Here is a 60,948-nt window from a genome sequence, read left to right as displayed (position 1 = left end):
GACTTTGAACAAGTACACAATGTACACGATTCTCTCAAAATTTCCGAGTTCCAGTTTTGCGGTCAGATTGGACAGATTCACAGTTCCACCCCTTCCAATCAAGACATGGGATATGTACTTCTACTGAAGCAGACTGGGCATATCAGAGGGCACACTGCCCCAGAGTTCTCCAGCTAAGCAAGGCTGTCAAGTCCACTTCAGGAGCTGTGAACCAAGTATTTAGGAACTGTGACTCCAATCAGCTGAAACATGTAATAAATTATACTGTAATAACTCTAAATAGCACTAAACAACTGAAGAATGGATAGTTACTTGTAGTGAGGATTTTGTACCAGAAACATTTATTCTGAATAGTAAGCAAGTGAACTCTAGAAAATACAGAATGCAGATTTATCACTTTGTTGGGTATAAACTCAATTATAATAACAGCTTTTAACTAAAATTATTTTATTTATCAGCTTGATTGCTCGTAATTACTCCTTAATCAATAAGCAGTTCAATACTTGGGTTAACTTGATAGGCTAATTCAGCAACTTCTTAAGACTGCAATAACCGTCTCACTCATTCACAAGTGAAACAGGTTGAATTATACCCATTACAAAAGTGTACAGAAGAAACATTATCTGCATATCAAACTGGAAAACTAACTGGACAAAGTTTCACATTGAATACAATTATGAAAGGTAATGGAAAAATTCTTAAATTTAGATTTTTCCAGTTGTAGCAGAAGTCACAACAAATCAGTTTTAAGAAGCTGTAGCTTTTAAATATTTTTTCATAAAAATATATATAGGAGAAATTAAGCTATTTCCTAACAGGTGAAACAAAGCAAAGCAGTTAGAATAAAGGAATGTTTCTCATCACTTGATCAATTTATCTAATTCCCTCTTCATGGAGCATTAATTGCCTCCCAAAACAAACACAACACATTGTAATAACCCCCACTCATAAAATCAGACAGACAAGTTTTCAGAGAAGGTCCAACGTGCACTAATTCCCCAAGATACTTACACCTCAAAAGCACAGACAGGAGTGGACAGTGCTATTCAAAACAACATTTTCTATGACCATACACGCTCCCTTCTAATTTTCAGGTGCTAAAAGCTATATCTCAAAAAGGTGTTGTGTTCCTTGTAAGAGATTTCTAACCAGCAAACAATAAGACTCTGCAACATTTCCAATTAGTTCAGTTTTGTTTTAATGATATGGGGCAATTCTTAGAGCAGACATTGTGCAGCTAGTAACTACCAAATAAAGATGTCTATTGGTGTGGTCTTGGAATCCCAAATTGAAACGTAAATTTGAGTCAAGGTAATTAACTGAAAACCCAGAGTATCTGAAAATTCATACTATGTTTTTACTTCAATTTTGCAATACTTCTTGAGGAACTTGGAAAAAGTGAAATTGGTTGAACAGTATCACCAAGATTACAAAAACTGGAAGGAAATAATACACTGCAACAGTGATCCTCAATAAGTGAGTTATTTCATCACAGTAAATATTTAAAAAAGCGTCAATGTTTTTTAAAAAGTGTTGAATCCTCCCCCCAAGTATTTGAAGAGAGATAAACCCTTTTCCTTAGTCAAAATGGTTTTTTAAAAAAAGTTTCTCAAAACAACAGCAATAATCAAAAAACATGAATTGTATTTTCTTTAATCCATAATATCTCTAGTGCTGAAGGGCCATCCATGTAAAAAGCAGATTCTTTGGGGACATTAGTCAATTAACTTAATAAAACCCAGTTTTATGAGGATTTATCCTTCCTGCTGCGAGGCGAGTCTGCTCCGTTTGAGGTCACTGTTCCATTTATTCCATTTTCTAGAAAAAAAGAAGAAAACACTTTTCAAATACAGTGAGATACTTTATATTTTATTACGCTTTCGTGGGTCCTACACAAACAGCCTGCAGCTTCTTTTCAGATGTACCTTCTTTGTTAAACCTCTTAATTATCATTCAGAATGCAACTTCAGTATAATGAAGTTTTTACAACGTGCAGTGTTTAAAGTTTACTACAATAAATTTTAGTTTCCTGATGTGGCCAGACACTGAAATGTGTGCATTATATACATCTAGACTGAAAATCAAGACCAGTTATGTATTTTAAAAGATATTCTGTGAAAAAATAAAGCACAACTTGAAGATGAGATGAGACAGTTCTGTGAAATTTTGGAGACACAGAATATACACAGTTCTCAATTACTTATCCCACCTACCTCATAATTCTTACTAAAATTATACTCCTTTGCTTACCTTTTAGAAGCATTTGATACATACAGGAAATCCTTTATACACAGATATACTCCCAATTTTTAAAGCATATACTTTAAAGTAAAGAATTAATTTATGTTACGATGACGATATTTACCTACAAAGGACAGGCAGAAGTAAAACACTAGTTCAGATTTGCAATGAGTAAGTGTAGGTGGAAAGAGTTCAAGGTCAGGCACCTATCCAGCTGCAAGTCTCTACTTCTATCCCACTTCAGGGGTAGAAGATCTCAAGAGGTTTAATCTCTTCAAGTACCACAGTGATGATTTGCTTGCAAAAGTTTCCTGTAAACCAATGATGCACAATCTGTGGATTTATAGTGCATACAACCAGTAAAGTGGAGCAACGTGATACCATTGGGAATTAAAAGTACCTCCTTTACTCAGTTTCACCACAACCAAGGAAACAGATGTTGCCTGACAGTAACTATATTTATAAAACAGATCTAAAGAGCACAGTGCCTAGCCAGCTGCAATGTTTGCAGCCTAACATCTCTGCTCTGACTGATATCATTCTGACTTCAAGCAACAGCTGCTGGCTTTTGGGGTGCTTTTAAAAAATAATTTTTTTTATATATATATATATTTATATATTTTTACGAAGCACTGGTTAAACTTATTTTTTCTATCTGCAGATGTGCTGAAGGTCACTAGAGAGTGGCCAGTCTACAAAAACAACTGTTGGCCTCCCTCTTTCTCCCACGACACCCAAATGCTCCCATTTATGCAAACAAGCAACAACAAAAAAAAACCCCAATGAGAACCACACACGAGCATGAGACCAGACACAGGCCCAAAGAGGCAGAGTCTGTTTGACCACATATCTGGCTGTATATGACACCACTGTTTTAAGCCTACATAGGGTGGTCTTTGGATATTTCTGAAAACATTCAAATTATTTTTAAATAAAGAAACTTACAAACAATTAATTAGACTCAAGCCAGCTAACTGAAATCATATTTTCTTATATGGTTAGGTAAAACAAAGAACATGAATCAGCATGTGGCTGGATACCCCACCTACATCACCAGCAGGATTTTTCTACTGTCATTTCTTGCTTTTGGCATAGACTAAAAGTAACAAATTTTATTGTGCCCTGACTACCAAAAAACCATTCAACCATTAAAAAACCCCAAAAATAAAAACCACCAACAAAAAAGGAGTATTTTAAACAGTTCAATTGCATATATTACTCTTTTAAAAACACTGCTTTGTTGCACCCTATGCAAGTGTTCTGAGCAGACAACATAACAAGAGTATTCAAAACAGAATAATTTGAATGAACTGAATTCTTTTATTTCCATTTAAAATAAGGAATAAAATTCTTCACTGTTCAAGACAGGAATGGTTCAATTATTTTGTGACGTAAACCACAATTCCAATTAACTGACTTTTCCACTATTTATTTACCACTTGCAAGTCTCCATTGAAGTTGGGCGAAACCCCGCAGATTCACTGAACTACATGAATGAAACAGACTAAGATTTTAAAAGCTATTACATTTCTGACTCCCTGATTAAATCACTATCAAGGCACATATTTAAAAACTATTTGACATAAAAGACTTAAATTAAAAAAACCCACAGTGAGAAGGCCACGAACATGAAGCTTTGATTAAACAGAACACTTACATAGGAAACTACCTTCACTTGATTATAAAAAAATATTCTCACTGAATTTTCAGATTAAAAAGAAAAAAATAAACTGACACTACACAAAAACCAAGCTGTGATAATTACAAATCATTCTGAAGGGAGTCCAGCAGTACTCTAAAACACATAATTTTAATAAAAATAGAAACTTGGGAGAAATTAAAAAAAAAAAAGATCTTTCACCACAAATCTGAGTCCTCAGTGCAAATGGTCTTTACACACACTACTTTCAAGATATCCAAAAGTGGAACAGGTTGGTAATACACAACTGGGACTAAAGGATCATGCAGAAGAAAGCTTTTGAAACAACTTCTGCCATTTCAAAAGTGTGCAGAAGTTATTCAAGCTAGCAATTAAACACACAGAAGTTGAACTGTTGGTGCAACAGATGTACCGAAGTACAGGGATTTAATATTTTTTTTTTTAAAGAGCATGTATTTTTTTCTTGGAGGAAAAAGCATTCTGTTCATCTTTCATACCCTTTCCATAAAAAGGGTGTGATATAATGAAAAAGTCAAATCTGGACTCTTCAGTTCATTTCCAAATGATTCGACAAAGGTTTAGAGCAGTAAGGTGTTATTACATTTCCTTAAAGAACTATCAATTCCTGTTTTTTCTAAAAACAGTCCAACACAAAACTTTCTACTGGGTTTTATCATCAAACCATCTCTTTGCTCTAAACCCTCAGAATTTCATGGCAATGAAAAACAAGTTGAAATCCACTGCAAGAAAATTTTACAAATAAATGTCTAAGAGAACAGATCTAAAATTGCATCTATTCCCTTTATATAAGAGAACAAACATAAGCATGATATACTTTGTTCAAATAATGAAATTAAAGTGAATAAAAATATCATGCTGTATTAATTAAAATAAACACAGTATTTCCTTAATTTGGGCAGTTAGAAAACCAAACAATATACAGTGGTTTTTCTTACAAATCTATTCTTCCCACAGTAATATTCACTAGTACTGCTTCTCTAGCTGAGTCATCTCACTCACAAGTTAAACACAAAATGCTTCTTTAGCGACTTAAAGTTGGTTTTGAGAAGTCAAGGCAACAGAAAAACTGAAAGTACAAACCTCTTTCTTTTCTGGAGGTCTTTCCTTTAGCTGATACAAACTTCTTTTTCACTGACTGAGGCTGAGAAGAAGAATGCTCTCTCCACCTCCGAAGCTGGAAATTAATGAACTTCCACATCATAAATGCTTGAGTCATGCAGATGGAGGCCAGCACACTGATTCTAGAAACAAGTAATAGGTAAAATTTTATCAGTAAGTTTGCCTCATTATTCGAGCAGAAAAGGAAGGCAGAACACCTCAGGGTTCTTTTGGCAACTTCCATCCCCTCCCCCAGTAACACCCATTTTCTAAGCTAAGAGTTTGCTTGCGTAGGGCAGCACTGGGCTTAAGCACAGATGATCAAAACCAGATACAGAGTGATAGTGAAATATTTACCCATCAAAACTGGCAAGTACTAGGTTTCTTTCCTGCTGTCTTTCTCAGAATTATCCTCAGGGTACCAGGTAGTAACAGCTGAAAATGGTTCTAGAGTGTCATGCAGTTCAGAGTATCAATTTTGCAAGGTATAATGCTGACATTGTCAAAGTTTCAATAACTTCTTTTTCTGCACTCATAAGAAGGTCAGGCATTTGGATCACACCACAGCAATAGAAGCCATAATAAAGGCAGAAAAAGAGGCAGTAACCTTTAACCAAGACCAAAGCTGCTCTGGACACAATGCCTTGACCTCTAAGATAACTCACAGCAATCATATCTAGAATTCAATTTACTAACTTTAAATCATTTGAAAGTAGTGTCTATAATTGGTTATTCCTTCTAATTCTGTTTTTGTTTTTTTTTTTTTGGTTTTTTTTTTTTTTTTTTTTTTTTTTTTTTTTTTTTTTTGCTTGGGTTTTTTTTAACAAAGAAAAGAAGAGTAACCAGTTACAGAATTCTCAGCTGTAGACTAAATTCAGTCCATTCATTTCACTGTACCTTAGAAGTCTCTCACATAAACTATTCCTACTGATCCCATTGGTTGCATGAAAACACTTAATAATTCAGAATTACTGGCATTAGTACCATACCATTTACATTGTGTACTTAACACGGGTTTGCAGCACAAGCTTAAGAACTGTTTCAGGTTTACTATACCTAACAGCCAGGATATTAAAGTTCCCAGTACTGAAATTCAGCTGCTGATCTTCTGCTCTTGCCAGTCCAAAGCCAAAAGTGAGGACTGAGAGAATCAAGGTGAGAAGCCTTCCCAAAACAAAAAGAACTGCCCACAGTGAAAATCTAGAAATAAAAACACCACAAACACTAAATAAACTTTCCATTAAAACACATGCACTAACATTGCAAATCCTTACCCCTCACCATGCAAATTTGTTTGAAATGTAAGAACTTCTCTAAATATGTGATTTTGCACCTATCCTAAATGCATCTTGTATTATGTTATGAAAACTGATTTCAACCTATATGGAAAGTGCTTTCCACTACTATTAGAACAAAAGCATATTTTTAGTTCCTACAGAGCTGGCTGTATCAGCAACCTATCCTGCTCCTTTCTCTCCAAAACTTACCCCCCCCCCCATTAGTATACATTGAGAGATTTTATTTCATTTAATACTGCTACTATTATCTACTTAAATAGGCTAAAACAAGGTAAAAAGTATACTGATGGTTTATAAATGTAAGTACTAACACTAGTCTGGAGAACTGTGGTCGCTTGAGGAACACTAAACTTCCTTGTAATTTTGGTTTCTGGTTAGTTAAATGCAAAAGGCTCTAAGACAGAAATTACATGAATTTTAAAGATAAAGACTATTTACCCTTTCTGGTATTTTTCATCACTGAAGTAGAAAAGACGAGATATGTGGAAAAGAAATTCAACGAAGTAATGCAGTACCAGAAGAACAAGTCCAAGATGGGTCAGACTATCAAAACAAATAAAACAAACATTCAGACATTTTGGTAGATTTTTAAGGCAGAGAATGGAGCCAGCAAAAGTTTACAATTGACTTACTTCAGGAGATAGGCTCCAGCAATATGAAAGAGGTAAAGTCCAATGTAGACAATCTGGCGAAAGATATCTTCCTATTTGGAAGAAAAAAGTGACCATGTGTTATATACAATCTTACACAGTATTGTAGTATGTTATCTGTTATTACAAACTATTCCCTAGTCTTGGAAATTCTTCTTGGAGTATCAGCTACCTTAACGTGGCCTGGTCTGGCACTGAATTACTCAGCCTGGATCATCTAATTCCATACATTGCTCACTTACCAGTAATATTTAGTATCTTACATATGTTACTGTAAGAAAAGGCATCAAACGTGGAAAGATGGTTTTTAAAAGGATCCACTTTTATTTGTTATGACCACTGTGAATTTATACAAGCTATTGCAATACTTATTTTGTATGTATTGCTGTATCATCAGATCCTACAGTTCCACATGTTTGCTGCCCATCAAATTGTCAGATTGCTAGAGAATAAAATAATGGTCTACAAATCAAAATGAAAGGTTTTCCAAGTGTTGACATCAATTTTAAAAATTCAAGGCCATCCAAAATTCTGGCACACTATTTCTGGCAAATACAGAGAATATTGGTATTAACCAGTCACGCTAAAGCACATGGTCCCACTTTAAGTCAGGCTTTAGCCACCTCTATTAAACTGAAGACTTCATGGAGATGAAACAATAAAGAGGAAGACACACAGCACATGGAAGGCAGATTGTGCCATCTGTAAACAGAAGAACTACTGAAGCATGCCAAATCACAATAAAAATCTCTTTTGGAGTGGTAGCAGAGTACCTTCAGTTGTGCTTAAGAAACTCCTCCTTTTTGGAAAGATTCTCTTAACTTCAAGCAAGGATCTTTAGCTTTATCTTGTATATATGTAATTTAAAAAGGCATAAAAATTTAATCTTACAAGAGATATACTATGTTATTCAATACTCAGTATCAAATCCAACAAAGCCACAGGATCAAACAATTGTGACAAAAGCAAACATCACACTCACAATACACAAAAGATAAGAAAACAGGTGGAGAAAGACCTACTCTTAATTATCTGAAAAAAAATGAAAAATTAGTTATTTCAGATGAAGACAGAGAAAGTACAAACGGTCAGTTTCTCCAAGCACAACCAGGACCAGCCTCTAACACTTTAACTTTAGAACTGAGATAACATTTAAACAGCCTGAGCTGCCTGCTTAGACAAACTGTCAGAGACCACAGGCCTTGCAGAATGATGCACGAGGTCCACACACGACTGACCAAACAGGAACCAGAGGTAAGAAGTTCTTTTCTTTTTTATGTCAGCAGGACAGAAAACTAGACCTGAGTAAAAGCAGCCAGTTCATTCAAGAGAATAAGGCAAGGAAGCCAAGATGGCAGGGGTTAAGCTGTGGTTTAAGAAATAGGAACTTGCTAAAACAAATGAACTATCACTCTTTACACTTGATGCAAAAGTCAGGTGAACAATTTCAAGCAGTGACCAAGTAAAACACTACTATTCAACATACAACACTTAGGCCACTTGTGACAGCTTTCTTGAAGTTATTAAAAAAAAAAAAAAATCTCCACACTTGGCTGTGAAATCAAATTTCACAGGTATCACCAGCACAGTAGGGGAACATCAGCTGCAGTGCATTTCCAAAACAGGAATCATACTGCATCTGAGCAGCATCAAAACAGTCCATCTCATTACTATCTTACTAAGCCTCGTCTAGGCTCCTGTACAAAGATCTGTGGTTATGTAACACCTATGTTTCATTTTCCTGAATAAAGTAGGACTGGGAACAGAGATGCAGCCTAGTCACAGAGCAACAACAGTCACAGAACGGTCTGGGCTCAAAGATACCTTTGTAGATCACGTACTCAACCTCTATACTGTTACCAGAGACATCTATCACTTGACCAGGCTGCTCAAAGCCTCATCCAGACCCTGAACACTCCAAATGAAAGCAAATTCACAACATCTCTGGGCATTGTGTTTCACTGTCTCACCATCTTCATCATAAAGAGTTTCTTCACATCTACACCTACAGTCTTTCGAAATGACTGTTCCTTGTCACTACAGACCCCAATAAAAAGTCTCTCTCCATCTTTCTTGTAAGCCCCCGTGTCAAACAGCGAGAGGTCACAAGAAGTTCTCCCTGTAGCCTTCTCTTCTCCAGGCTGAACAACCCCAGTTCTCTCAGGCTGCCCTCATAGAAGAGGTGCTCTGTTCATCTTTGAGGCCCTCCTCTGGACCTGCTCAAACCTTGCTTGTGCTGGGGAGCCCAGAGTTGGATGCAGTCTCACCAGAGCAGAGTAGAGGGGTAGAATCCTTTTCCTCTACCAGCTGGTCACTGCTTGTTATGCAGCCCAGGTGACACCTGGTTTTTTGGGGGGTGCAAAGGTACATTGCTAGCTCGTGTTCCATTTTCATCCACCCATCTAAATGCTATATAAATCATATCCCAGATTTTCATACTCTTTTGATGTATAGAATTATTCACAGTTTATATTCTACACCTATATAGATTCATGAAGCAACTGTGATTTCAATGAGCCTATTCAGACTATCAATTCTGAGAAACAGAGAGTTGAAAAGAAAATCTCACAATTACTTGCTCTAGGGAAAATTCTTTCAGTGGATGAAAAACACTAGTTATTTTTATTTACACAACACATATTTAGCAATTTTACTGCAATTAGGATTTAACTGAAAAGGAAAAAAGCCACCTTACTCTGGAGTACCTCCCATCTATGTTTTGAACTTACTTTTTTAGTTTTCTGAAAGTACAGTTCTGGAAAAGCATGAAACCAGTATGCCAACTGTAAGATGTAGAAAAACTTCATTTGAAACCTGTACAATACAGCAAGAATTGAAGAATATTATTAATTATAAATGAACTTTAAAGATTTCAGAAGCTTCTAGTGAACTCGCTTTACCACTCTCCTAAAGAAAGAAAAAAATGCAGCTCCCTCATGCCAGCCAAGTCTAAACTAGTATTTTTAACAACAAAATCATTAAGATAAAGCTTGCAAAAATGCAATTCTTTAAGTACTAGCCTACATAAACAGGTTGTCAAAGAATTGAGCTCACATAAATACTACCAAAAATATATACGTGACTAATAAAGTTTTACAAACTACTTATTCTACGCGTTGTACATGACACACCCTAGGCTTAAAACACTTCCTCCTCTCCCCCAGCAATCCTCTAAGGAAGAGGCCTTACGGAATCAGAGCGTGCGGATAGTCCCTCCACAGAGAGGTTGGATCGGATATATAGTTCTCCTAAAAAAAAAAAAACAAACAACAACAACAAAAAAAACCCCAATAAATGATCTAAGATGTTACTTTCTAGTCAGAAATAATGACTGGACATACGTGTATGCATTTATGTATATGCACATGTGTACACATAAAAATACTCATGTCTACATACACAAGCAAAAGCTGCAGATTTATAAATTTTCTTTTTTAAAATCCCTGAGAAGTCACAAATAAACAAAACCAAACCAACCCAGAAAACAAATCCCCAAAAGATAACTACTGGTTTAGGAAAATAAAAAAGCAACCAAACAAACCAAATGATCATTCAAGATAGAATGTCCTTATTAGATGGAAATTTTTCCAGGTTTACTATAGTCACAAGTCTTCTCTTGTAAACCGCTGACAAACTTTGAACTTAACTAAAAGGAATGGTTTTCCAGGAATTATTGTATTAAAATAGGGGAAAAAAAAAAAAAAGAAGGCACGGTCTTCCCTTTCTATGAGCTAAGCTCATACACATCCAGCCACTAGCAAAGAGTAGGTCACCTAAAAGCACACACTGAGACCTGAGGCTACAGCAATCTGTCATATACCCATTCCACTGGCTTCAGAATGCTATGTATGGTGTTTTCTAAGCAATTATTTTATGTTTATAAACCAACACCAAAAGAACCTACAATAAAGTTGAATGGTTTTATCTTATTCAGTTTAACACTAAATCAACTCAAGACTGAGTGACAGTCACACTACTGACTTTATATTCAGTTATGACTACAACTCACACAGAATCCTTAAACTTGTCCCCACTTAAAATTAAAACCAGCTAAAACCACAAAAATAAGCCCAAACCATATTTATCATCAACATAAGTGATTTTTTTGAAATCTCCTAATACAAACAGAGGAGAAAGCATACTTACAGAGACAAGAATACTCGTTCCCCAAACACAGGAGAAAAGGTAGAATGCACTAAGCTGCCCAGACTCGTTGAACTTGCTATGCTTTGTCTTTGAAAAGTGCATTTTCCTGTTAATTTTCTGAAATGAAAGTCCACTGTTATTTATATGCTGCAGTACTTCAAATTTATTTGGTAACTTCACTAGAGTATCTAAAAGTTTCAATGCATATTTTTACAGTTAAAAATTTTAATGCAAAAGTTTACTTTTAAGTTAATAGTCTTAAAGTCTAATTAAAACCCGACAATTATCTTGATGAAAGGCATTAATATTTTGTACTTACATCCAGTACATACTCCTGAATTATAGCATGTATGATTATTGCTACAAGCATGTAAAAGAAAATTGTAGCCAAGTCTTTGATGCCATAGTAATAGAGAGAGATTGTTTCTGCAGATTGTTCTTCTAAAAGACAAACAGAATTAACTGTTAGGCACTAATACAGTTTAATGGTTCATAAATTTATTTCTAAGAGTGAAACCTTTCAGACAGAACTAGTTTGTAGTCAGCTGAACAAACAGAAGTCAAATGAAACTGCCACCATGAACCAGGTCACTAGACTGTTTAGAGTTATCTTCTCCATCACAGCACAAACCAAATTTGACTCTGGAAAGATGCTATAAAACTAAAAACTAAAGTGCACTTAGGAAGCTTATCCAAATACACTGAAAGTGGACAATAAAAATACATTAAACTACCACTCCACTTTGACTATTAAAGATTATCACCTGCAAAGCCGGAGTAAGAATTCATGTGAACTTATCTACCAGTCGGACGGTGTTTCAGTACTAATTACGAATCCAGCAGGACAGAAACATTGTCTCTAACCTTATTAGTTAAATCAGTGTTTTAATAAAAATAAAGTGAAATCCTTAAAAGCTGCTCATTACCTATCAAAAATAACAAGTTCCCTTCTTGTCAAGTCTAGGAAGCATGGCATGCTAATTATGTGTGATATACTGTCTCCTAACTAACCTCCTGCAAGATACATACCTGTGGCAGGAATGGTAACATTATACTGAAGTGTAACAAAAATGACGGCTGCTTTTGCTGTAATCTGAAAGAGAAAAACCCAAGAGCACTTTAAATTCTCACGGATATCAACTGAATTCTCAACTACATCAAACTGAAAGCATTTGCCCATAGTGTTGGCACCCTTGCCCAGCACGTTTGTCTCCTCTCAAAAAAACCTGACCAACTCCCATTATCTCACCACTGCACTTTCCAAGGGCAGCACACACGGTGTGGTCTCTATTGGTTTGTTTACAAAAGACTCCACCTGCCAAACGAAAGGTCCTTGAAAATGTTACTTACAAACAGTCTTTCCTAGAACAGTAAAATGAAAACACACGCTACAATTCTGTCTTTAGTCCATACTGTATTATTACATTAACAGAATGTACAATACCATGGAGTCCCTAGACCATGATGCATTCAGCAGTGGCCGAGAAAAAAATTTATTTCAAAATACTTTATTTATTTGACAAAATTTGGAAGTCAGTTATCATAAATCTGTGGGTGATCTGAAAAATGTGGAAAGGGAACGAAAAAAGGCATGAACAACAGAAAACAATTTCAGGCCAGTGGGATACCAACTCAGTACAATTAGCTTTCTTTTGACCTTGGGGATCCTTTGGCAAGAAGCATAAACCAAATGAAATTAAATTTAGCAGTAGTGGTACTACCCCCTTTATGATGATTGCAAGAAAAACCAGAATGAATAAAAACAATTTGAAGAGAAGATGCTGTCCTAACTTTCGCTGGGGGGGTGGGGATATTCTAAAACCCCCAGTATGTAAGATGGAGTACAAGTTCTTATTTGTCAATAAGCAGAAACTAATTTTTCACTACAGCACATTTTCGCTGAATCCCAACATGAATCAACATGTCCTAAACGAGAGGGAAAAATAACTGTGCTTCACTATGTCATGATCAGATGGTTTCTCGTTGCTGTAAAAACCTAACATCTATGTGGTAGTTAACAGGGCTGACAAAAAACCCAAGCTCCTTTAGGAATCCTGGAAGGGTATGTCGAGTGTCTGAAGATAATGACTAGGTTACTACTAGTATTAATTATTCACAGGAAGGAAGATTTTTTTAAAACCTGTACTTTGTCAACAAGCCCTAGATTTTCTATGAAACCCTGAATACGTGGCAGACTGTTCAGACCACGTAACTTCAGGGAATCCAACTAGTTTGCTCAAATTAGTGAAGTTGCCCCGGGCTCCCTATTCATCAAGGGAGCCCTCAGAGGACAATTCGAAACAGTACTCAATTCTGAACCGCCCTTTGAAGGCTCTGTCTGCTACTCTCTAGACTGGAATTGTACAAGTCAGGCAGTGTAAACACCTTACCATACCAACATTAACCGCAGCAAGTGATTTCCAGTACCTACATCAAAGCATTTAAAAAAACCTGCAACACGCCACATATGTACCAACAATGACACGTGGCCTTTTAACACCGGGTTAGAAAACACAGTGGGTTAAAACAACTGGGAACAAAAGAATTCAGCACATTCAATCCCCCCAAAACCTCTAACCCTACCAGTAATACTGTTAATACAGTAAGCCTCATGTAGGCATAAAAAGTAACAGTTTAGGTTTACCTCTTTTACTCCATTCCCCAGAAAATCACCATGTAACAGCTGTCTTGGTGATTTTCGATAGCAAACACAAACACAACAGCGTAGCTGGTCTGCCCTATTTTCACTTTTTTTATCTATCTACCTACCTACCTTCTCCCTAACTCCACTCCCTTTTGTGCTGAGCTGTACCAACAGATGGATGAAACCATCCTGAAAACCATCCCTATAACAAAAAGGTCCGCAACCTTTAGCCAAAGTCTAACACAAATGTCCCAACAAATGCCTAAAACACCAGAAGCATTTGGTCAACAGCGTCTCAATTTGATGGCCAGTGATCTTAGATCACGGATAACATTTGGCAGTCACACAGGTAAGTTAACGTTTCCAGCGCCAAAAGGCAAAAGGCCTTTTCCAGCGCCAAAAAGGCACGTTTTAAAGCACCTGCATTCAACACGGGGGCCCAGAGAGCGGAGGGCCTGCAGCAGGGCCGGCCCTCAGGCCGGAGGGAGAGCTCCCCTCCGCCGCTGCCAAACCTCGGCGCATCTCCGAGGCGGGAGGAGGCGGCCGGGGTGCCCAGCCCAGCCCAGCCCAGCCGCACGGCGCCTGGAGCCGCCGGGAGCCCCGGGATGCTCGGCGGGCGGGAGGCGGTGCGGGGGCGCGGGCAGGGGGACCCGAGCGGCGGCCCTAAGGACACGTCACCGCTGCTTTCCCTTCCCTTCCCGCCGCGCCGCCCGCCGGGAGCCGTAGTGCCGGCGGGGCCCCGCGGGGCCGCGCACACAAAGAGCGGGGGATCGGCCGTGGCGGCCGGGCCTCGCCCCCCGCCCCTTCCCCGCCGCGCCGCGCACTCCTCCCCCCGTCCCCGGCTGCCACGTAACCCCGCCGCCCGCAGGAACTGCCGCCGCCGCGGCGGGCAGCGCGCCGCCCCGCTCCCGGCCCCCACGGCCTCCCGCCCCCGGCGGCGGGGGAGCGGGACCCGGGTCCTGGCGGTAGCCACGGCCGCGCCTGTCCGAGCGGCGCCGGGCAGGAGGGCGTTCCCCACGGGGAGCGCGCCCGCGGCGGTTCTCGGGCGGTGCGGCGGGGCGGGGGTCGGCTGCTGTCCCCGCGTACAGCGGGTCGGGCGTGGGCCGGCGGGCAGGTGCGCCGGGAGGCGGCGACGCTGACCGGGGGCAGCCGCAAGGTTCCGCCGCAGCCCGCACCGTCTCCCCTGCAGACACGGCACCCCCGCGCCCTCCCTCCCCTCCAGCACCGAGAGCCTCCGGTGGAGCGGGAGGAAGCGGGAAGAGGAGCCCCGGCGGGGGCGTCGGCGCCGCCTCACCTCGAACATGAGCCCCAGCAGGAAGATCATGGCCATGCAGGACACGATGTCCGCATGGTTCTGCACGATGAACTCGTGGCTCAGCACCGGCGGGTTCTTGTTGCTCTTCTTGCGGATCGCCATGGCGGGCCGGGAGCTGGGCGCCGCCGCCGCCGCCTCCCCGCTGCCAGCACAGCTCCTCCGGCCGCGGCCAGGAAGAGGCGGAGGGGAGGAGGCGGCCGCGCAGCCGGGGAACGGCAGGGCCGCCGCTCCGCTTCCCCCGCCCGCTGCCAGCAGCGCCCCTGCCGGCCGGCGGCACCTCCGCTCCGCCCGCCGGGGCGAGGGCCGCGCCCGCCAATTCAAACCCGCCAACCCGGGCGCGGCGTGGCCGGGGCTTGTGAGCGCGGCCGAGCCGAGCCGTGTCGTGGCAGCCGGGCAGCAGTGCTGCGTCCCTGGCAGTGCCGGCCGGATACTCGCTGGCGGTAGCCCGAAGCCCGGGCTGGGCACCAGCCGAGCTTCGCTCTCCTGCCGAGGCAGCTGCGACAGGAAATGACCGTGGGTCTCGTCTCCTCCGGGAGAGCTAACAGAGCGGGCTGTCCCCGGCTCGGGTCGTGCCGCGGAGCCGGCCCGGACTCCACTTCCCACCGCCATCCCCCGCTATCCAGATTCGCCACCGATGTCTCTCTTTCACCGGGGGTTCTGGCTAAGTTTAACTGCCATGAGACCTCTGCCAGCTGGGCTCCCGGAAAGCGTGAGGAGGCCGCGCTGGCTGCGCTCGTTCTGGGTGCGACCGAGTGGCACCGCACAGTACAGGCGTCCCCGCGCCGGCAGCGACCTCCCGAGCCACTCCGCTCACACGGAACTGTGGAGCCGGACAGAACGGGAACAGGAACAAGACGTCCAATTCCAAGAAAGCAGACGGGAAGAAAACTAACCGTGCAGTACAGAGCGAAGAGACAGAGAAGCTAGATGCGGATTAAAAAAACCCTACCCAGTAACAGAAGGCTCTTGGTAGGTTAAAACGATGAACGAAGAGGTCTGAGAAATCACCGCTGATGCGGCACTGATCCAGGTCCTTCAGCGGTCCTTCAACCCTTGCAAAATTCATGCTATCTTTATTTATTAAAGCTTCTGTTAGGCAGATACTCACAGTGGATATATAATAATAATAATAATAATAAAAATAATAAATAAAAAAAAAAGACTAACAGTCCTTCCAACTGTATGGAGCAGTGACTCATGGAGCAGATTGGTCACTGTAAGACCAGGTTTTTGTCAACTATGAAACACCTCCATAAGCTGTGTAGATGCTCACAGGTTTTCTATGAATTTATAATGAGACAGTTATATTTGGTGTCTGGAGATGATCTAGGACACCTAAAAAAAAAAAACCAAAAACAACAACAACAACAACAACAACAACAACAACAAAAAAAAAAAAAAAAAAAAAAAAAAACCACCAAACCACCTACATGAAAATTTCCCTCCACAGCTGGATAGTTTTTTTAAAGATTAAACAGGAGTATTCATATTTTGGTCCCAAGATGTTCTGTATTCTAGAAATGCCTTAAGCCCCTGACTGTACCATTCTTGAATAAATGTAAAGTAAGTATGACATTACTTCCACATTAACAACGTGAAAGTATATCCCTGACTTCATACAGTATAATCAGAGATGGAACACACTGTACCTGTGAAATACACAGGGTTGGAATAAAAATTGGACTCCTTTTTGCAATGTAAGGTTGCATCTATTTCCCACCTCAGACTTAAATCAGGTTATCTCATCTCCACAGGACTTAACTGGGACAAGACATGCTTTCCTCAAGCTTTAATCAGCAAGTGCCTCAATTGCCTGGCTAGATATCCTGTCATACAGGCCCTTGGTTTCAGCTTGGCTGCATATTTGTCCTGATGATACACTGTAAACTGCTACACTGAAACGGAAAACAAGGCTCACTTGAAGTTTCCACACCTTCGTTTTACCAGGAGTTCCCTCTTCTGCCACATGAAATTTCATACGGCACTTCAGAGGCAAAGTGGGATGGTTAGCCCTCAGTCTGCTGCTTACCAAGGGTGGCTGGTCAATGTTTGCCAGTTTCTTTCCAGACATCCGTATTTTCCAACACTAGGCTTCAAAATTATTATATTATTTAGGAAGTTCCCTACAATCTGAGCCAGAGTTTCTAGCATCTTATTGCAGAAGCCACCATTATGTGCATGTGTGTGTCCCAAAACCTTGCCAACCAAAGCAAAGCAAAGCAAAGCAAAGCAAAGCAAAGCAAAGCAAAGCAAAGCAAACCCAGCGTTTCAGGTGGCAAGACCATGGAGACTTTGGCAGGAAGCATACGATTACCTGCAGTAACAAGACACTAACAGCTTTCTATCTGGGAACCTTCCCTGAATTTATGAGTCATGAAAGATGCTTAGAGATACAACCAAGAACAACATTTTATGAAAAACATAAATAAGCAAATCAGGAAGGAACAGAATGGAAAACTTCAGAAAGATGATACCTACCATCAAATGTCTAGGTCTTAAATGTAATAAATGATGTTGCCTCTCAGGACAGGATCTTGAAACTAGCTGGCAGGAAGGCTGGAAACACGGTTTGTGCTTCATTCTCATCCCAGCTGTTTAGAAAGTTATCCCAGCAACTGGTATTAGCCCTTCTAACCTGGTAAGACAGAAACAGCCCTGTCCCCTCTTTTTATTTGTAACTTCTAATGCATTCTGCATAGATGAACATGTTCACATGAGGGATGTGAATGGGCTAATCTCCCTTTTTATACACACATGGTGTATCTTACATTGTCACCTTTTAAAAAATAAACATTTCATTTGATATAATCAACAAGGAGCCTTGAGACCTTTTCAAGATGCCATAGCCAAGTATCCTTTATTATTATATGTACACTTAGCAACAGTGCAATTTCTGCTCACAATATTCCAAAACCACCATACACAACCATTAATGACTTCTCTGGTTAAACAGCCTTTTTCCTTGGTGTTTTTTAAGATGTCAGGCATTTGCTGCAGCACAGCATGGAACATGGTTTTCTCTTTGTAGCCTCTTGCTTTCTTCACCGCTTGCAAGTTCCAACAATTCTTTAAGTGCATTCTAAAGCCATTTCCATGTATTTCAAAAATCATACAAAACAGAAGAAAAGCATTGTGACATTAGATTTTTTTCTTTTGCTCAGAAAGATAATGAGACATCACCTCTTCATGCCGATTTCCTGCTGTCTTACATTCTCAGACCTCACGACAGAAAACTGTCATTTCACTAATATTTCTGTTTTCTTGAAGCAAAATGACACCATTCAGAGCATGTGAGTTATCTTTTTCAATAAAGCAGTGATAATTACATTTTTATGCCTAACAATGGAAAAGGTAACTATTAATTCATGGAATAGCTACAGGAAAACTAATTATTAATGGAGAGAAGTCCATTTGAAAACTGAGTAATTATTTTAGAAGGAATTGAAGAAAAAAAAAGTTTGTGGGAGGAAGGGATAAAAAGTGTCTGGAAAAATGTAAGTAAATAGAAAATACAATAGGAAGGAAACCTAGGAGACCTGAGAAAGACCTCAAAATGGCACTGCAGAAAAAGTTAAAAGTGAACATGAGTCATTATGTGGCCCAATTTCAGATCAATGAGGTTTGCAAGAAACATAATTTTAGCAGAAAGTAATTATTCCCCTTCTTCAGGGGTCTGCCTACTACTTCAGAATATGATTTCAGTTTGGGGTTGCTATTCCTCTAAGTATTCTTGTGTTGGATTTGTCTCAGCTGATCAGAACAAATATGACCAGCTTCATAAAATAATGACAATTATTAAGACATGCCTTAAGTACTCAAACTTATATGCATGTTTCACAAATGAGGGGACAGGATTGAATGGTGAAAGGTTTTCAAGAACATGTATTTGTCCTTGATATTTTCAAACATCTCAGAACTGCTCTTGTTTTTTTTAGAAATGTACATATCATCAAATGTCACACACCTTGAATATACAAAGTAATGCAAATATTTATGTACTATTCTGCAAGTGTAAGGTTCACAGAGAACTGAACTTGCAGTTTTAAATTAATCTCCAAACATATTTTAATACACTGTACAGTATCTTACAACCAAATGCAACCTTTTAGTTAGGAATATTTTACTTTAAGTGGATTGGTAGAAAAACTTGAAGATTGTGAGCCATAATGTCACAGACAAGGTTAACTTCATATGGCATGTAATACACATCTCAATTTATACAGCTTTTTAATCACATACTTGCAGAATCTTATAAAGAATTTAAGAGTCTGCTCCAACTCTATGCATTTTTTGATACTCATTAGTTAAAATTAATGAATCCTTTGAATGAATTCCATAGAAATGGTGTTTCCACCAAAAAAACCCAAACCCCTGAAATTACTTTCAGTGTTTGCTAAAACGTATTGCACTGAGCAACCAGTGAGGATGAGCACAGTCAACTGAATTAGAAAAGCAACATAAACCCCAGTATTTATACCTGTTAGCAAAAATAACTTGGTTTTTTGGAATATACAGATAACTTATTAGAAAATCACTTTTTGAGAAGCACAAGCAGGTGAAACCAGGTTTAGAATAACATATTTTCTGGGTTTTTTTACTAAAGAATTCTTTAATATATGTAAATTATTAAGTTTATAATATTTCTACAAGATATTATAATATTAAATTTGTAAGACCTTGCTATTTGTCTTTTGCCACCAATGACAAAACTCAGGATTTTATAACAAAAGTAAGATTCTATGCTTCACACTCATTCAATTTTATTAACTACCCACCAGGGTATTTTAAAATTCCAATAAAATAGAATATGAAATCAATGAAAAATGTTAGTTAACTTACTGTAACATTGTTTTAAAACTGTTATCACTTTTTTAAAAAATAAACAAAAATTAGTTTTTATTTTACATACAGCCCTAGTTCATTGTTATGATTTTTCATACAGCAACAGTGCAGATTATATACATGCCTCAGCAATCTTGCCTAACTTATAAATTGTTTTTCCATCTGAAGCTGGGAGTTTCATCACGTACTGTTAAGAAAAAGAAACCAAATTAGTCACAAACCAATACTTAGATTTTATTTATAAACATCAGATTATCCCAAACTTAACCTGTACACGCATATGTATGTCTACACATGACATTTTTAATTAAAACTAATGAAATACTTTCCTTCATTCCAGTGTTCAGTTTTAATTGAAGGTGATAAACATTAACTGTTTCACAATGTAACCTAGCAGTATAAACAGTGATTAATAAAAAGGTTTTAATAATCCTCTAGTTATTTAAAGTATTTATAGCAAACTTTCTAGATATTAAGAAGTCTGAGGTAGCAGAGCACTTGTTGTATTTTCTGAAATTTATAACCTTTACACAGAAAAAGTCTGTGGTGCCAAATTAAGAATAGCCAATTTTTTTTACCTCTTCATCAGCTGTGATGTGAAACAATGACCAAATTATTTATATCCAGCCATGGGATAACGCTTACATGTGTGAATTGTGCCACACTCCTGCTTACAAGACATTATTTTTGTTTTAAGTAAGAGGCAGTGTTGCTCCCAATTACAGTTATAAAAGTTAAGTACCAACAAAATCCACAATCCCTAGTATTAAGTGGTTAATTAATGACTGCAGCAGGCAGCATATGGCCATCATTTGCAGCGAGCAACTCACTTGTAAGGTTGTTAATATGCCTGTCACATTCATTATTGATACTGACAAGATGCTCCTTTGGAAAAACATTTTGAGAAAATTAAGCAAGACAGTGTTATGTCTACAGCTCAAGTCTTCCATAATGAGAAGAAAACTTGAGATGCTGCGAGGTCTGGGAGTATGTGGAAAGGACATCAAAGGATATTAAAATCAAATTGAGTAAGTACCACGAGTACACAAGCTACATGCTCAGAATCAACAGAATCAGTCTTCCTTAACAGATGCTCTTACTCTGAACTGAAAAATGGGCAAAGGTCACATGATAAGTGTTTACCATAGGTCTGGTAAGCTTGTATTTAAAATCCAGCAACCTCAAGTGTTCCGATGAAGATTGCTTCTTACCTTCTCCAAGAGCACAAATTCAAGTTTAAAAAACAAAACAAACTTCAAACACCTCATGCTTCCAGGAAAGCAAGATACACATCTGAATCAAGGGCCTCCAACTGGAGTAGAAGAGTCCCAATAATTATTCTAACTAGCATCTCCTCTAGTTATTTAACCTCTCTAATAATTTCAAAGAATTGATACTTTGTGAGAAGATACATGACTGTATCTGCTCTTTCATCAAAACTAAAATGTGATTTCTGAGAAAAACTGAGTTATTTTTGTTCAGTAAACATGAATAGGGTGGTTTTGAAAAAACAAGCCTTTAAGTCAGTAGCTCACTCAACCAAATTATTTCCTGGGCATTCAAGATGCAGACTCTCTTGTAGGCAAGACTACCTTTAAAGAGAAAGTTAATTTATCCGCTACTTGATCTCAACAGAAAATGCTGTTGCTTGATCTACTTTGAGAGTGAAAGGAAGGGATAAACAGGCAACAGCACCTCATGCCCTTGATGAATCTGATGGCACAAAACTGAAGAAATGCATAGGTCAATGATGTATGTTAATAACCAAGAACTGAGACAACATCTAAAAGCTGGTGCAGTAAGTACCATGCTGGTAAAGTTTCTATGGCATTCTGCACAAAATAAGCCCAAGGAGAACATTTTCTGAACTTCAGCAAGGATTGCATTCATGTGACTCTAGTCTATTTTCTTTGAATAAAAAGCAGGTTGTCATTATTATTACAAAAATTCAGTCTCAATTGTTCAGTTAGTACTTAGTAGCCATTCTATCAGTAAGATAAATAGAAGGTCTAAGTTTTAAAAAATACACTAATTTCATGTTGTTATTCAGGTTGGTAAATGGTGAAGATCTGCAACAGCTGTAAATTAATGTAATTATTTATTTATAAATAGACAGTGCTGAGTGCAGTTACGTATTGTACAGGAAGAAGTATTTTCCTAAGTTTTGGTTGAGTAACATTTCCATATGCACATGCCATTACAGAAATAGAATGCTTCACCTTGTTCACTAAGAGTAAAGGCACAATGTAGAAACAATAAATGAAATACAGCAGCTCTACTTGGGTACCGTACTAATCAGAAATTGCAAACATTTACACCGCATGATTTTAACTGTCTCTGTAACACATAGACACAAAAATATGCAAAATATTTAGCATGGGCAGAAACTTAAATGTAAACCCATAAAATGCTCTGTACATGCATATTTAGGTATGAATTTCAGAAAGTACAGGAAGGTATAAATGCTAGCATTAGAAAAGTATTCTTTGGTATGTTATAAATAAAGATTTAAAGGTATATGCATTGCAGACATCTGAGATCTAAATTCTCAAATACTTAGTAAGATATTTTCTGAAAGTTGGTAAATACTGTACTACCATTCTGTATATTACTCTACTTCAATTTGTCTGATGGACAGCTATTGCAAAAAATAGCAAAAAAAAAAAATTTCCCCTAGAAAATAACACACTAAAATAACATGAGAAATAGTGCATAAAACATCAAAATGAAAATGAACCTCCTTCTTCCCTCCAACCACAACTTACACACTTTTCCTTCTTTTTCCAGCTTCTTCAAGTGGACTAGGAGGTTATGTTCTGCTGCTGGAAGTAAATTATCAGGGATTTCCTAGTGGGAACAAAAAATATGCGTTTTGTATTTGTTTAAGTATCCATCTATTATTTTTTCAACATATGGGACCCATGGTTTATTGCCACAGATTTTCCTCTTCTGAATCAGTAGGGAAACATTCAGTTAGTTATGTAACAACAGGAAACTAAGATGAGTAAATCAATTTCACACCAGTTAAGTGAGTAGTCTAACAACACATTTTTGTTTACTTTGCTCCGTTTTTTTTTTGCATTATCCATTTGTATGATGAAAACTTAGGCCAGCACTAAGGTGACCCCTCTTCTGAGCTTCGTCTGCCCTGGGTTGTCAGTGTAGCTGAGTATTTTTAAATTTATGATATATTTCTCCACAGATATCTATCACTTCTATTCCATGACAATATTTGCATAGGTTTAAATATCCCTGTAGCAATTAATATCTGTAAACAAGTAAACAATGTAAAAAAATGCAACAGCTTCAGGAGGACAAAATATCTCTTACAATTCTTCAATGTTTATTGTGTAAAAAGCAGTAACATCTGTTGCCCAGAAAAGCTGCGGATACCCCATCCCTAGAAGGATTCAAGGATTGGGCTTTGAGCAACCTGGTCTTGTGGAAGGTGTCTCTGCTCATGGCAGGGGGGATGGAAATTGCTGACCTTTAAAATCCCTTCCAACCCAAACCTTCTATAACTGCATAATAACTGCTCAAAATCCTTCCCCCCCAGCTCTATCATCCTAAAGGTAAAACTCTTTTTTTCTCTTTTTGAAAATTAAAAAACAAACAAACAACAAAAAAAAACCCCTTCAAATAATATGTGTGGAAGGAAAATTCACTAGAAAACTAATTAAATAAATTGTGAACCTTGAGAATGCTTTGAAAGCATATACTTCTTTTTGTAATATAAAGCTGTGATAGTACTGAAAAAATTCTTATATATTTGGGACAAGTGGTTTGTGATTTACAGAAAGATGAGAATAGCTCTATACTGAAAACCTAGCTGATCAGGCAGGAGAACTGCAGAAGCTGAAGGGCCATAGGTGATGGTATGTCAGCACTGCAAAATGTTCCATTGTGATGTTGTCATTCTTTTGGAAACTGCGTATTAGCAGAATCATGAAAAACGCACTGTGAAGCTGCTACAGACCTGCTCACAAGCCACAACCATTGGCAACTTTGACATCTTCTTCCAAAGCAGAAAAGCTGCATCTCTTATCTCTGCTTGTTACGAGGGCAACCCCGCACCACAGGGGAAAATTGCAGAGATTACATGAAGGATGATGAAGTAGCAACAAAGTACTGTTACACCAGTCTAATGACACATACAAGCTATCCAACATCTGAGCTGCAGTATCCTTCTTTGTGGAACTTCTGCAGACTGATAAATCAAGAACTCGACATTTTCAAACACTCTCCAGGAGACTCCAAATACACTTTGGAAAATCCACAATTAACAGCCATGTCATACTTTTCATCTGAACCAAGCACTACAGGTTTTATTTTACTTAGTCTTAAGAAACTGTGCCTAAGACCTGGATAGATAAATAGGTTTGTAAGAATCATGCAGGCCTCACTCCAATTTAATGCTTAAACAAGACAATTTAAAGGCACAGTCATAAGTGAACTCTGAATAGGCAGAAATATTTCTTATCACTTTTAAAAAGCCACCATGATTTTCACCAAAGATCAACACCGTTCCATACAATTTTTATGAACCTAACCTAAATTTTCTTTAGTTTGATCAAAAAACTTTTAATCAACAATTACCTTGTATACAATCTTTACAAGCTCCGAGGATGTATATGATTTCCCAGTATTCTTCTGGAAAACATTTAGAATTTGCTGTTCACGTGCAAGTCGATGAGAAATGTAGTTTTGGATTCTAGTATTTGCATCACGTACTACTGGGCCATGACCTAAAAATCAAAACACACGTTCCAGAGCACTATTACTTACATTTGTAATTAAGTACGCTATTGAATAATTGAAACATTCTTATGTAAACTCTAGTAAATTTAAAAGTCACGAGAAAAAGGTTTGAATGTCTGTATTACAGTCTGCATCTGCAAAGCATTAAGATGGAAAGGAAGAATTAGGATATTAGAAGTCTGAACGGGGAAAAGGGAATACTTCAGATGGAATAAGGAAAGCAAGGGAAGACTACTTGAGGCCATTAGAAAAAAGGGAAGAAGTTCACTGCTGAGCAGATGTAAAAGATGAGAGTCAGGTTATTGTATTATCTCTGCCTGTCTTCCTCTCCCCTAAGGATATTGATACTAATGATTTAAACTGATACTGGCCTTAGAACAATAATGGCTGATGCAAAGGACTCTGGTACTACTGTCCTATTGGGGCAAACACCAAGGTGACATCTTTAATTGTGAACAGGTTGATTTTCCCAAACAAATCTTCAAAAGCGATTCACACACTGTATTTTATGCCTTTAAAAAGTGTCATAAGTATGATTAAAAAATCAATAAAAGACAAGTAAGTAAGGTAGTAGGAATGTGTCAGGGCAGGAAAAACAGAACATACAGGGAAAGTTACAGGTGGATCATTTTAGGTCTGGTTGGTTTATAACCAAAAGACATTTTTTCCTGGACTGACTGGCAGATCAGAAATGTTCCACTTACTGATAGGTCTGTGAATCACGTTATGAAAAGGCTTAATTGGTAAAGCACTAATCTTTATGAAAAATCAAATATTGTCGCATGGTACATTAAAATGACAGAGAAAATACTGTTCAGCCATGAGAGCTACATGCATAGAAATTAAAGTTATTGTGTTACCTATAGAGGAATTGACTTGCAAAATATTCATCACGTGCTTTTTATATCAAGGCTTCCTATTTCTTTGCCTGTAAAACTCACCTGAAGTAGCAGCAGCAACTTCCAGCTCTGCCCTCTGAGTGTAAACTCTAAGTAATTTATAAAATCAGTAGAAAAGAAACAACTGTAAAAACCATAGCTTTCTTTTAGAAGTTATTTGGTATAATCAAAACCAGTTTCTTTTGAGGTTCACCGTATTCTTTACTTGTACTTTTGAGTTTACTGATTAAATGGGTTTTAAGCTCTTAAAATTAAAGCTTATTTTGCCTCAGGAGAGGCAGCTTATGGAAAAAGAGCAACTGATCTTTCATGTTTTGAACTGGAGTTTCAAAGGAATCTATCCTGCAAATCAAAATATTTATACATATCTCTACTTACTCACTTCAGCACATTTGAAATTACTAAGTATACACTGAAACTTACCTTGTTTAAATAAGTATTATAAATACAAGATATGTAACGTGTAAATATAAGACTACACTGGCATGTGCATTTATATTTAATGATTTCAAACATATTTAATATGAAGCTACTTTTCCTTACCAAATAAATTACAACAGTATCTCTACTGTTACCATCTATACATGCAAAACTTAGAATTTAGAAAAGACACAGTACACAAAGCAGAGACTGTTATGTTAACTGTCCATTCTCTTGCATTCTCTAATGACAGAAGTCTCACTTAAGTAATCAAAATAAAGGGTTGCACATGGAATCACAAGGCATTCTTAAAGCCTGCCCCTACTCTTCCAAGTGATTTAAGTGACTTAGACTACAAGACATATGTCAGAACCTGAAATGGAACCCACATCTGGCAAGGTTAAAGGGACTTCATATCCATGACATCATCTGATCCATAGCTGTGTATGCTGCACTACATACACAGTACATTAAAATGATCTTAGAAAGCTTGGAACTAAATCCAGATGTGGAACTTTCCCATCCATCGTTTTTCAAGGACAGCAACACAGTTATTTATGTGTTAATGAATAAATGGATTAATATCTGAATAAATGTAAAATGTTTTTGAGCATATGAAAAGCACTCTCAAAATATTATTGTCTTTCCATGAATTCAGCTTTAATATCAGACAGATTCATTACTTCCTCATAATACATTGTGAAATGTGAGATTCTCTTACTTTAAATTACAGCACAAAGGACAGATGCGAAGAAAACAAGTGGCTCATGAAATCTTCCACAGATTCCTAATTCCAGTACCATATTTGTTCTGTATTACCAAGGAACACTGTTTATTATTACAGAATGGGGAGCCCTCTGCTGACTAAAATGCCCTTTTCTTGTCCCAAGGATTCTCATCAAGTAGTATCTGTAATTAGGTATCATGAGTGTTGTGCCCAAGTCATTCCCACATTAAATTAAAAGGGAAGGGGAAGGACTAACAAAATTCACCTAGTCTCAGGCAGCGAGCAGTCAGTTTGTTACAAAATTTCATGCGATTCTGAGGCTACATGTGAGTGCTAAAGTATGGGTGGGGGAAAGAGAAACAGTTCAAGAATCAGGAAGACCTAGAATTGCAACACAAAGTACTCCGCTTATATAGAACATATTGGTAAAGCAAACTAATGCTGTAATTACCCAACTGTATCAACAATTATTCTGATTGGGCAATAGCACCTTCTGCACTACAGTGTGAACATTTTGTGGTGCATGGATGAAAAAAAAAGTTGGTTCCAAACCATCTCAGTACTTAGCTGAAAATGCACTGAAAATGCATGATGTCAGAATGGCTTCTGAAGGGCAAGTCCAGTATGAACGCAGTTAAATCAGTAGCAAACACTTAGAAATAAAGAGCACAGATGTTCAGCCTTGGTGAATGTGTAATCTAGACACATAACCATTAAGAACAGAGTGAAACATAAGATAAAATTGATAAAGCAAACAGAATTTGGCATATATGGGGTTTTTGGAAGGCAGAAATTCAGTTAGAGGATACTGCATTTTGCAGGTATTAAAAAAGAAAGAAAGTAAAACATTTGATTGAGATTCTGGAGACTCAAAAATTGTTTGTTTTAACAGTAGTTAAGTCAATAAATATGATTGAGTTACTATTCTGTCTACATCAATCTGCACATCTATGGAATATGTAAGAACATTTTTCTTAAACAGCATTTTTATGCCTAGATCTTAAAGGACACGTACTTCAAAAGAAGGCTAACTTAAGAGTGCACACAACAGAGTAGGCTAAACATACATGGCTAATGGAACAAGGCACAACTGAGAACGTAGATACAGCAGCTTGGAACGACGAGTTGAAGATGAAACAGAAAAAGTAAGAAAAAATCCTCAGATGCAGCTCTGAGAAAGCAAATGAGGAGCTTAAACCTTAGTTACATAATGAATTCTTAAAACATAGTCCTGTCAAACAGACATGTGGTATATATGAAAAGTAAATGCATTCCCAAGCTTTGGAGAAGAGAGAGGAAAAGAATTAAAGGAAAGCCATAGACTGAATGAATAGGCAACTTATTTTTAGAACATTTTTGGCCTCTTGGCGCTTGTTCATATTTAACCTAAGTCATTAACTAAGACAACCACTTTACAGATCTGCAGCTTTCCAAGATGAATTTGTAATTAATCTGTACTGGAAAGGACACACAACACTCTCAAAAAACATTACCAGTTTACTCACACTGACAGTGTAGGGGGGGATGAAAAGAACATATTCCTCCAGGATAACATTCAAGCACAGGGATAGAGTAATATAAGAAAATATAAGAAAAAAAAATTTGCTGTATGATTCAAACAGTGGAAGATATTGGCCCCTGGAGTCTTTGGGCACAGAAAGACAAGACTCATCCTCAAATGGAGAAATTTCAGAAAGTAAAGATACCTATCACTGAAAATTTTCAAGTTTTGCAAACCACCATGACAAAGTCAGCTTAGCTTATTGCTTATTAACTTGAATTGTTACATCAGGAATGATGTTTGATTGTAATAATAGTTTCCAAATTCTTAGAGGAGATATTAAAAAACTACACAGTAAAAGAATGCAGTTAAAACCAAAGCCACTTACCTGGATAAATCAAATCTGGTTTCATGTCTAACAACTTTTTCAAAGTTTTCATGTAATCAGACAGGTCTTCTATTACTGTTGTTCCTTCCCCTAAAATACAGTCACCAGAAAATATAGCATTTTCCTCTTCTAGATGTAAAATCATATGATCATCAGTGTGTCCCGGTGTATATAAAACTCTGTTCAAAGAAAAAACAGCATATGTTTTTCATATAGCTTCATTTTTCAAGCCAGAACAAATGATGGTAAAATAATACACTTGCAAAGCAGCCCACAAGAAACCAGAAAAAAACTGACCAAAAAAGGCGGAAAAGTTGATGTAAACAGATATCACTTTGCCTAATCCCAATCCATTTTCCTATACCATGCAGAGAACCCCAATCATCTCTAAATGCTTTTACTCACATGATAAACCATAATAAAAATGCATTAAAGAAGCTGACTAGCCATGCAGAATTTCAGTTACAGAGAGCTTTATTCTGAAGCTTTAAAAAACAAAATTCACATGTTATTTCCAGATTGAAACACTTGAAGCTCTTGATATACACACACTGTACTTTGGAAGGAGGGTAAGGATGGTATCTATTCTTTTAGAAATTAACTACACATTTCTGAACCTGACCCAGATAAAGTTCAATCTCCGAAAATTTATTTTTCCCTGAAAGCCCCACAGCACAGTGGAGCACAGCTGTCAAATACAAAGAACCATGGTCCTTCAGCTGCATTAAATACCTGCATGGTAAGGATTAAGGACCCACAGCTTGCATGAGCACTGTATTGGCATGCAGCACAGAGACAGTGGGTATGTATATAGTATATGGTACCCTGAGCTGCCAAGGAGCTGCACTGGGGTGTTCTTTCACCATGATTTCTGAAAAGCAGAAGGACTTTATGCCGAGGCTAATGCAGACTGAAAATAGCACGACTCTAACCAGCATCACTGCTGATATCCATTAGAATCTAATTGTTAATGGCAGATGCATCAAAGCAGTGACCAGGAACTGACAGAGCTGGTGCCAAGTGTGGTGTACAGGGCAAGGCTAAACAGCTCCCAGCCACGTTGATGCAGGGCTGGGAGACCGCAAATGCAGCAGCATCTGATGCAATGACTTCCAGCTCCGACTGAATATTGAGCTCAGCAGAAAACAGGTGAGCCATCGCCCTCTGGAGGCAAGAGCAAAATCGTGCTGATGGGCTGTAGCTCATCTTTGAGAAATGATATCCTTCAGCTCTTGATGAAATTTTACCAGGAAGCCGAACCACTAACACGAGAAGATAGCAAGAGAATGCCGGACAGTGCATGGAGAGGTGCTGCCAGCATGTCTTGCCCTCTTGCTGTGGTACACCTTGAAAACCTGAAGGTTGCTGACTAATATTTAACACGCAGATACTGCTGTTTCGCAACCAGTGGTGGTTCTAAGAGTATCCTTAAAGTGGTTACTGAATTAACCCAGGTGAGAATACCTGCTTTTAATCAACCATAAAGTTTGGCTGAATTACCCCTGTCACAGCCCACCCATAGGGGCTGTGATGTTTGTTATAAATTCTTTTCAGGATCAACAAGGACACTAGACTATGTGTCTGGGAATCCCCATGCTTTCTGGTATAAGCTAGCCCACTATTTGGTCTCAGAAGTGCTGGTTCAGAAGCCCTTCACTTCTAGGACACACTTCAACAGACTCCCAATCGTCACAACAAACTTCTCACAGGTGTAGGCTACAAGCCCTGTAATTTTAAAACACCCTTCAACAAGCTCCCAGCTCCCACAACAGCACATCCAGAGTCTGTTTGAGCCCTCCAGGCACCAAGTTGGAGTGAGGGACTGATGAAGGCATGAATCTGAAGGCAGAAAAGGAAGGTGGCTCAGGACCCTGCTGTCCCACCTCCAGGGGACTCTCCCTGCCAATCACAGTCCCCCTGTTGCAAGTCAGAATGTCTGAGACAAAACAGGAGCCTGGTGCTCCACAACACCAAATTTCAAAATGTCCTAATCCTTGACTGACTTGGATTGAAATGAAAAAAATTATTTTCCATCTCCATACTTTTGTTCAAACATGGGCCACTTGGGGTAGTGAAAGGTCTTCAGTATGCAATATAATACTCTTTTTAGTTATATTTTTACACTGATAAAATAAAATGCTTTTGGACAAAATACACCCCTTTTTAAATGTTTTATTCCTTCCAATCAACCAAGTGACATATTCCACAAGTGGGATACAGTTCCCACCTAAACAAGCAAAACAAGCAAACTTTGTCCTTGTAAGAATAATGCCTTGTTAATGGAAGGAGACTGAAAACAGAATGGTCAGACCTTTTTATTGTGTGCGTGCTTCCGTGAGGCACAGCAGCTTTCTGTTTCACATTCATTCAGACTTACAGGCAGTATGCACCACAGAAAGAAGTCCTCCAAAACTGGCACAAGTTTGTGCCAAAACTGGTATAAGAACCTCATAGGTTCAATCTCTAAAATTTATCATTTTAAGTATTAAATGTTTTAGACTCTCTTAGAGAAATATTTTTAAAGTAAAAAGAAAGGCATGTTAAATAATCCGGCCAGACTTCCACAATTTTAATAGTAACTAATTATATAAGAGTGATGAGTGTTGGAGTCCAGGGCATTCCTTTGGCTGCCCTGGAGGGTCAGAGACCTGGACAGGGGGGTCTGGGACCCTGGCCCAGAGCCCAGAGGGACATTGGCTTTGATCTCAGTCCATGGGAAAGGCTTCCTGCACTGCGGGAAGGATTGCAAGCCACAAGAGTATGAAAGATAGTAGTTTAGCTTATCACAGGGTGAGGAAACAGTAGATTTGGGTTTTTAGTATGGAAGTGAATGGGGGCAAGATGGAGGATTTTGGGTGTTGTTTCCTGCTTCTTCTTTCTTCTTCCCTCACTCTATTTTCAGCAGTGACGGTGGCACAAAGTAGTTTAAAGAGATCGGGTCAAAGTAGAGATGACCTGTTTAGTATAAGTGATAGGTATTGGCAAATAAGGATAAATAAAGAATACGTAGCAATTAGTATAAAAGATAACGACTTCCCAGTCAGGGGGGAGCCGAGGAGTCACCAGATGCCCGAGCAGCTGCACAGACCTTTGTTGGGCACTGAGAAATTTGTAAGATAAGAAGCAATAAACGAAGCATGCAACCTTGAAAAATCAGAACCTGAAGACTCAGTCTCTTTCTTGCGTTTGGCTCAGAGCTTTGCAGAGGGCAAAAAGACTCTAAAACCACCTGAATCTCAGAGAAAAAACCCGAGAGATGAGAAACCATGTAAAATCATATTTGATTTTTCTGGAGAAAGTGTTTTTCCAGGGAAATATTGTTAATTTCTCTGCTGAGTCCGAAGACTAAATCCAAAGGCTAATTTCTGATAATTCTCATTCAAAAAAACAATGTCTTTGTATTAACAGATCCTGTTGGATCATGACAGGAAGTCTACATGCATAAGTGCTGAAAAGATTAGATGCATGGATTGGCACTCATTAGAAATCAGGATACCTGTACACGTCAGAATTCTGAAGAAAACCGAACTTGCAGACATTCATGGTTACCTGAGTGTGGCTCCCTCTGTCTGTATCATATCTCCATCTTTAAGATAAAAATATTTGTGTCCTCCTTCTATTGCTTCTTCAAGGTAAGGGACACGAGGGAGCTTACATATGCGATATTCCGAGCCTAATATTAAAGGAAAGCGAAGAAAACAATGTTTTGAATTTGTCACTCACTAAGGTAATTCCACAGACAGGTTACTTTTTGAATAAGTACTATTAATTATCACACAGTATGAATACAAAATAGAAACAACAAATTCTGTAAACTAACTTTATATTTGTAGAGCAACCTTATTCCAGAGCCAAAACCACTAAACAGTGAAAGCCACTGATTCTGAATACAGCACTCTGTACCAGCGACAAATTTAAAGTTGGAAAAAAATCACAAATGAAATTAATAAAGATCAGTAATTATTACACCTTACAAATGTTCCTTCTTTACTTATGAGCCAATTCCCCCAAGTTTTTGCAATGCCACTAAGATTTCTGTGCTCACCTTTTGCTTTATGATTCACAGAAGCATCACTCAACATCATCTGCCTAAAAGTGGATGAACACTTTTTGACCTGTAACTTCTCTCAGCTTTTATCATTCTGAACAGTGCAAAAAATGCAAGCACCTTGGCTGGAACAGCTATAGATAGCAACCCAGAAAGGCATTCATATCCCTTGCTAGTCTTTATGACCACACTGACAGGCTGGCGAGCCCAAAATCCTCTCCAAGACGCCAATTGTTTTCAGTAGTGCCCAAGCTTTGTTGCAGATAAGCACCTGGCAGCTTTACAAAATTAAGCCGGTGACAAAGCTTGTGACAAAGTCCAACAATGTTAAGAATTACCACATTATCCATACTGCTTATTCTCTTCTCAGATGCCAACACAGAAATGTTTATCCCTTACTGTTTATCAACATGGAGTACACAATTTTAGATCAGACTTTACTTGTAGACTGCTCTACTGCTTTCCCCTCCTGCTCTGAGGCCTATGAATCTGCCAGCAACTACTAATGGACTCCTGTAAGGAATCCCAAAGTTATGAACATTTATTTTTCAAAATTCAAGCTATTTGTTTCTACAAAAGTCAAAATAACAATAAATTTATCATTGCTGTCCAAGTAAAACAGAAGCAGTATCAAGTTTTTCTCACATCTCTTAATACCATGCTGATAGTAACCTAGGTTTTCATTATTCACACACACACACACACACACACAAAATCACTATGAAAGTATGCACAGGTATTGAAGGAGAACTAAGTCTGTTACATTCAGATTATTCATTGCTCTCAACCTACACACTGCAACAGAATCATGAAACTGCATGTCATTTATACAGCACTTCCAGAAGAATAATCCAGTTTATTTGCACAGAAGCATTCGGTTAATGTTTTTCTTGCCATGCATCTAACATTTTCAGCAATATCTGAAATCTCTAGCCTACCATTTGGGATGTTTTTGCAGATATCAGGTATTCCACCAGTATGATCACGATGCCAGTGTGTCACTAAAATTTCTTGAATTGCGATGTTGAACTCTGACAGTGCCTGCTTTAAACAGCTGATATATTCAGGAATAGCTGGCTCTCCGGTGTCAATAAGGACTCTTCTACACACGGACCACAAAAAAGGGAGAGACACACACACATCAGAGAATAAAGTGCCCAAGTGACAGCCGAGTAATAACAATAAAATAAACCAACCGATGGAAATTTAGCAATAATGGATGTCTCCATATCCAGACGCCACCGTTTGCCTCCTGATGACATTCCACCCCCGTGGCATAACAATTTAAAAGGTGGGATAGGTAATAAATGTAGACCATACGTTCACAACTCCGCGGCAAGGGGCAGAAGCCACCGTTTAGTACCACGGGGGAGCTGCGCGGCCTGCGGCACTCGCCCGCTTCCCTCACGGAATTCCCGGCCGCGGCCCAAGGGTCGCCTGGACTCGAGACTGCACATCCCACCCGCCCAAGCCGCCTCCGGGCACTAGCTCCTAAAATTTAACGCCGTACGGTTTCTCTTCTCTTTTTAACGCTGACTACGGGATTTGGAAACAGGCCGGCAGCGGCCTCTCGAGCTGGAGGCACCGCACGGTCCCCAAGCGGGGCCAGGGCACCGGAGCCTCGCCGGCCGCGCCCCGCCCCGTTCCCCGAGCAGGGTCGGTACCTGTGCCCGGTGCCCACCAGGTAGGTGTTGGTGCCCTGCAGGGTCATGGGCCCCGGGTTGCAGCCCAGCACCCGCACCACCCGCGACGAGAGCCGCTCGATGCGCGGCAGCAGCGACACCATCTCTGCAGGGAACGCCCGAACCCCCGGCTCCGCTTCCCTCACGACGCCACAGGACGGGCGGACGGAAGCCCCGGCTGCCCGTGCTCCGCCTCCCGCTGCCCGTGCTCCGCCTCCCGCTGCCCGTGCTCCGCCTCCCGCTGCCCGTGCTCCGCCTCCCGCTGCCCGTGCTCCGCCTCCCGCTGCCCGGCCGCGGCGCCTTCCGCCCGCCTCTGGGGCGGCTGTTTCCGTGCCGCGGCGGGGCGGGCCGGCCGCGGGTGTGCGGGTGAAAGCCGGCTGCTAACGACAAACGCCGCGGTGGTCCAGGCGCTTAAAGTTCTCCTTCGTGGAGGAGGCCTCTCCTCGGTGAAATTCAGTTCTCCGTGCCGGATCGGTTCCTCGCTGATGCCCAGTGAGAGGCATGTCCGCGCCCTGCCGGCTTTTCCCAGAAGAGATTTGTTGTAAGAGACAGATGCGCCTTCTCTGTATCCCTGGAACACGCCCACTTACAGCTGCGTATGCTCCCGCACGGCACATTGGCGCTATCTAGGATTCGGCATTTTTAATAAAATTGGAGAGCTACTGGAGGGTGTCCAGCAAGGGGCCACTACGGTGATGAACGGACTGGAGATCTCTTTTGTCAAAAGTAGCGGAGAGAGATGGCGCTGTCCATCCTGGAGAAGAGGCTCGGGGAAATCTCATCAGCGTGAAGAGAGGGCGTGTAGTGGACAGAGCCAGGCAATTGCCTCAGGTCCTGTCATGGTGCCCAGTGCCAGGACAGTGGGCACAAACTGGAACACGGGATGTTCACTCTGAACATCAGGAAACACTTTTTCACTATGTGGATAACCAAGAGTTGGCACGAGGGGCCCAGGGAGGTTGTGGAGTTTGCGTCCTCAGTGATGCTCAGAGCTCCTCTGGACACTGTCCTGGACAACTGGCTCTAGGTGGCCCTGCTGGAGCTGGGGCTTCAAACATGAACTCCAGTGGTCCCTCCCCAGCTCAGCCATCCTGTGATTTCGTGAAATTATGTCACTATCATCCAAGTAGAAATAATGTGTTTGCAAGCAGCATTCATTGTAGATCCTGCAAGGTGCTGAAATTTACCAGTTTGGCTTTGCGGCGTCTCCTCTGAATCCCCGATTAACTGCCTTTCACGTGACATTGTTAAAGAACATAGGGTAGACTTGTACTCTCCTTAAACTACATGTAAATGAAGAATAAACATAATTTAACCTGAAATAAAAGCGGATAATATTACTGCAGGTAACTTTACTAATATTAGAATTTCAAATGTTATCAGATTATTTTATATAAAATCTCATATGGTACCTGTTATAAGGTGATCTTAGCAATACAAAGCCACAGCTAGAAACTGTAATCCCTATATTTAGGCCTTCAAGCCAATTTCCTTGATTTATCTGATAAATCCTTACTTATTTGAGATACCCATTTACTTATCTGAGATATAAAACTATTACATTTATTCTTTTATTTTCATGCTCATTAAAGCATGAACTACAGACAACAAAAGGGATGTTTCAGGTCAAAGGAAAGAAGGTTTTATGTGTGCAGGTAAGCTGCTGAAATAATCAAGAAAACCCCATACAAAATATTCTAGTCTCTTCCCATATCATTTGCATGTATGCTCTTCTGTAAGAAACTGTGACTAGACCTGGAATTTACCTAATCCTGATATACCCTCTTATGCTTATTTTGTAGCATATTTGTATAGCTATTGGTACATTCAACCCATTATCAGTCTACAGGTAAAGTTTAGTTTAGTCATTAGAAGAAGCTACTACCTAAGCCAAGGCAAGTTGTGTATTTAAATGGTTTTCTGTTTTTAAGAAAATTCTGAATGTTTAGAGAAGGTTTCCAAAATTATATATCTGAATTTTAGATGTCATTGATAACTCAGTAAGGTGCCATTATTTTTAACAATATTTTGTTGTTGTTGTTGTTCCCAAATTAAGAATTGTTTGGGGGGCTGTAGACTTGTTCTCCGGGGAATAGTTGTTACTACTCTTGCTGTCCTGTGGTAAAGTATTTTCTGATGTTAGGCAGGAGCTGTGAATTTGTTTCATCTGTAGGTGGCAGCAATGGTGCCTTTGGAGGACGAGGTAGACGTTCTTTGATCACCTTAATTGCTTGCACAAGCCCATCTGTTTAAAAAAAATCCTTTGTTTCTCTTATAATACAGAGGTTAATAGGCACGTAGTGAAAGTTCTGCTATTATGCTCTGCTGTGGTGCAAGAAAAGGTGAATGTATACCTTCAGGTTCTTTTTGTTCTCTGACTGTTTTGCATTGTTAGATTGGGGCGGGGGGGGGGGGGGGGTCGGAGAATGTTCTGAAGCAGGTAGGCTGCCTGTAAAAAAACCCACAAAACCAGCTGAGTTTCCTAAATAAAAAATAAATAAACCTAAAATTAGATTGTTGGTGATATACAATGATTAATTTTGTAACAATTATGAGATACACAAGACACAGACTGGTGTTTCTGAAAATCCTAAAAGGTTCGAATTTTTAGCACTCAAGAAATCTTTGAGTACTGGCAGTTGGCTTTTTCACATTTTAAGCATAAATGTTGGGGACAAGTGCCTCTACACTGTGGCTGTGTAATAGCCTAATAGGAATTAAGCACAAACAGGTAATTTTGCCATAATTAGTCAGAATCAATTGAACAGCAGATAGAAAATGTCTTGAGAGACTTATCTTCATAGCCATTGACACATGAATATCTTGTTGAGAGGATTTTTTACTTGCAGATTTTTTCTTTCTCTTTCATGATATTTTTATTCTTTTTATCTGCTACAGAAATAAGTAAAAAGACCTTAAACCAGAAAGAAGTGGAGCAGATTTTGCAGAGAGAAAGGCCATGGGCTGCAAGATTCCTGCATGGAGGGGCAACATTGAGTATAAAATGTAAAACAGTCAGATCAGCAGGTCTGTGGGAGATGATGAAGGGCCGGGGGCATTTCTCTAATAAGGAAAGTCTGAAAGAGCTGGTACTGTCCAGTCTGGAGAAGAGAAGGCTCATCAGTGCCTATAAATACTTGGGGAGTCCTTCTTACCCACATTTGGAAGCAAATAAAAGGATATGTACTGAATACCATAGGATATTTTTCACAATTTAGAATTGTGCTTGCTTTGATGCCAAGTCTAACCAGAAAACAAAGAAATCATCCAGCCAGTAATTTATCTTGTGGGTTGCTTGATTTACACTCCAAGAATCAGGTACACAAACCTTGCCCTTCCCTATGCCTCATAGAGTTTTTGTAATTTTTTTTTTTTTACTAACACAAGTCATAATAGTGAATTTGTGACTTGGCTGACGTAATGGTCTTTCAAGCACTGCAAGGACTACTTAGGACTAGGATGTTCCTGAAGTGTAAGGGAGAAGCAGAAAGGCACCCAAAAAAAGACAAGGGTTCATATCATGTTCATTATGGAGACCCTGAGGATTGTACCTCCTGTCCCAAGAACTAGAAAAGCTACAGGCTGAGGGTGAGCATTGCCCTGTGCAGCACAGTCACAGAGGCGGAATCACACCTGTGCCTTGTACCCTGCAGCTGTTTTAAACATGCATAAAAATTTCATGTTGAGTACCAACAGCTCAGCTGGGGCAGACTCTTGCAAACACCTGTAGTTTTACCAGAGAAGAAAAATTTTAATCACCTGTCCTTGGCCACATGCAGTCTCTTCATGCATCATTGCACAGAAAGGATATTTTAAAACTGCATTGTACTGCATTTTTTAATTATAGCCGAAAAGATTGTTCTTCTTGCATAAATCCTTGGGATATATACATGGGTGTACAAATGAATGAATATATATAAGCATACATATGAATATATATAATCACGTACACATACGCTTGTGTTTCCAGAAATATCTGTTGGTTTTTGCTCAACAGGTCTAGTGAACTAAAGTATAAATTTGAAAATGAATGCACAGATACAGAAATATACAGAGGCAAAGTGTTTTCATTTTTTTTTTTTTACTTTGATGAAGTAAATTGTTAAATGATTTTATTGAAGAGACATTTATAATCCGTTAAACTTAGTATTTATTATTAACAGTGACTTCTATACCAAATTTTTAGAATGCAATTTTTATAATACAATCATAGGAAGGACAGTTCTCTACAGATAGCAAATCATTAACTGTGTCACATGGTTTCCATATGATTTGAGTTTCACTTTGTGTTATATCAGTAAGCTCTTTAATTTCCTTGGATTGCAAGTCTTGTAAAGGTATGGATGGGGAACCCATGAATGTGGAAATCTACAGTTTTTGAAGTGAAAAAACCCTCTATCCATGGCCAGTATTAAGGTAACTGCATTTTAAAATAAAATTTTAAATATGTAGTGAGAACTGAAGCCTTGCTAATCCAATTTTATTGTTTCTGCTTTATCACAAAATGATTCTGTATCACAAAATGTTTTTAGAGGGGGCTTATATTTGTGTTGACTGACAGTTGACTGATAGTTTACTCTTCCTGCTCCTGTCATAGATCTCATATGTTTAATAAGATTGGGGACAACTTAATTCTGATTGATACAAGACACTCTCTCCTGTGGCACTTTATTGAACCCCACCTGGTACTGAGACCGTTGTGCTCTTTGGAGTGCGATTATGCATAAAATGTAGGGCTAGTAAAGGCTGGGATCTTCAACAGTGATTTCATGTGCACCTGTGAGCACCTGTGTTGGTGGTTGGATTTGGAATTAAGACCACGGACATTTGTGATTAGAGATTTGTGATTGTCAGGTAGACAATTTTTTAGGTTGCCATGAGCAAAATATGTGTCTGCTTGTGTCTTCTCAGCTGTTCCAAGGCTCTTTCAGGACTGGAATTCTTATTCAAGATAATGGTGAGACAGTGAGCAAGTTGACATGCTTGATAATGTGTGGCTCTTCATTTATCTCAGCTAACCTGATGGCTTCAAATAGCACCAAGATGTCCAGACAGGTCTGCAGACTGCTGACATGACAGCAGTTTGGATGGTAGGCTTGTCAGGAGTAGAAATCCCCTGGCTCACAGCTACTCTTCGTGTTGTTATTTCAGAGGAGTCTGCCTGTAAATCTTCCATTCTCATATTCCTCTTTGTGAAGTGCTCACATACAAAAAGGACAGGGAGGCTGTAGAGGAGGAATCCTGTTATCTTTTTTATTCATTTCAGGTGCAAGATTAGAGGCTACTCCTTGTCACCTGAATGTCTGGTACAGTATTAGTCATTAAATGTGAACCTTGGTATCTTGCCTTATTTGGCCATAAAATATCTTCCAAAGAACTTTCTGTTTGAATCCAGGTATTGACTAACCTGTTACTGTTGTGCTTCCTGTAACAGTCAAATAGTGAACTTGCTTGTTTTGTTTTGTTTAATTTTAGCTTTTGTTTTTAATCTGTTCTAAAAACCATAGATACAGCTTGACAAAGGTGGTACTCAAGTTTCAGAATGACATGTTGTTATATAGAGTAAATTATGTTTCCTTTGTAATTTTCTTGAATGAACCCTACTAATAAACTCTTAAGCTGGTTCATACACAAATTTTCAGACATAAAAAATTCAGAGTCACAAATCAATTGGGGTTGGAAGAGACCTCTGAAGATTGTCTAATCCAAACCCCCTGCTAAATTGAGTTCACCTGTAACAGGTTGCACAGGATTGCATCCAGGCAAATTTTGAATATCTCCAGAGAAGGAGTCGCCACAACCACTGGGCAGCCTGTTCCAGTGCTCTGTCACTGTCAAAGTAAAGGTTTTTTTCCCATATTCAGATGGAACTGAACTCCCTCTGTTTCAGTTTGTGCCCATTGCCTGTTGTCCCATTGCTGGTCATTACTGAAAAGAGTCTGGCCCCAACTTCTTAACACCTGGCCTTTAGATATTTGTGTTCATTGATAAGATCCCCTCTCAGCAGTCTCTTCTCCAGCTTGAACCGAACCAGCTTCCTCAGCCTGTCCTCGTGAGAGAGATGTTCCATTCTCCCAGCCATCTTTGTAACCCTCTGCCAGACCCTCTCCAAGTTCCTTGTCTTTATTGAACTGGGGATCTCAGAACTGGACACAGTACCCCAGATGCAGCCTCACCAGGGCAGAGTAGAGGGGGAAAATAACCTGCTGGCCACACTGTTCATAGTGCACCCCACAATGCCATTTGCCTTCTTGGCCACACAGAAATATTGCTGGCTCATGGTTAATTTGTCTTTTTTGTGTTTGTAAACACAGAGTTCAATTTATGCTGGACTTTGTACTGAAGTCCAGTTCCCAGAATCTAACTGTGACTTGGATATAAATTGCATCAGTGATTTGCAAGAGATTAGTGGTATTTTATGAGAGAGAATAGGAAAGAACAGCGAAAGGATTCCAACTATCCCAGCTGCAAGATCGCCTGATCTTTCTGACCTCTTCTGGGCCAGGACATGAAACCTAAGTAGGAGATAGAATGAGAGGCTAGAAATAGCTAAGGACTCGATCCAAAAAATAATTCATACACTCAGCACCTTTTCAGGCTGTTATGTTCCCACTTGTCTTCATCAGGAAATTAAGAACTGAAGTTCTCTTTTTTGGGTTTGTACCTAGGTCACAGTGAAGATGAATCCAGTCAACCCAAGCAAAGAAAACTCATTACCTTTGTTTATGGGTTATTAACCAATTCTCCCGTTTTATTCCTCTGTGGCAGTGTGCCTGAATTCACAAAATCTAAAGGGACCTGCCTCCACATGCCCTTTCCCTGCTCCAAGTTCCCTGGTGCAGCTGTTCCCCGTGTATTGTCTGCAGCTGTTTGGCGCTGGCACCAGCCCAGCCTTGGCATGTCCTGCATCCCATCCTTCGCATTTGCTGCCAGCAGCTTTTTCCTAAGTATGTAAATACAGTGAAGGGACTTTGTAATTTTAACTTTATAGCTTTCCAGAGGTGAAGGGGAAAAAGTATGTACTGCCTTTTAGCTTTTCTATTTCACCTGCTGAATACCACAGATCTACAGTGGAAAGACATGTAAAGACTCCCCAAGAGGTCACAAGATTCCTTGCAGCATTGGGCAACATAAAATGTAGTTCTAACTACAAATTTATTATATTTGCATTGAGCTATGTGATTAAATCATCTATGTGTAGCTACACACAGCTTAGAAGACATTTCTCAAAGAGGTATAGACTGGTCTAGGTCTGGCTCCTTACAAGCCTCTTTAACATGAGAGCTGCAATCCTATTTAGCACTTCTCTACTGCATGTGGGAAACTAAGCAGGAATGATAAAAACACTGGATGTATGCACACAAATGTAGTAATACAGTTGGAAATTGCCGAATTGTGTTTATTCTTATACCATGGTGTGTGCTCAAGACAAAAGTTTATCAACATTTTGTGCTGTGCACAGTAAAGGAGACGAGTTCAGAAATTAAGAAAGCTCTGGGAAGGAATCAATTTTTTCTGTAAGCTGCTTTTAAAAACGTGCTTTTTTCTTAGTGTTTTGCAGCTCTTAGGAATTATCTCAACAGCTGCTTGAGTGGAGGGTCACTGTTTGGAAAAATGGGTGACCTCAGCAGGCTCAGAAATGCAGCTCTCTTGGGCTGATTGTTCACCGGAATCTCAGCACATTCTGCATTTTGTACTTGCCTGTTCAAATGGTTGTGAGAATTGCTGTAGGATATTTTAAGTTATGAAGATATTGTTACTGCTAATCTTCCTTTTTTTCTTCTTCTTTTTAGGAATCAGTAATGAAGAACTGCTCCGTCAATTAAAAAGACAATTTACATTTATCTTTTCCAGAAGAGATGTGTATTTTAGAAGTTAATTTAATAATTAAATCAAGAGCACAGAAAAATGCAAGTCTCTTTGCCATAATAAAAATTAGTAGCCCAACTTTCCTTTGTATGAAGCAATATGAGGAGGTGGCATTGTCAGGAAAAAGACTCCATTGTAGGAAAGCTGTCACTGTAGGGCACGAAAGAAAGACAAGAGACTCCAAGTATTTCAGAAGGCAAAGAGTAGAGAAGGCATTATTTTCTAATTCTTACCTCCTTTTATAAGGTGTTCTGATACAGACTTAACATGATTGGTGAATAGGAACAACACCTCTCTAATCCCATTGGTGAAACTAGAGAAACAGCAAAACACCACCTGGAGAAAGATTGTTTTGAGAAAGGATAGCTGTTTTGCCAAGATTGTTTTGAGAAGAGCTTTCTTGCGAACTTTTCCCTTGGGAAACAGTTAGCACTGCTAGCAGGCTAAAATCTCTCAGACTTAGAAATGTCAAGCCCACAGAAAGCATTTAGCATCCTTTACCATAAGTGAGGAGAGAATGACAACAGTGGCAGTTTCACACGTGATGAAATTTACTAAGCAGAATTTCTTTGTTTTAGTTGGCGGAATGATAATTTATGTAGTTGATATTGGAGTGGACTTCTGGGTAGCTAGTAGGTATTTCTGTCAAGGACAATACTCTTGGAGTATATTGATACTGTGTTTTAGAGGTCTTTCATCAATAATAACTCAGATATTTAGTTATGAGTGGTTTAAAAACGACTGGGAAGGTACTGATACTGGGAAGCTGAAATTGGTTTTTCTAGTTCATCTCTTTCATTGTGGAATTTTTATAAGGTAAGCACATTTAAACATTTATTTTAAAATGAAAAATCATGGTGCTTTAGGACAGTTATTAAGCAGTGCTTAGTATGGCTTCAGGGACAAGACCAATTCTGGCCTTTACAATTACTACTCCATGGAAGCAAATGGATTTTTGTATGGTTATGCCAGTGGTAAATTTAGTCAGGTTTTGATGGACATGTAGTTCTGCTATATACCTTTAAGTAATGATTTTTATCATTCGCAACCCTACTCTGTTTGATTAATGAGCCATTTGATGAGGCATACCTAATAAAAATGATTGCTTTGAAATGTACTACTGTCATAACTGATAAATACAAGTTTTCAAAGTGATGTTATGCATACTAAGAATCTGAGACAGCTGAAGAAGAAATGTTTGAACCTGAGTGTCTAACCATATTTAGAAAATCCACCAAGAGTCTGATGAGAAATGAATAGCTGAATAGTTAGTAAGGATACTTGCAGCAGTCTTCCTGCAGGGGCTGACTTGATGGTGATAGGAAACTTTATTTTCTTGGTGGATTACCTTAACTCTGAAGTGATCCACAAAACTCTTGGATTTACTTGAACTCATACTCTTTCCAATGAATGTCTATTATCATGAATTTCTATAATTTTGAATCTTCTTTCCCAGAATTAGCTCCATATTCTCTGAGTGGCTTATTTTGTCCTTTACTTTGACAGTGTTGTCAACTTGGTTGCTTGTTCGTTATTACATGAATGACATTTTCTCTTGTGCTGCTACTTATGCTTGGAAAATTTCCAAGATGTTATGTCTAAGTTACAAAGTTCCTTCAGCCACTCCTCACAATTCAGCAGTGTGGTAATGCATACTGTAATGTATGCTGGAAGAAGCAAGCTGGCATCTGTGCTTGTATCTTTGTGATTAACTATGATATACTTTTATTATATGTATTTTCCTTAGGTGTATCAAGGTACAACTTCCTGCTGTACTCCCTCTTAGTCATCTGATTTATGCAGTTAATTTAGAGAATGAGTCTCTCAGGTTTATCTGTGCAGTAAATGGATAAAAATAGATTTTGTCAAGTCAGGTCACACTTGTTAAGGTGAGATTCACCCGAAGGTCATTTGGGGCAGATATCCATATTCATTCAAAGAGAAAAATGAGGGCCTAACCAGTAAATAAGATTTGGTCAGTGAACTCTGGATGCTTGAAATTATAAGATGTGAATGAACCTTATCAAATTATCTTTTTCCATTTATTCCTTTCTTTCTTTCCTTCTTCCCTCTTTTTGACTTTTCCTTCTTCTCCTTTTACACCTCCTGCTCCTTCTTTAAGCTTAGACTCCTAGAATGGTTTGGCTTAGAAGGGACCTTAAAAATCAGCTTGTTCCAACTCCTCTGCCATGGGCAGGGACACCTTCCACTTGACCAGGTTGATCAAAGCCCCATCCAACTTGGCCTTGAACACTTCCAGGGATGGGGCAGCCACAGCTTCTCTGGGCAACCTGTGCATCACCACCCTAAGAGGAAAGAGTTTCATCCTGATATCTTGTCTTAGCCTACTTCAAACTTTCAGTTTGAAGCCATTCCCCTTTTTTATATCACTCCATGCTCTCATGCAAAGTCCCTCTTCAGCTTTCTTCTAGGCTCTCTTTAGGTATTGGAACTGTTGACTTACAAACTAGTACCCTTTGGATACTGGAGGTTTGTACAGTGCACAGAATAATGGGAATCAGTTTGGTTTTGCTAACACACTGAAAATGCTAACTAACAAATATGAAAATCGCATTGCTATATATATTTATACATATATACCATATAGATATAAAATAATAAGAAAAGCAAATTAAAAATATTTATTATCTAAGAAGGATTTAGTTTCTTTTATTGGAAAGAGTGCATACCTGAATTTATATTTAATATGAAATAGTATGCTCTTCGAGGAGGCAAAATTAAGTTTAAAACGTATTATTAACTATGCTGACTAAAATTATATTCAGCCTGATCCATCTAAATGGCACACACAGATGTTTGTAGAATTGAGATCAATCTTGACATAACAGACAACATTATGACAATAACACAGTCAGGGAATGTGGGGAAATGGGACATTTCCTTAGGGCACTGTATGAATTCTGGAGCTGTCTGATGTGTAGCAGTGTGCTTCATCAGCCAAGGACATACCTGTGGGAGACTGTTTAGTCTCATTAGCAATTCATAACCTTTGCTGTCAGAATAGAAGGTCATGGATGCAGCAGCCACTGTGATACTGGCAGCTGCTGTTGTGCCTCTTGATGCTTAAAGGTAGCTCAGAATGCCCTGCAACTTTGAATAGAAGCAGATGAAGAAGTTTTCTTTGCATATTTGTAAAAATCAATTCTAGATCCATGAGGCATCAGAGTAAATGTGAGTGCTTTGCTGAACCTGGGGTTATTTCATTACATATTTCTAAAAGACGGTGGGAAAAATCAGAGCCAACCAGGGTGATGTGCTGCAGAGTGGGCCCTGTTCTGAAGCAGGACCAGCTGGCAGCAGTGAGCACACCTGTGGGAAATGCACTCTGGAAAAGGAACTCTTCTTCTTAGTGACAGAGCTCTGGGAGGAGGAGAGTAGGTTGAGGAGTATCAGGGACAGAGGGAGATGCACACTCAGACTGCTAGAATCAAACCCTGCCTTTCCTGAGACAGTGCCACAGGCAGGCATCCATGATATGGATGATTCTCTATACACTCCACACCTGCTTGAGTCCAGTGACTTAAGGTTGGGGGGCAATGGCAACAAGTTCCTGCCCAGTGCAGGATGTGTGTCTCCCCTGTGATTACCCCACCTTCACAGGTGCCCTGCATAACAGGTAGGAGGCTCTGCAAGTGGAACTGAACAAAAACTCTCAAGTAACAAGTGGCAGGATGAGAGGAAATGGTCCAAACTTGCACTAGGAAATTTTCTTTGCTGAAAGGGTTGACAAGCATTGGAACAGGTGCCCAAGGAAGTGGGTGAGTCTCCATCTCTGGAGATATTTAAAAGATTTGTAGATCTGGCACTTAATGACATGGTTTAGTGGTGGACTTGATACTGCTGGAGCAGTGGTTGTTTTCAGTTATATTAAAGATCTTTTCCAAACTAAATGATTCTGTGATTCTACGTGCTTGATCACATTTTCTTAATATAAATTTACTGACCTAAGTATTGACTCACTTGCATCAGTTTAATGGGTTTAATCCAAGTATTTTGATACTTAGAAGGTGAAATTTAACATGCAGTAGAGAGTAATTTTCCTTTGTTAAGGATTTGTACAATGCTGAGAGCTGTGACTGCATGACCAGAATTTAGATGGGGAAATCATTATTGACAGGCCACTCACACCCTGCCTATATGAATTTCTAAATGACACCCAAATATTTACTGGTGTAGTTTGATGAGATGGGATGTGTAGTATAATACTGGGATTGTGTGGCAAAGTCAGTGGAAATCTGAGGGGAAGCATGTGATATGGAAACACTGGCAAGGCAGCTTGTTTGCCACATGTGAAGGCTGTGAAACAACAAAACCAATTAGCTGTCACCCCTGTGAATTCCCAGCCAGAGACAAAGCCTCCCTAATTTTACAGGATCTAACTTCATCACCTGTGAAATGATGATGAATAACTGGGAACATCTCAAGAACAGAGAGACAGTGGAGCTGTGTTTCCATGAGTGCTTATAACAAGTAGGAGCCACACCCTTTTTTCCTCCTCCTGTTAAAGTGAATGATATTTAGAAACACTGGTAATTCTTTACCATTTACACATGACAATTCCAGTTGTAAAGAAATTGTAGATTTTTTTACTCTGTTGGCTTTCAAGTAGCTTATTTACCTTGAAATAATGAAAAACACATTCTCTTTAATGAATTTATAGGGAGAAAAAGTAAATGTTAAATGGGCATTTGTCTGTATTATTGACATAACCATTCCACATTCCATATTCCATTTATGATGTACCTCTACCTAAAATATGTAATTAATCCAATACTTTTAATTAATGTATTTTTATTACAGTTGTCGTACATTTTAAAAATACTTTTTACAGTTTGTGAATATTGAAGCATAGAACTTCTATAGCAATAGACATATTATAGGAAAATCAATTAGAGGAGTATAGCTTTGATAGTTTCAAAGTAAGCACAGGGTTTAACTGAGCTGTGAGCATGATAAAAGAGGAAATTTAAACCTGACCTATTCTCTAGTGTGGACTGAACTTTGCCCTAGGCTAGGGACATAGTTTGACTCTAGGTCTAAAAGCTGGCTATGAGCCCTTCCTAAAAGGCCATACTACATGCCAAAGGGACAGATGAGAACGAGAGTACAAGTACAAAATACTCTTAAAATATGAAAATTTGTCACAGTGAACTTACAGTAAGTAACATAAGCACGTGAAGCTCAGAGAATTCCACCCTGCTAAATACATAATTAAAGAGCAGTAGAAGTATTTGGACTTTACTAGAAAAAAATAATGTATTCTATAAAGAGTTCAAAGTCAGAAGTGGACTAATCAAAACTAGTACAACTAGTGACAAATACATAGCATACCATCTTATAACAATATAAACCTAATATACAATGCTCAGAAGGAATGTGGTTTGAAAACTGGCAAGTGATTTCAGGTATGTATCCAGCTGAAATATTCCTTTTAGGACATTCCTTGCCTTGCATAGCATGTGCCATCTCAGCTGTGAGCTCTGCAGCTCGAAATTTGTGCAGCTGGTTTCCACTTCTTGCTGCTTGGACAAACAGAGGCTCTGGTGGCCAAGTCCATGGACAACTAGCAGATCAGTCTACCCAATTGTTTTTTTTCTTGAAAACGTTGCAAATTTTCCAGATTTTTACATCTCAGGTGCGAGAACCAGATGTTTTGGAATACTAATTGTTATATAAACAGAAAAAAACTTTAGATGCCTTGCCAACAGTTCGGTTCTTTGCTTATGAGTGATTATTCAGAGAACAATAAGATAAATACACAAAACCATGAAAATAAGAATTAGTTTCCTTTGGGAGTAAATAATGGATCTAGAGCCAGCTCATGGACTGAGTGGCAGGGATGCAGTTTATGAATCTCTGCAAGGAGGAAAGCAAAGGCTCGTCCCCTGAGGCTCTTGAGTAGTAACAAAGCTGATCCACACCTACTCCTATTGCTGCTTCCATGCTGCAATTCTCACATATATGGTCAACATGCCTTAACATACCAGGGAATAAGTCATGAATCCTCTAGCATGCCCCTAACCCGGGAACTGACAATCCTGGGTGTCCTGATTGTGGCTGTGGAAGAGACCCCTACACTGCCTTCCTGTGGGCAAACGATTTGGTCTTTAAAGGTGGTAAAGGTTAAACGTTTAACCTCTGAAGGAGCCCGGGATTCTCCCTTAGTGAGTGCTCCAGTACTGTGCTCCATTGGGAAGAGATGTTGCATTGGGACGAGATGTTCCTGTGGGATCTGGCTGTCTAATGATCTGCTGCCCTCTGTTCTCTGCATATGGCAAATGCAACGGCGCAGGTTTCATCAGGTCCGTGGTGTTTGTTGTTTCATCAGGTCCTGTGGATGGTCAGGGAATTAGAAAGCTGCACTTTAGCATGAATCTTGAAGAAGTCTCAGATGCTGTCTTAGGGAATGTAAGTAGGAGGCAAGTTAGGGCATCGGACCTTGCATTTCTCAGCCTGTGTATTAGCAGTCTTGTACAACTGTCTGATAACCAAGTGGTGTTCTGCTTAATTTCTCAAGAGAACAGATCCAAATGAATGATGAAAATGTCATAATTTATTTACTAAATTAGTGGTGTGGGTGGGTGGTTTTTTTTTTTGTTTTTTTTTTTTTTTTTTTTTTTTTTTAACAGGAAAGGCTCTAGTAATCTTTGCAAGGCTAGAAAAATTGGCTGAAAAACTATGAATTTCTTTAAAAGGCACTACTTATGCCTTCTGGTTATAGTCAAAATGGGTTCATTGGAGAAGAATGTTAAAAGCTCAAAACATCTGTGAACTCAATAGACAGAAATAGGCTTGGAAGTGATGTCTGAAGGCTGCTATGATCAAAATCCTCTTTATGGACAAACACTGGATTTATATACCTATAAAGCCAAGAACTTACTATAAGCTAAATTCTAACAGTTGATTCCAAGAATCACTATTAATCTAGATCTATTTATTACAGAAAAAGAAAGAATATGTCTATGTTAAAAATCTTCAGTAATAATAATAATAATAATAATAATAGTAGTAGTAGTAGTAATAATAATACAGTTGAAATTGTTACACACATATTTTTTCATTCCAATCCCTTTTTTCAAGTAATCCCTTATCATCCTATACATGTGTTTTTCTACACTGTATCCTATCTCTCCACATTTCAGGACCTCTACTATCATAGCAAGACAAGATTTCTCTATCCTACATCATCATGTATGTAATAAATACCTTATTTGATGCATATCTGCCTGTTACTGTTACCCATATAAAACTAAAACTATGGCACAAAAAAAAAAAAAAAAAAAAAAAAAAAAAAAAAAAAAAAAAAAATCAACCACCTAGTCAATTGGAGGAAATCACCATTTTTTTTCTGCAGAAAACTCAAGCTAAACCAAGTAATACAAAGTCACAGACAGATCAAGAAACTGTCAGAGCAGGCCTGGTGAGCCTCAGTTCTGAGGCCCTTCAAGGCTGATACCAGGCTACCAGCAGTGGCAGTGTCTATTGCAGTGCTGCAGAGTTAAAGACCATCTACAATCTGCCCAGTCAGTGTTAATGACCACTTGAAGTCATTACCAGCAGAAGAGGGCAAGCATTGATTTGCTTCAAGGCAGCATTTGCATGCATACTAGTGAGGATCCTTCTTCCTGCTTTCATTTGTTTACTTGTTCCAAAAGAGGTTTTGTTTGCTGCTGAACAGTTCACTGGAAAGAAGTCTTTAGCTGTGAAGCCCACTTCTGCAATTAATTACAGAAAAAAATATCTCCTACCCTTCTTAACTTCCAAAGCAGTAATGCAATGAGTCAGGTCACTCACCAGGGCTCTGTGGCTCTGTATGTGAGTCCATTAGAGGCAGCAGAAATATAATAATTTTCAGCATCTGGAGTTCTTGTCCTATATCAAGTTATAGCCACCATCCTGTTTTCCCAAACTCAGATGTAAAGATTACTATGTACAACAGCTAGTTCATCTGTTAATTATCAAAAGAATTTTTGATTAAAACTTGAGAGTTCTTTCCCCTCTCACACTTCCAAGCCTGAAGCAAAGCTGCTGAAAATGGGAATAAGAGCTAGGTTTATCTCCAAGCAAAGCATTAGGGATATCCTGAACAGAATAGATTCTTTACAGCACAGAATCCTGGCCACTTGTATCTGACTAGTTCCATGTATCTTTGCATTTACTGCTCTTTAAAAGGAAGTGTTTATTTAGTTTAAATTAAAAATAAACCAGAACCGTTCTAAAAGTAATTCAGGTGGCACTCGTTTGCCAAGGCAAATAGTTTCATGTAAAACCACTCATATTTAACAGAATATTTCAAGCCAGGAATCCATGTGTCTTGAAAAATATTTTCTGAAATATAAGTCTTCCTGATTATTTAGAAAGTAACAATTTAGTAGGTTTTTTTTAAAAGTCTGTTTTATATTTACAATTCATCAGGAATTATACTTGGGGCTTATGGATCTATATTCTATATATAGATGTGGATTTTCACAGCTGGATACTTATTAATACCCAAGGATACAAAAGGATACAAAATTAGTGATTGAGTATCTCAAAGAGAGACTGAGGTGAGATGCTAAGTGAATTCTCAGAAATGCAGTAATTTAAAGCATTAAGAACCTAACAAAATAAAGCTTGTAATCCTTATTCAGACAAGTCTTGTTCCATTTTATTAGTTTTCCTATTGCATGGTATTGCTGGGCTTAAACGATTCTCTGATATCCCTCATACCATACAGGTATCAGACAAAATCTTACCTGAGTTAGAAGATGGAAAAAGTTGTCATAAGGCTGCATCATTTTATTGAATTGGTGTTCTAAAAAGTGCTGTCTAATAAAGTCTTCTTTTTTAAACAGGTACTGGTTTGCTTTGAAATATGGCTATCAAGTTGCATTTAAACAAACAAGTAGCAGAGATGCATCAGAAGCAGACTCTTCCAACTTCATTCAAAAACAAGCTATTGATGCAGTGACTGATATTAACATGCTCAGGGTGTTCAAGACTTTTCTTGAGACCACACCACAACTTTTTCTTCAGATTTACATCCTCGTGGAACATGACAAAACTCATTTCTATCAATGTAAGTCTGTTCCCTTCTGTTGAGTACCTTACCTAAAAATATAACTTATAACTGGATAACATTTTAAACAAACCTTGGAAAACATATGTTCCACTGTATTATTACTCTGCATTTAATTAGAATTTCTGTCTAGTAGAGGGTCCATTCTGCTAAATCAATGAGAAGGAAAATTTCACTATAAAAATGGAAACTCATATATAAATACTGTACATCATGAATATAAAGCCATAATATCTAATGAAACACAATGATGCATCACTTGAAAATAAGCTCTTAAATGCAATTATCATGTAATTTCCAGAGCAGCTTGATATGTGTGGTTTTGCTTATAGATTCTTTTAAAACTGCTAGCTAGGCATTTGGAAATCAGTAACATAATTAAAGCAGCCCTGCAAGCTGTCACCACCATCACCCATGTTACAGGTGAGGGACAGGGTCAAAACTAAATCTAAGGATGTGTCAGGATTGTAGAATGTCACATGGTGAAGAGATACTGGTTCAACTCTCAGAAGCAAGACAGCAGCTGGACCATTTCCAGCTCTAAAACTAGCAGAATTATTGGCAGGACCTTGACTTATTCAGGGCTGGAATTTATCTAAACAAATGAGGTTACCTGCATTGATGTCTCATGTTCATTCAAAGTCTATGGAGTCAAAATTTACACAGGGAAAAGGACCAGGCAAATCTCATATTGGAAATGACCATGTGAAGGATCAAGTTTTAGTTATAGATTTCTACATTTTAGACACAGATGACTGACATCAATTGGTTGCTGAAACGTAAATTTTTATGGTCTATTTGCAATACTTTGGGAATTTCTAAGACACCTGTGTATGGAGATGGCAAATATGACATGCAACTTAGGCAAGGCCATTAAGGACCAGGGGCTGGGCAGGATAACATAAGTGTACCAAAGAGCATCAGATGCCTAGATTTAAGTAATTAAAGTGAGCCTTAAAATTAGGGTGACTTGTTTTAGAGCAGAGAGTAAATATAAAACTGGGATAAAGAAAGTGTTAGGAAAGCATGGCATTTTCTAAAACTTCATTCAGAAATCATAGTGTAAAATATGTACCTTTTTCTCTGATATAACATTTTTCCTTGTGTTTTGTTTAGATGCTGCCATTATTATGTCTTTTTGTGGTATCTCCTTATCAATGGTTGATTACCAGATATCACTACGAAAATCTCTGCCTGACAAAGATGAATTTCATGTGCTTTCCAAGTTCATGTATCTCTTCTATAAATTGCTTACCATCACTTCTTGGATACTCAGTATTTCATTGATCACTCTACTAAGCGTCAGAATTTCTGTAATTCTGCTGATATTTCTTTGGATCTGTGGCTTCGCTTGGACTTTGAAACAGCATACAACATTTTGCAAGTCTAAGAAGATGGAATATCTGTACAGAACTGTAGTTGGAATCATTCTAATTTTTTCATTTTTTAACATAAAGGGGAGAAGAACAATAGTTTGGATTTCTATTTATTATGCTACTCACACTGTAGTGACTCTAGGTATTTTGTGTGTATATATGTTCTGGAAACATTCCTTTATCAAAGAAACATGTTTTACAATTGTAAGCATCTTAACTATTTCAAGTCTGGTGTTAGGCATTATTTTTCTTGTTGTTTATTACAGCCATCTTCATCCCACTACTTATTGCAGACCTCAGGCATGTTCTGATGAAGTTGACAGAGTGGCCGGGCAAAAAGAGAGAGTGAAAACTGATAGATTTCAGAATTTCTTAATGCAATGAACATTACAGGGGTTTTTTTTTGGTGTGTTTTTGTTTGTTTATTTTTGGTTGTTCTTGTTTTGATTATTTTTGTGACCTTAAAAGCAAATTCTTGCTGGACAGTGTGCTTCTCTGTCATTAGCGCTTGTGTATCTTCACTGAGGAGTACACAATGGACCGGAGTGGTTTGCTTTGAATAACAATTTGTTTTCCATGATACAAAGACTCTGTAACACGAACATTTATGTGCTGGTGAAAGTTACTTTTGACAAAGAAACAATTTAATCTATACATCCAGCTCACAGTTTTAGTTTTTTAGCAATGCAAATGTAACATAGGAAAAGCTAAGAGTTAATTAAATGAAACCTAGCTTTAAACCCACATGCTATTAACTTATGTTGATTCTGTTAAAAACAAGGCTTGTGCTTTTTGTTGTTATTTGTTTTGTTTTGGTTATTTACTTATTTGTTTGTTTGTTTATTTATTTATTTTTTCCCTTGCTGGAAGGAAAGAAGAATGCATTTAAAATAACTGAGGGCAACAATGAGTTTTCTGCTTCTCCCCATTACTGTAAGAACTACAGTCCTTCATGTTAACACACTGTGCTGCCTTCTCCCTGAGCACACCCTGAAGAAGAATATCTTTGATTTATGGCTCAATCACTGTCTTGTCACAAGGAAATTTGGGGAGATATTTTTAAGCATTATATCATCTAGGTGTTTTAGTGACTGTGTTGGTTTTGTTCTGTTAATCTCTCACACAATCTTCTGTATTTCAGGGTGATGCCAGCTTGTTCTGGGTTATAAAGGCAGCCTGCGCGATTTACGAATGGTAACAGGAGTCTTATGTACAAACGAAGAACTATCTTCCATGAGGCTTTCTTCTCCTTTGGGCTCATTTTAAATGCTGATTTCCACTGAAATATGAGGCTATGCAGGGCAGGCAGTGGTGCAGTGTCTTCTGTCTTTATCACTGGAGAAAAGAGGAGCAACTGTTCTGATAACTTGCACTGACAGGGGCTGGCAAAAGATAAAACTAACTTGTCCATCAAGAATTTTTGGCAGAAGGCAGAGTGAAACTAGGCAACATTTCAGTTCTGTGTTTGAGTGCTAAATCAACAACAACAAAATAAGGTTGACAGCCACAGTTTCTTCAGAAATAAAATCTAAGAGTATTTCAGAGCTGCTGTGTTTAAAATCTGTACTATTAAAACTGGGGCCTCTTTCTCTCCCCTCCTTTCTCCTTCCATTATGGTACATTTGCAGTTAGATTGGCCATAGGCAAAGGTAGGGGAACTAGGTTTGAGGAAAGAGGCTGGAGATAAGAAAAACAGGAAAACATTGCCAGGAACCAAATGTGTTAATACTATATATTGATAACAAACTTCTGTGAAACTCTGGGGGAAGAGCTGATGCTATGGTTGATAATTAGGGTGCTTAAGAGCTGTGTCTTGTGTCTTTTGTGACAAGTTCATGGACTGCAAACTGCTTTTTTCTTGTTACTCTTGGGGAAGTTCCTAAACGTGCTTCTTTCCTGTCCATGTCCACACTTCTCTTTACGAGGCCAACCACGTGCCTCTCCTTGATCCTATTCAAGGAAATTAATTGCTATTTGCATAGCTTGGGCTGAACGGTCTCCTTTTCTGAGGCTACACATGAGAAATTGGTGTAGTGAGGAAGAGTTTACTTCTAAAATCCCTCATTTCTGCTTAGGGGTAAAAAAATGTGGTCCAGAAATTAAGACAGAAAAGCACAATCCATGAGACAAAGCAACAGTTTTACTGAAAATGGTATGAAAAACAGTACCTTCACTTCTTTTACTCTGGAAGAGAGATATCCAGATTTGTTAGCCCTGGAACATCTTCTTAGGTAAGAAGAAAAAGCTCAATGCTCCATGATTGTCCTGTCTTCTTTATTGCAGGATATTTATTACTTGTAATGGTGTCCTTGGCAGCAAAGTGCATGCCTGCTTTTAGGTTGAATGTACTCTTATTTTCCTGTGGAAAAAATTGAATCCTAATTAGTGGAGACCATCCCTATATGGCTTCTCACACTTTTACCATTTGTCAGTCTAAAATCCTGAAAAGGGACTAGGGCAAGGGATAATGGAAAATGGAGAATATTATCTCTATCTTGCAGCAGAAAATAACAAAATGTTGAGTAGCTTTTTTTTAGAACACAACCTCAAACTTTATACATGATCCGAGAATGAGATCTCTGGGGAAATACGAGATCCTAAGAAGTCCTAGTGTGGGCAGTTCAACCCTGGGGCCTCCAAGTTCTCTGCCTACTGCCAGAAACCTGGATCCTGAGTTGCTCCTGAGGAAAATTAGTTTCTGGTGTGACAAAATAATTTGCCTTGGTGATTTTTTTTTTTTTTTCTCGGTTCAATGAACTGACAAATTCCAAAGAGAAGTATTTCATTGCCATCTCTCTGGCCAAGTCCTAACACGCATTTTCTCTTAGGAGAGAAAAGCTGAACATTGTGCTGTCTTCTGTTCACCTTATGTCTCCTCACTCCCTCTTCTGTGCCCCTAAGAAGCATATTACACTGAAGTTGAGTTGGTAAGAAAGAGGTGGCTATTTACATCATTCCAATTCAAATGCACACCAAACCAAATTACTTCAGTTTCAATCCTTATTTTATGCTTGTAAGTCCTAGTGGATAAAAATTTAACCATACCCTAAACCTGGAAATGGTCCTTTGGGAAACTGAGATTATTTTCATAAATCTTAAAGATCTTCAGTGTCCTTCCACCAATATGTCTCCACTTTGCTGTCATCAGTCAGGATGCCTCAAGAGATGGGAATACCTGGTGGCTTGCTCCCAGTAATTTTTTATCTACATGGGAATATTATGAGAATAAAAAAATTTTAACTTTAAAATCCTCCCTTTCTTCTTGACCTTGAGTTCAAGATTTTCACTTGATTCCTTTCATTTTCACAGTTATGGAAGTGGCTTCTCATTCATCTGGTCATTCTAACTCAGAATCACTGTAGGAGGGAGGATAAGGAAGCACATGAATTGACTCCAGACCCATTTCATATCGCCAGTGACCACTTCAGACAAAACAAAGCCCCGCTTCACCTGGGTGTAAAGTTCAAACAATAGACTTCATATCTATCCTTTCTGCTTCCCAACTACCCTTAAAATTCAGCTGTCACTCAGTTCATGCATTGTGCTTGACCTTGTCATTTTAATCTAACAGCAAATTGAAAACAAATGTTTTTTCTTTTCTTTTAATTCTTTTCGTGTTAAGTATGCCCATTACATCTTGCAAAAAGTATTTTAATAAGTTAAATAAAATTAATAAACAATTTCTTCCTGTTTTGACTACTGTCAGACCTTGGTAAAAAGAACAACATCCAACTGAATTGTTTTAATTATCCTACTAATATTCAACGTGCCATTTGATGGCATGGGTGAGTTCACCTGATGTACCACAGATAGCACTGATTTATGAAGCCATAATTGGGTTTCCAATAAACATTTGTCAAAATAATGTATTCATTCAAACCAAAGCCTTCTTTATTTATTCATATAAAAGAGCACTTAACTTTCAACAAAGAATTGCCTGCCATCAAAAACACTCCATAAACGTAGGAAATTTATGAAGATACAGTACCAGAGGGTGATCGGTGGAAGACTAAAGTTAATTTTAACCCTTTGAAGAGCTGAGTTCCACCTCTTGCTTGTACCTATTTCTCACTAACTGCCTCAAACCCAAGCATTAAGCTTTGCATCTTTACACATGAAATTTCCATCTCTTTTTTCTACCATTGAGTATTATATCTCAAAGGATGGTTCAAAGCTAACATCCCTTATTTTTATTATACAGTCTAGAAGCACCCACACAGCTCAAAGTTCTTTAGGCTTACTTACATTCTGCCCACAGGTTTCACCATGTGTTCATGCTTCCAAAAAAATGGTAAGCTTCGAGAGGTTAAACAACGTATCTTTTCTGAAACTGAGGTAATACATGTACTTGTCATTCATTCCAACTGAAGAATTTTCCTGTTCTACATCTTTGCACTCGTCTCTAATTCCTTAGCACTTTAGTTTAACTTTACAGAATTTTAGTAGAAGAATAGCAAAGTAGATGGGTTGTGCAATTGATACCTGGAGTGCAGCTAAACCCTTGGAGTCCACCTTCAACACACAATGTGCTTCTTTTACCTCCAGTTGGCTAATATATAACAAATACAAGTCACTGAAGATTCCCACTATGCAAGTCTTATGTTTATTTGCTTAGTAAAATGTAGACTTAGGTATAATAGGGAGTGTTGCTTCAAAATTAATGTAGCTTGCTGGCACCTGCTGAAAATACAAACTGCACTAGCCTTCCTATGACTGTATTCCGGTTTCCGTAATTTTAGCATAATTTTTATTTCTGACAGTGAACACAGATGTAAATAACAGAGTAGAATGTGAAAGAAAAGGAAGATTTCCAAGTGCACATTCATGCCTCAGAAACTCTGGTGTGATTTTGCTGATATCAATACAAATATGTCAATATCATTACCATCATCATTACTACTTGTGGCACTTTGTCAAGGCGAAGAGGATGACAATGCTTAGAAGAATATCTCTGTCGTAACTGGAATGCAACAAAAATAAGTGGTAAAATTCTGTAATGCTTTGTCTGCTCAGCACTGACAAGTGAGCTTAACTCTCCCTGACTTAGCCCAGGTATTTTTTAATGGGAGCCTAGAAAAGACACAGTCAACTATTTTGGTCTGTGGGCAGTAGGTAAGCTGCTGAAAATAAAGGTCTAGATGTTACTGGATACTTCCTGGCTGCTATGAGAAACTAAATGACAAAACTACACATTTGCAGGTCACTTGCAGAAAGGTACAGAGAGGAAGAGACACAGTGGACAGAGAAAGAGGGAGCTGGTATTTTTTCCACATAACGTACTCTACACATTTGTTCTAACTTGAAGTGTGTTATGCTGTAGTAGAGCAGAAAGAGACCTCAAACATTATTTTGTAGTTTGTCCTACAGTAGGATCACTGTACTTGTGCCATTCTTGGCAGAAATTTTCTAACAGATTCTGAGAAATACAATGTTCCAGTCAATCTCCCCCAGATCTACACAGTCTTGTCAGTCAGGAGCCTCTTAGTCCCTCTCCTGCAGTCTCAGCCCCTTGTTGTCCTCCCTGCCGTGCAGAGCAGACTGGTTCGCTCTTCCGTGAAGCAGAATTTTACATATTTGAAGAACATGATTATGTTCTCAGACTTCACTTAGGAAACCACCTAATCTTGTTTGCCTTTTCTGCTAACTGTCAGTCCTTCCTGCTGCTTTCTCCTCCACTTCACCATGTTCTCCTTGAAGTTCAGGTTCAAAATTGTTATGCAGTACTCTAGCTACTGCTAAATGTATCCAATGGATTATTTCTTGTGTCCAGAGGTTATCATTATATTTTTGTATCATAAATAAAGTTTGTATTTTTGTATCATAAATAAGGTTTTCCTCATTTTTTATGATGTCATGACTTTTAATGACTCACGTTCAGTGCACTGTAGTACAAATATTTCTGTGCAGAAGCATTGTCTTATCTGTTCTTCACTCTTTGGTCATTTGCTTACAACTGTAAGATCCAAGTTCAGCTCCTGCCTTCTTTAAGGCCTGGCTTCCTTCAGAGATCTGTTTTCAGGAATACAAAACATCTTCTCCTCTTCAATGGCAAGTATTTATTCAACCAAATATCTCTGGGTGTTCACATAAAAGTTTGAGACACTTCAGAAGAATATCATTAACTTTTTATAATTCTTCTGTGCTTATATTTGGGATTTTCCAAAAACTACATCTTATATGATGATGTGTATTATTAGTGAACACTGAATTATTTAACTGAGGGAAGAAATGCATTTGTCTGGTTGAAGCTATGTTGTGTGGAGATACACAGCACTGCCATGATGGAGACTGCATGTTGTTGACAGTTTTGCAAGCCACCGGGTCTTTGTCATCCTGCTCTAATTGGATGAAAAAGCAGAGTGAGAAGAGAGTATTTTTGTAATCTGGACTCTGAAGAATGGAACGTGTACAATGAGACAGAAAGATTACATATTACAGGTCTCTTCCATCTGTTTTGGGCTGTATTTTGCTGGGCTATAGACATTCCTAAACTTAGATTTTAAAGAGTAAGTCTTTAAAATGACAGTTGCTTTTGTCACCACTCCAAAGCAGAAAACAGTACCTCATATAGTTCTGTTCTGCTTTGCCACATTCACTAGTGTGTGGTAGTGTTGTCTGAGTGGTATTGATACCCTTACTTGTAAGTTGATATTTACCCCAAACTTCTGACACTTAAATCAAATTTTGTATTAGGTTTGTAGGGTTTTCTACGGTCTCTACGGAGGAAAAAAATCGTGCCATCCTGTCTGCCCTGCCACCTGTTTAGGATGTAGTGAATGTTCCTTTACAGGTGCCCTTTCCCACTGATTACAGCAAGAATGTTGACAGGATGAAGTTTAATTAGGTAAAACTTCGTTAACTTGGTTCCTAAGTTATGACCTTTTGCATAGTATTATGTGTTAGGTATTGCTTTGCTGCAAATTGCTGATATGACCCTATTTTCTCTCCTGAGAAGAAAAGAGGAAGCAATTTACTCCTGGTGAGCTCTCCCTGGGTTCTCTACCATGACTTTGACTACGTGGTCTTAACACATAGTCTGCAGAGCTGAACCACACAGTTGTGTGAACTCAAGGAAAACAGGCGAGGACACACAATATGGCCTAATTAATTACAAAAAACTACTCAAATGACACTACCGGAATTTGCATAGGCTAATGAGTGTGTGCTTTGGCAACCAGTTATCATAATCAACAGCATTTTAAAAAAGCATAATATAAACAAAGTTATATTTCAGGTTTGAATATCCATTTCTACTGGTATGTGTTAAACAGGATTTTTATAAAAGAGATAAGCATGATGGTTTCAAACAAGAATGACTATTGTGTCGAAAAAATCAATATAAAACTATAGACAGTGATTTGACATCTATAATTATAATCAGACATGGAGAACAATTGTAGCTATCAGTAACTAATTTATTCCTTCCTTTGAAGAGAGAAATGAAACCCTAAAAAGCCTTTTCTCACTTATGTTCTCTCAGCCAAAAAAAAAAAATATTTACATGTATGTGTTTAGCAGTATAATTAAAGCAGTTGGGTGGGGCCTTCCTCAATCAGAAAGAAAAACAAAACACAAACCCACAAGGTTTTGTTGTTGTTATTGTTTGTTTTTTCCTTGATAATGAGGGATTGTTCATGGGAGAATAGAAACTGAGAACTTGCAGGCCTTGTCACGGGCAATAATTGTTTTTCCTCCACCAAAGTGGGCTGGACCTCTGTGGCTCAGGAAGCTACACATGCGAGGTGGGCGGCCCCTTGTTTGCTGGTTAATGGCTACTTGCGCCTGTGTGCTTTGAGAAGGGTACTCAGCTCAACCACTCGGGAAGAAAGCAACTGAATACCACTAAAATACTAGGTCTTCCAGCTTCTGTTTATTAAAAAAAAAAAAAAAAAAAAAAAAAAAAAAAAAAAAATTAGAAGATTAGAAAAGTCCCAACAATATTGTGTTGGTGGTATCTTATGTATGTGTCAGACAGCTGCACACAAAGCCAAGAATTCTACGTGATTTAAGACCTCCATCTGAATTTTTGTTTTAAAAAAGGGCTTTCTCAGTAGTAGATTGGAGAGAATCTGTAGTTACTGATACAGTATGCTGTAGGTAATTTTAGAAAATTGATGAGTGTTGCCCAGGGGGATGGAATAAATTGATCCATTCAACAAAGCACCATGCTAAAAAAACAACAACCAACCAAAAAAAAACCCACAAAAAAACCCACAAAAACCCCACCAAAATAGTAATAATAATAAACTAAAACAAAAAACAAAACAAAACAAAAACCACTCACAA

General features: G+C 38.7%; 3 protein-coding genes across 6 annotated transcripts; 1 reads left to right on the top strand and 2 right to left on the bottom strand.

Annotated features, from left to right (window-relative positions):
* Positions 1-318: 318 nt before the first annotated feature.
* TRAM1 (translocation associated membrane protein 1) lies at positions 319-15,357 on the bottom strand. Its single transcript, XM_040058687.1, has 11 exons — positions 15,053-15,357; positions 12,144-12,207; positions 11,434-11,555; positions 11,115-11,231; positions 10,158-10,216; positions 9,698-9,782; positions 6,951-7,021; positions 6,757-6,861; positions 6,077-6,220; positions 5,003-5,163; positions 319-1,818 (listed from the first exon to the last, which is right to left on the bottom strand). Exons 1-11 carry the CDS (start codon positions 15,173-15,175, stop codon positions 1,745-1,747), a joined length of 1,125 nt encoding a protein of 374 aa, XP_039914621.1. The 5' UTR covers positions 15,176-15,357; the 3' UTR covers positions 319-1,744.
* A 2,545-nt stretch (positions 15,358-17,902) lies between these two features.
* On the bottom strand, positions 17,903-34,517 carry LACTB2 (lactamase beta 2). Of its 3 annotated transcripts, XM_040081455.1 has the most exons (8): positions 34,321-34,517; positions 33,595-33,758; positions 32,158-32,281; positions 28,609-28,787; positions 24,512-24,660; positions 22,681-22,762; positions 20,040-20,102; positions 17,903-18,152 (listed from the first exon to the last, which is right to left on the bottom strand). In XM_040081455.1, exons 1-7 carry the CDS (start codon positions 34,440-34,442, stop codon positions 20,059-20,061), a joined length of 864 nt encoding a protein of 287 aa, XP_039937389.1. In that variant the 5' UTR covers positions 34,443-34,517; the 3' UTR covers positions 17,903-18,152; positions 20,040-20,058. The 3 variants fall into 3 exon arrangements, with proteins under 3 accessions (XP_039937389.1, XP_058279073.1, XP_039937398.1); XM_058423090.1 differs by having other exon boundaries at positions 17,903-20,102; XM_040081464.1 differs by having other exon boundaries at positions 17,903-20,102; positions 22,685-22,762.
* Positions 34,518-42,458: 7,941 nt separating this feature from the next.
* XKR9 (XK related 9) lies at positions 42,459-54,064 on the top strand. Of its 2 annotated transcripts, none has more exons than XM_040072918.2 (3): positions 42,459-43,023; positions 51,063-51,286; positions 52,403-53,395. In XM_040072918.2, exons 1-3 carry the CDS (start codon positions 42,725-42,727, stop codon positions 53,044-53,046), a joined length of 1,167 nt encoding a protein of 388 aa, XP_039928852.1. In that variant the 5' UTR covers positions 42,459-42,724; the 3' UTR covers positions 53,047-53,395. The 2 variants fall into 2 exon arrangements, with proteins under 2 accessions (XP_039928852.1, XP_039928861.1); XM_040072927.1 differs by lacking the exon at positions 52,403-53,395 and adding an exon at positions 53,804-54,064 and having other exon boundaries at positions 42,615-43,023.
* The last annotated feature ends 6,884 nt before the right edge of the window (positions 54,065-60,948 follow it).

The sequence above is a fragment of the Hirundo rustica genome, chromosome 1 (assembly GCF_015227805.2).
Source record: "Hirundo rustica isolate bHirRus1 chromosome 1, bHirRus1.pri.v3, whole genome shotgun sequence".
NCBI lineage: Eukaryota > Metazoa > Chordata > Aves > Passeriformes > Hirundinidae > Hirundo > Hirundo rustica.
Note: the sequence above shows the minus strand (reverse complement) of the source record. Positions and strands in the feature narration are given on the sequence as shown.

What these genes read in the sequence shown, in the direction of transcription:
- TRAM1 (XM_040058687.1), bottom strand. Translation starts at nt 15,175, where the DNA reads ATGGCGATCCGCAAGAAGAGCAACAAGAACCCGCCGGTGCTGAGCCAC. An exon ending in TGCTGGGGCTCATGTTCGAG is followed by an intron (nt 12,208 to 15,052) that starts GTGAGGCGGCGC and finishes TTTCTCTTTCAG; the next exon opens with ATTACAGCAAAAGCAGCCGT. An exon ending in TTCAGGAGTATGTACTGGAT is followed by an intron (nt 11,232 to 11,433) that starts GTAAGTACAAAA and finishes CTTTCATTTCAG; the next exon opens with AAAATTAACAGGAAAATGCA.
- LACTB2 (XM_040081464.1), bottom strand. Translation starts at nt 34,442, where the DNA reads ATGGTGTCGCTGCTGCCGCGCATCGAGCGGCTCTCGTCGCGGGTGGTG. An exon ending in ACCAGATTTGATTTATCCAG is followed by an intron (nt 24,661 to 28,608) that starts GTAAGTGGCTTT and finishes TTTGATTTTTAG; the next exon opens with GTCATGGCCCAGTAGTACGT. An exon ending in TTGTAAAGATTGTATACAAG is followed by an intron (nt 22,763 to 24,511) that starts GTAATTGTTGAT and finishes TGTTCCCACTAG; the next exon opens with GAAATCCCTGATAATTTACT.
- XKR9 (XM_040072918.2), top strand. Translation starts at nt 42,725, where the DNA reads ATGACAACAGTGGCAGTTTCACACGTGATGAAATTTACTAAGCAGAAT. An exon ending in CATTGTGGAATTTTTATAAG is followed by an intron (nt 43,024 to 51,062) that starts GTAAGCACATTT and finishes TTTTTTAAACAG; the next exon opens with GTACTGGTTTGCTTTGAAAT. An exon ending in CAAAACTCATTTCTATCAAT is followed by an intron (nt 51,287 to 52,402) that starts GTAAGTCTGTTC and finishes TGTTTTGTTTAG; the next exon opens with ATGCTGCCATTATTATGTCT.